This window comes from Megalops cyprinoides, chromosome 2 (assembly GCF_013368585.1).
Source record: "Megalops cyprinoides isolate fMegCyp1 chromosome 2, fMegCyp1.pri, whole genome shotgun sequence".
In the NCBI taxonomy this organism is placed as follows: Eukaryota; Metazoa; Chordata; class Actinopteri; order Elopiformes; family Megalopidae; genus Megalops; species Megalops cyprinoides.
This window is the reverse complement of record NC_050584.1, coordinates 38,663,975-38,733,077: the sequence shown is the minus strand read 5'-3', so window position 1 is coordinate 38,733,077 and position 69,103 is coordinate 38,663,975. Positions and strand designations below refer to the sequence as shown.

General features: G+C 45.0%; 3 protein-coding genes across 4 annotated transcripts; all 3 read right to left on the bottom strand.

Moving 5' to 3' along the window:
- Positions 1-3,509: 3,509 nt before the first annotated feature.
- On the bottom strand, positions 3,510-9,365 carry LOC118773027 (acidic leucine-rich nuclear phosphoprotein 32 family member B-like). 2 transcript variants are annotated; one of them, XM_036521763.1, is made up of 7 exons: positions 9,115-9,365; positions 7,982-8,131; positions 5,636-5,758; positions 5,114-5,300; positions 4,547-4,680; positions 3,880-3,940; positions 3,510-3,722 (listed from the first exon to the last, which is right to left on the bottom strand). In XM_036521763.1, the coding sequence occupies exons 1-7, from the start codon at positions 9,166-9,168 to the stop codon at positions 3,655-3,657; spliced, it is 777 nt and encodes a 258-aa protein (XP_036377656.1). In that variant the 5' UTR covers positions 9,169-9,365; the 3' UTR covers positions 3,510-3,654. The 2 variants fall into 2 exon arrangements, with proteins under 2 accessions (XP_036377656.1, XP_036377657.1); XM_036521764.1 differs by having other exon boundaries at positions 4,547-4,677.
- A 1,747-nt stretch (positions 9,366-11,112) lies between these two features.
- Positions 11,113-35,040, bottom strand: myo1f (myosin IF). Its single transcript, XM_036521180.1, has 28 exons — positions 35,018-35,040; positions 27,764-27,895; positions 25,128-25,217; positions 24,877-24,971; positions 23,150-23,237; positions 22,723-22,812; positions 20,720-20,851; positions 20,215-20,349; positions 19,370-19,502; positions 18,668-18,864; positions 18,153-18,233; positions 17,902-17,988; positions 17,316-17,402; positions 16,915-17,082; positions 16,698-16,783; positions 16,393-16,474; positions 16,146-16,252; positions 15,927-16,025; positions 15,547-15,691; positions 15,318-15,432; positions 14,911-15,080; positions 14,443-14,588; positions 13,808-13,954; positions 13,480-13,628; positions 13,187-13,243; positions 12,828-13,035; positions 12,271-12,446; positions 11,113-12,045 (listed from the first exon to the last, which is right to left on the bottom strand). The coding sequence occupies exons 1-28, from the start codon at positions 35,018-35,020 to the stop codon at positions 11,969-11,971; spliced, it is 3,282 nt and encodes a 1,093-aa protein (XP_036377073.1). The 5' UTR covers positions 35,021-35,040; the 3' UTR covers positions 11,113-11,968.
- A 3,177-nt stretch (positions 35,041-38,217) lies between these two features.
- On the bottom strand, positions 38,218-68,212 carry adamts10 (ADAM metallopeptidase with thrombospondin type 1 motif, 10). The gene is made up of 24 exons (XM_036521357.1): positions 68,110-68,212; positions 64,073-64,440; positions 62,809-62,968; positions 62,146-62,348; positions 61,598-61,681; positions 60,004-60,149; positions 58,862-58,905; positions 58,337-58,442; positions 57,347-57,493; positions 57,047-57,188; positions 56,387-56,494; positions 55,876-56,021; positions 55,080-55,143; positions 54,554-54,656; positions 51,106-51,239; positions 49,410-49,533; positions 46,506-46,586; positions 45,850-46,013; positions 45,468-45,594; positions 44,705-44,834; positions 40,046-40,250; positions 39,031-39,207; positions 38,584-38,740; positions 38,218-38,449 (listed from the first exon to the last, which is right to left on the bottom strand). The coding sequence occupies exons 1-24, from the start codon at positions 68,210-68,212 to the stop codon at positions 38,340-38,342; spliced, it is 3,333 nt and encodes a 1,110-aa protein (XP_036377250.1). The 3' UTR covers positions 38,218-38,339.
- Between the last annotated feature and the right edge of the window lie 891 nt (positions 68,213-69,103).

Below are 69,103 nucleotides of genomic sequence, written 5' to 3'. Positions count from 1 at the left end.
AAAAATGAATACCTTTCCAATTCATCACCAGCTCTCCAACGGACGGCATTATTTGTCCCATTCTCAACCATTCCACGAGCTACGCGCGTTGCTCACGCGCTGTCACTGTCAACTAGTCCGAACGTCAGCAGTTCGAAAGTGCCTTCTGCTACCTCTCTGGAACCGTTTTCATGCCACAACGTAAAAAAAAACTACAACTTGAAATGAATGCCAGCGTCTTTGCAACGCGAGTTTTGGGTTTAACAACATACTCGTTAAGCCACATTTACACCGAAACCCAGCTTCAACTCAGGATTTGAATCCCTGTTTCTCTTCTCACACTAACCCGTTTATACCAGACTGTGAGTTCCTCTCGTTTACACGGGACCACCACAGCCTCGGGTTTGCAAAACACGTGCGAAATGATTAGAAAAGACGCTGTTCCTCAACGGAGCGCCTCTCTGAAATTACAGCTCGCCCTACCCATCTTGCAGATATTCGAGATAACAGAGAGTTCGGTTAAGTAGCCTAATTTTAGGGAGGACATCCAGAGATAGCCTATATACGATTTCCCGCTTTATCGGGGCATTTACAGTGGCAGGTCCCATCTGCTGGCCTTCTCCGTTTTCCTTACCATCATTTCTCTTTCCTTATGGACAAAGTTTTCCATTTTAGAGAACTTCGTGCGAACCTGCTTTGCTAGCTAGCTGCATAGATTCATTTTCTACGCTCTCATTCTTGTGGAATGTAGAGGTATTGTAGCATACAGCGCTATAGTGACATACAGGACTCTGAAACGGAGAAAGTTAAGTTGATATTTTTGTTGTACGGGCTAATGTTATGTCGTAGAATATGCAGTTATTTAATTAAAACTGCAGTAGCCTAAATGTTTTTTCAATACATATAATACTGTTAAAATTTTTCTCTATGTCAGTCGTTGCTAATCTGAATACAATTCCCCGTAAACCTGTGACCCTCTGTTCTGAGAAGCGTTGGTTTACTGGATTGAATGGAATCGTTCGAAATTGTGAAAACCGAATCCGAACGCGAAGTCGGCAACAATATCTACTCATGAGGAGAGATTTTCTATTGCCCTTCATGGCAGAAAATGTGAGCAATACACACAGACAGACAAACGTAGGTTTGAAAGCGAGGAGTGCTGTGTGGGAATTTACTTGAGCTGGGTTGCGTTCTTACATCGGGTAACCCGGGAAGACCATTTATAAAAAAAACATGCCGGGGTGAACCGAGGAAAACACATGTTCCGTGGCCAGTGTAAAATGGGCCATAGCCTCCGCATCAGTTTGTTTTACTGAATATTCGAAGAAATGGAACAGTGGAAGCTTAATAGAGATATACCGACAGAAAAGTCTTTCGTATTAATATCCATTCTTTCTGCAACAGAGTTCTTTACAGTTAATTTGTTAGGTTTCTTCAACAATGACAACATTCCGAATTACTTCCCTTACTTACTAGCTCTGACATTCCCTAAAGGTTGTAGGGAAGTTACCTAACGAGTAACCGAAAGAGAACCCTAATCTGATGTTCTGGAAGTGTTTTGTACTTGCTGAGTGGCAACTGAAGGGTTACACTGGTGAAGGGACCATGGACTTTAAAATAAAGAAAACCCTGTAATCCAAACTATGCAGCCAAATGAACATTAAATAAAATGTAAAATATGTAAATTGTGCAATGTTGAATGTGCAAAACCCTGTAAGGCAGTTCTATTACCTATACTGTGCTGAATGTACAGTCCCCATTAAACAAATTACAACTGCTATCATATAGTCTGAAATAACTAGATATGGTATTGAAATCACATTTTTTCACTGTTCAAGCAGATAAAATGCAGATGTAAATAAAATAAAACTAACCAACCTGAATAAAAAGATCAGTGCCACAATGAAGATTCACTTCAGGACACAGGAACCCATTCTAGACCAGCCTAACTGGTTGGTTTAGATCCAGTTAAACTACTGGGCCCTGCTCAACAACAGTTACCGGAAGAGGTATGCTGTTCTCATTCTGTAGACCTGGGAGTAGCAATAACCTTGGTTCTAAACAGACGCTTGTTTGTGCTTTTCAGTATTTGGGACCCCCATAGCTAAATGCAACATTAGCAGTGGTTTACTCTAATGTTGCATAGTACAGTCTGGTTTTAAGAGTTCACAGTGGCGTAAAGCAGAGGTTTGAATCCCTGCTAATCTTGTGACTGCCTGTATGGATACCGTTTAAGTAACGATTGAACATGACCATAGAACAATCTGTACATCATTTGTAGATGAATGCTGTTGGATCAGCACATTTACGATACAAATTAACATTGTTCCTACGGATCATAAAGAGTACTTTGTCTTTACTCTTGGGCTGCCTTAGTCTGGCTGTCAGGTTTTACAACTGCTTTTCCTAAGCATTTCCTGTCACCCAAGTCAAAGTTAAACAATCACAGCTCACCTGCTATACCAGCCCTGCCAGTTTGGGAGAAGCCGCTTTTTTGTGAAAGCCAGGACTGGGGAGCGAATGGGAGATGAGCTATTCTGTGCCAGGTATTTCAATAAAAGGCAGCATACCAGGTGACAAAAACCTAAGGCTGTGGGACAGGTTCTACAACAGCAAAGAACATTTATGGAATGAACTATGAAAAGGTACCCTGTCAAAAGGGAGGTCACACAGTGTGCCATCATGTTATTACATTTAGAAAGCAAATTAATGTTTCATTGCTCAATTGAGTATTTTTTTTTTTACACTTAAACCAGGATGCAAAGTACTGATGTATTATAATATCCAATACTGCAAAAAAAAAAAAGCGCAGACATTTTAACATTGAGCTGAAGGAATGTTGAGTTACATTCTGCAGAACTTCACCTCTAATGAATACGGGGACAAAGATACAATAATTCTCTCACTCAAAGTGAACTTTCTTCATTCAAGGACTACCTGCAATGTATAAATGTCAATAAAGTGTGGCTTGATTTTACCACTGAAATCAAAGGAATATTCTTTGTATTCAAATTATTTAATAAGACAACTTGTAAAATTAGACTACAAAATGTTAAAACCAGTGTATAATGGCATTTAAAAAATGACAGTGTTACAGATCTATACAGTGTTTTATGTACATTGCTGGTGTGCCTGGGGTGATCTTTACCGGACCATTTTCCATGATCACAGTAGAGATATTCACTGAGGGCCCCCATGCCAGTTCACAGCTTACATAGCACATCTCACTCCCACATTTTCTGTCCGACAGAACACTGAGCATTACTCAAATCTTACAGGACAACAAAAGGCTCATACAGTGTTGACTGCAGCAGACTAAAAGGATGCTGTATATATCTATGCCATCTTAAAGGAGATGAGAGATTAACAATTCCAGGGGGTGCTAGTACTAGGAGGGTGCTAGTTTATCTGTGATAAATAGATGACAAGTTTGCAATTGGGAGATTCAAGTTAATTGACCTTCAAAAACAGGTGTCAGCGGTGAAATTTTTTTTTTGGCTTGTTGGGGGGGGGGGGGGGGGGGGGGGGGGGGTAGAACTCAAGCTAATGATTTAAATCGGCCCCATGCACATCACCCCTCTCCCCCCGCTCCAGAAAATTGCTTCAGTCTTTGGTCTGAACTAGTCCGGAAAGTCAGTGCGTCCGCATAAACAGCATGCGCCCATCTTGTGGACTTCATTCATCGTCATCTTCATCATCCTCATCCTCAGCACACCTCTTCCTCTTCTCTCCCCGGCCAGCATCTAGAGGTGAATGGAAAGGGTTAGGTCAGTTGCAGGGCATCAGTGGCACAGTTGAAGATGCCCACTGATGACCAAACGATTCTTTCACCACTTTGCTCTTAGTTACACATTTGTACTTGGACTTGACAGGAGCAAGACAAAATAAGATAATGCAAACCTTCATCATCATCTTCCTCATCAAGCTCATCGCTGTCAGCTTCCTCCTCATCTTCCTCATCCTGATGAAACAGACACAAACCAGCTGACTGACATGCATATGGGCTTTGCATTCAGGACACTACACATTTATGGCCAGGTGTTCTTGTGCATCGCCAAAGGGCTTTATCATAAAACAATCATGGATTTCAAAAGCTCTAGTCAGTCAGCATTAAACAGACAAATTATGATATCCCTGAACTTTGAATGACCTAATGAAACTGCATCTTATACATATTAAGTAAAAACCATTTCACTGTGCAGATTGTAAGCAAGTGGCATCATCGCACAGAGGTGCACCTTACCAACTTTTCTCTGTGCTTTTTAATATTGCAAAGTTCATTCACACGAAGTTACATTTTGGCAGTGCTTAGACTTGGAATGCCTGGATCCTGAAGTTGTATTTTCAAAAGGGCCTGAGGTGTGTGCTTCTTACTGAGTACGTTTTAAAAGGTGTATCGATGGTAACAATTCAACATGGCTGATGATTACATGATTTCAGTTATCTGAATGCAAAAAGAATGGAGAGGGAATTTTCTGATCAGGTAGGTTTGGAACATGGCTTCATGTTTACAACACATCATACACAGCTTGCTTGCTTGCTTATAAAAATAAATAAACAAATAAACACCATATTTTACCTCATCCTCAGCTTCAACTTCGCCGTCATCATCATCTTCGTCATCTTCATCCTCCACATCCTGGTCTTCCTCATCAAGGTCTCCATCTTCATCCTCTTCCTCACCACCACTGTCCCCATCTTCTGCAACAACACAGCCCTCTGTCAGTACAATCACATAAGAAACCACACAGGGAAAAAGGGATTGCGGTGGACAAGAACACAGGGTCACCCAGAAGACAGAGACCATTCAGTATAATTGAAAAAAATCTATGAATCTATAGTCTGCATGAGCAATAGTTTCAAGGATGCAAATAGAACTTTGCTATCTGTACCTAATCACTTGCTCATCTCAAATCTCACCACAGGGAGATTGAGGGAGAAAAAAAGATGATCCTTGCCATCTACATTTAAAACAGTACTTTAACAAACAATCACATTCCTCTGAAATAAAATGTAAGTGGTGCAATGGGTATTGTGCCCCATTGCTTACACTCTTCATCTCAGCTACTCTTCAAACAAGACTGAATTTCCTTTGGAACCAAATGTAGCCAAAGACAAGCATATCCTGTCTCACCATCCTCGTCATCCAGCTCATCCTCCCCACCGGAGGGGTCGGAGTCCAGAGCCTCCTGGTCATCAGCGTCAAAGCCATCCAGGTAGGTGATCTGAGGCAGCAGATCCAGCACGCTCTCCCTGTACTCCAGCAGCATGGTCACTTCACAGTTAAACAGGTCCACACTGGTCAGCTGGGGCAGCTTCTTCTGCACAAGGCCACACAGGGAAAACAGGGGCATGAGGCTCTGGCACTATGACACGCGTGCACACACAGCTACACCAGTCAATGGAGCATACTGTGTCTGTAGCTTCTTTAAGGAACAGACAAGTTCCGAGCATTCCTTATTTCAGACTCACTGTGAAGTCATTCAACACAGCACTCATGCCAAACTAAAACAAATGCTTACACCTCCCACCATTTTTGCAGTCTGTGCCTTGTGCACTGCATGGCCTCTGTGCACAAACACATGAGCCAATTGAAGGAATGTGAGTGTTAATTCACTTCCAGCACACATCCACAGCAGAAAGCAGAGGGCATTACCAGAGGCTCCAGCGTGCTGAGGTCTTTGATCTTGTTCCCACTCAGGTTGAGGTGGCCGAGGTTTGGTGTCCTCTCTGCCAGGGCCTGCAGGCCCCCAGAGACCCGGTTGTCACTCAGCTCTAGCTGTGAAGGGAATTTGGAGATTGTGGGGAAAATTTTCGGACACAGAATGTGGAAAGGGCAACTCTGAGGCAGAATGCAATGAAGCAGAGGTGTGCATCAATCATAGGCTGCTGGCCAGAAGACTAAAAAAATAGCAAGGATACACATTCTCATACATGGTTCAATGTTTGTTCACAGCACTGATGTCCACTTGAAACAATCTCCCAGCCCAGTACACTATCAAACACATACATGTAATGTAGTCACTTTATGTAGTATATTCAATTCTTGTGTCCAGTAATTAATAATTAAGGCATTAAATATTTATTATTTATGAACTCAAAACTATCAACACATTCACATTTTGTAGTAGTCACTTTAAACCAAAGAATGCAATTTAGACACTGAATTTTGGGCAGAGACAGAATGATTTCCTGTGTACATTTCAAATGACCTTCCTCCAAAAGTTTTCAGCAGGGGCAGGCAATATAGGGGAAAAAAGTCGTATCATATCACAGTTTTATCAGATGTATTGTTTATCGCCCAAATATACATTACTTTCATGTTTGTACTGGAGTGTATTTTGTGTTTTTGACAATGAAATACTCTTGTGCCCATTTGAAGTCCTGTCTTGTGAAGATCGCTTGAATTCTAACCACCTGAAAATTACGGAGGTGAACCCTTTTCGGAATAAGTTTTACCGCTGAGTCGTTGTCCTCATTCGTCGGTTAAAGGGACTGAAGCAAGACGGGACGAGAACACGTGACGTGTCACAAAGACTGACACTACTTGGGGGTATCGTTAGGCACCACGGGGGATTTGAGTGGCATTTCAGTTTTATAAAACGAATCTTTAGTTGGCTGAACATAAGAGCTGAATTTTAAAGTTTTATTGGCTACATGTAACACTCTAAAGTAGTTACATTGTTTGCTACGAACTGTTGCCATAGTAACGCTCCTAACGTTTTCTGACGGTGGTGCTGGATTCGCGAGCTAGCAAGTCAGTAAACGAGCTAGTTAACATGTCGGCTTTTGACATCTTTATTTCATGTGGACATCACCGCGTCAATAGCTGGGTTACAACAAGAACTAACCTACTTACTTCGCTTTGTTGTAAACATTACTTTGTACATTTCCATTAACAGTACAATTAACCTGCTACTGAGAAGAGGTTTGAAGTTCTGGACGTCTAAGTTCTGTCTCTGTCCTTATCTTCGCAGCAGATATTGCACCGATCCCCCCTCCCCCATAGACTGCAACTGTATTTTCTCCTGGCGCCAGGCCTGTATAGAGGCCTACATAGTACCTACTCCAATCAATTACGTGTAACTATGTGGATTTGCTGCAGTTCTACTTCATTATAGTAACGAAATCCATCGCCATATAGGTTGAAATGTCTAAACGAGGCTTTTCAAAACAAGCAAGGACAGCAAACATACTAGCTGGTTAGCAACTGTACTGAGAGAGGCTTTTTTGAAGTTTGAAGGACAATATCCGCTTTACCATGAAAAGCTTTGCGCCTGTATTCTTATCGACATGGCCACTGCTATTTGACGTAGCTATTTGACGTTCTGTTTAATGTTCTTAGGCCCAGTTATGTCATTAATGCAAAGCCTTGACTGAAATTAAACAGATCATAACTATATTGTCTGATGTGCAATACGTTGATAAGCCCAAATCATTGTACTAAGCAGGTGCTAAGAATTATCAAGTTACCGACTTATCATACTGTACCTAACAAACGCACAACACGAATGAAGGTGTTGTGTGAATCTATGGGTACTAGAGAGAAATCAGTTTTGCAATTTTCCTTTATATCCCCAGTCTGAGTTCATAACGTATGCAATATTTGCAATGACCTACCACACTTTTCAGCCATAAAGAAATTGAGCCACATTTGGGACTGTCAGAGTGCATGTTTAAGGTAAATGAAAATAGAATGAGATGAGCTACTTGCACAGAGTAGAGTGCACATAAGAATGACAGCATGATCGTGATTTTAAGGAAAATGACACGTCCACTACAAAAGAATGATTAATAAGTAGCCTAAATATGTATGGTGTGACAATAAGATGGCTCCACGTGTATCACCTCAAATAAGTGTCATATCCACATCAATAACTACACGACTATAATAACATACATGTATTTGAGTATATGTTCACTTTAATCATTGTTTTACCAGAACGACGGCTAACTGAAAAGTCTGACAACCACTCCAGCCAAGTTCTCCTTGGCTGCCTACCTTGCGTAGCTTGGGAAGTTTGGGGAGATTGTCGAGGCTGACCAGGTTGACATTGATCATACTCAGGAACTCCAGATTTTCGAAATCGGCAGTCAGGCCATGAATCTTGCCGTCATCTGAACGACAGTTATCTAGAACCAATTCCTTCACCTGAGACAAAAAAAGTTAAAATAGATTAATATCTATCACAACACACGATGGATAAACATGCGATCATACTTGTTAAACTGGAGAAGGCAATAGGATTTCGCTGCTCCCGTACAAATACTGCTCGTTTAATGATGCGTTGTAATATTGGCTAGCCAATTATCATTAAATCTGCCGAAGCAATAAATACTGTAATCGTTTACAGTTTGGGCAACTATATACTGAGTCCATACATACGCAATTAGTAACGATTTAACCCGCTTCCTAAGGCGAAAGCAAGTCAAACTCCGAAGATAAAAGCTGGGTAACGTTAGCTTGACCAGCTAACGTTAGCAAACACACATTCTCAAGTTCTGGGGCAATGACATGCAAACACTCGAATTTGTGCAAAGGCCACAGTTCAATTGTTAAGTTCAAAATTGCTGGCAATCTACCAAATATTAAACTTCGGTAAGATTTAGTCAAGCTGTTGAATGATCTGGCTACTATACATCTTGATACAGATTAGTTAAAAAAAACGGTTCATAGCAATCTAGATAATACAATGGATGCACAGCCAATTGCACCTAAAACGAACATGGCTAGACGAGAGGGATAGCCAAGTAGGCTACTCATTGTTCCAGAAGCCAAATATTTGCAACCTTATCAGCTATAATGGCTCATACTTCAATCTCACATAAATTCTAGCTAATCTAACCAACCGCTGCATGTGGTCAGACACGTAAACACATGTGTATCCTTTGTTGCAGAAAAATGAGCTTGCAAACGTTCTACTAGCCGACGCAAACCATGTGCTAGCAAACTTGACTAACTACCCCCTCAACCGTCTGCTCCGCATCGACTTGATACATAGCTACTGTAACTTGCGGAATTGTGAACGCAGTGCAAGATAGTTATCTGGAAATATCTGCAATGAAGTTATGCAGCTGGCTAGGTAACTAGCACGGTAGACAGGATATATACCATGCTTAATAGCTACAGCCTACCTCAGATGGTTTCCTGTTTCGCAGCTCCAAGTTAATTCTTTTCTCCATTTCCATGTTGCAATGTATGGTGGGTCTATCTTATCCAGCTAACAATCGTTTGTCGGACTCTGCTGGCCCGAATGCTACACGCAGGTCTATGCTGATTAACTGTGTAGCCACCGATTTAAAACAAAAATCGTACGACTTGGCCGAAAACCTGCAAACACGCGACCAAAACTTCTCCAAAGCTGCAATTTAAATGTTTCAGGCGCCAAGCCATACAAAGACCTCAGTAAATATACGCACGCGGCTGCCCCCACCGATCGCAAGTGCAAACGACAACCAATCAGCGGAGGAGCGTCGCTTACTTCCACGTAAATGGAAAACAGTACTAGCTTGCTTACGATCCTACGAAACTGGGCCTTCAGAAACCGTGAGGCCTGGGTGGTTTTCTAATAAAAAATATTCACCTGATACATCTCTGAAGCAAAGTTCTGACAGTTTTATATGTGCTACAGACAACATGGCCTAGACGGTCAGGAAACCATGTAACCTAAGTCTTGCATAGAACAAAAGGCAAATGGAGCAATGGCTTGTCAATTGCTTTGGATGTTGCTTTTGAGGGCAGAGCAAATTATAGGGTAAAGAAGGGTAAGAATTATAAGTTAAAGAAAGGGTTTGTAGGAGGCAAAAAGAGCTTATGACTTTGGTTGTACTAGAAAGCAATAGGGTCTGTACAGTGACCTCTTGGGGTTCATGGAAAGTGTGCCCAGGGGAGCTAACAGCAGCTTGAAAATATACAATTGTAAAATTGCTACACGGTCACTGCTCCAACAGCTATTGCCTGCTGGGTATTTGCAGCTCCTTGAATAGAAGAAATCAGTGACTATCTACTCCTTGCTACTCATTCTCTGTTCTACCAATAGCTATTGCAGTTTAACTAGAAGCCGGGGTCTCTAAACACAAAGGCTACACATTTAGAACATAAAGTTGTTTTATAAAGTAGTCCAGCGTTTTATTAGGGCCTTCCAGCCTTCCTGGGATTAGTTGAAGTGTCTGTGTAAAGTTATGATAAAGAAGCTCTGTCTCCAACACAGTAGAGACAGTTACTTTTTCATTATTATTTCCCACTCTTCTCAGAAGGTCTGTTTCATTTATACCCATACAAATTTGAGTATCAAAATGTTGCGGTTTCTACAGCTGCGCAAGAAGGGACTGGCACTGTATGAATGCACTTAGATTCAGCTGTAGTGGGGATGTGATAGGTTTGCATGTAGCTTTTGCATGGCTGCAAAGGACTGTTTTTTTTTTTCATAGAAAGAGGATGGAAGCTGCTTTCTGCTAGAGAGGAGTAAACACCTTGATATTTTGATTAACAGGCTTGGTCTACGACAATGGATAATGCACACATTTAAAAGCTGATGGAATTACTGAAATTTGAATAGTCATAGTATGTACAACACACATGACGTTGTTTTTCACAACAGCCTATAAACAGATACAAATGATCTGAAATAATAACAGGAAATAATTTCAGTTTCATCCAGTATCTCCCATAACCTTTTCAGTTATTATCTTCAAAGGCAAACCTCAGTGTATGCTAACTAGAAATAATGTATTTTTCTAGAAACACAGTCTACTGACACAACAAATCACTCACCATTTTACATGTTTAACCATTGGCAGCATATGAGGACAACAGCTATAAACACGAATAATACTTAAGAGCAGTGTCTCTCAGAGAGCAGCACTTCATATAAACCATCTTTACAGCTTTTCTGTTGTGTGATGGAGAAAATGCAACATAAAATCAGATTATTTTGGTAACTACTGACAGTCATCATTATGTGTCTGTATATAAAATAATTCCTATAATATTTAATAATTGATTACAACTCAACACAATAGTGGTAAATACATTTTAATACATGACTTAGTTTGCAAATACAGAGTATTTGTCTTAAGAAAATCAGTCATCAATGGACTTCTTCCACAGAAATCTGTTTTACAGCCCTCGATTCGTTCAATGTGACTCATTTTATGTTTAGAGACTCAGAGTATACAGTTTGTGTACAGTAGCATGTTAATATTCAAGGGTTCCTTGTAGTTACTGTACAAAATTAGAAAACAAGTCTATGAAAACAAATACACAAGTCTTGCTCTATAAAAAAGCATACGCATTAGGATCCCACTCACACTGTACTCACCATTTCTCTATTGCCAGCACATTATCATTTATCCAGAGACTAGTATTGCTGAGGCTAATCTTGCAAGAACATTTCAGAAAAGCAGCCATTTAATAATAATTTCAATGCATATGCACAGCTGCAAAGGAAACGTATCAGCAGCCAGTGGTCCCTCCTAATACGTATAGGATGCAGACCGTCAGCCTACTTGAAGACATGGAACAAAGTACAACAGTGCCTCACAGTGGTAACTTTTCTGTAGTACATGTGGAATTAGACTACCTATGCTTTAATGTCCACCCGCACCTGGCTGTCCTCTTGCAGATTTTGTGCCAGAAAACACTGAGGCAGTTACTCAATCCTTCCTTCCGTAGGGAAATGAACATTGACAAAAACTTTTATGTAGCTTTCCAGCTTTATGTGGTATCAAGTCTTTAAAAATAGCAACAATGCATTGCAAAGCAAAAGTGCAAAAAATCACCAGATTCCATGCTCAATTTTTCTTTCTTTCATTGTTCCTCAGACACCAGCATTGTTTACCTTCCCAAAATGTTTTCATTATAAAAAATTATGTAAACGTATGTTAAATACAAGTAGAATATTGCGTATTTCAGTGCACCGTTGAGGTCAGTGAGATTGCCCCTTGGCCTCCATAGTAACAGTATTGAGCCAGTGCTAGGAGACGGTCCTCAGATCTTCTCCACATAGTTTCCTGGGAAGAGGCCCTCCCTGCCCTGGAACCTTCCTCTCCACCATCCTGATGGATCTGCAAGGAGATGGAAAGACATTATTTAAAATGAGAACATGCTTCACTATACAGCAAACATGGGTCCTAATTTCACCTCAAGCATGAGTGTATGTGGAATTGTGTGTGTCTTCATGGTGCGACTTTATGCAAATGTCTCTGTGGGACTCTTCTTCTGTGTCTTTGTCCCTGTCATTTCTCTTTATTGTCTGATTCCACTCTCTGCCAGCTGTTGTTGGCCCTCACCTTCACTGAGGAGGTCGATGATATCATTGATTTCAAAGCTGATCTCATCAACATCCTGTCCCACATACTGGTAAAGTGCCCTGCAGCGTGGACCCTGGGGCCGTGGCTGGGGTTTTGGTCGGCTGGATGGTGCAGGGGGTGGGCGGTTCTGACTGATGCTTTTCTTTCTCTGCATCCTAGAGAGAGAGACAGAGAGAAATATCCTGAAGGATGCACATTTTCAGAAATTTGAACATGAAACTTCTCCTCCATCCACTTCACACACACACATTGTTACCATCATTCTGTGACACTCAGATCACCCATTGATTTATCATGCAGAAATTCAGCATTGAGACACACAAAGACCAACCCCCTGACAATCTCCTCTAGATCTACAGACCCCACTTCCTTAGCTTTGTTTCTGTGGGCCACTAACAATGCTAGCTTATCTGACCAAGCATGACAAAACCCGTACAGGCACACAAAGTCTGGTATGATATGGTATGGTAACAGTGGTTGCATTACACAAAAATTAAAATGTATTTTTTCACAACTAATGCATAAAGAGGCCTCACCCTGACACTCCCTGGTCAGGCACATTCAGAAAATCCAGGTTTCCAGTCTGGGGCTGTGATGGACCCCGTCGTGTCTTTGTAGAGCCTAACTTGGGGGGCGCAGCATTCGGGAAGCGGTTTTGTTTCTGTGGTGTGGAGTAGGTCTGCTCTCTCTCCTGCGGTGGATGAGCGTTCCCCCGTGAAAACTGGGCAGCACCATTCTGGTGCCCTGTGCAAAAAAGGGATACAGTAATACAGCAGAGGTCATGGGATTTATTCCTCTCATTCCTGCCCTGTCAGACCACAAAGTGGTACGAAAGTCTGGCTGGATTCACAATGCTCTCCCGTATAAACAGGAAATGGACAGAGAGCAAAATTACCTCTGTGCTGTGGCTGCCTCCCTCCCCGACTCTGAGGAATCCCCTTCCGGGTGGGCTCTGAGAAAACAGAGCAATAACAATTCACTTCTGCACTGTTGCTAACTTGGCTCTTTGTCACATGCTGCTGAAGGGTACCTATTGCCAAGCTACTACACAATATTGACTGTGGTGATAATTATGTTCACAGTTCTCTTGAAATCACTGTAAGCCTAACTAACTTTTTTCTGTGCCTAGAAGCATAAAACAGAGACAGTCCTTCTCTCCTCTTCTCTTCCCTCCTCCAGGTCACTCACTGGATGTCTTTGGCAGTCCATCCCCCACAGTGATGGTAAGGGTCTTTCCCCCTGGTTTTGACTGTGCTTGGTCCCCTTGTCCTCGCTGGAACACCACACACCGGGAGCCACCCCCACCCCAGCCCTCCTTCTTCACCTTGAACTCCAGCCTGCGGGACAGTGGCACAGTAGGAGAGTGGATGGGTGGTGGACGTTAGCAGGACGGTGAAACAGGCCAACGTGCCCACAAAACTAGGTTAAAGGGGTGACTGAAGGAGCATTGGTGCCTCTTTGCGTCTGTATCTCTGCATCCGTGCGGGCACCAGTGTCTGCGGGCATATCGCCATACCGGTCGTCAAAGGAGAGGGACAGCTTGCTCTTGGTGACCTCCTCAAAGCGCTTGCACAGCAGGCTGAGGAACTCTGTTTTGAAGGTGGACTCCAGCAGACTATCATACTGAGACTCGTGTAGGATGAAGAAGTCATCCTGCCTCGTGCTAGGAAGAGACGTAGAGAGATAAGGGGGTGGGGGGGTGGGCAGAGAGGGATCGAAGGAGAAGGGGGTGAAGACAAAGGAAGAGGGAGAGACAGAAAGAAGCACAGAGAGAGGTAGAGAGCAAGAAAGGAGGGGGTAGAAGTAGAGGGTAATTAAATTCACAAATCCAGCTACAGGCACCTGTCAAGATTGACATAGATCAAGAGAACGACAGACAGAATTTGAAATGCAGTAAGAGAAAAAAAGATCCACAGACCAGAGATACTTGCTCTCATTTCCTGTTTATTGCTAATATTTCTGCAAAGTCTACCAATGAAAGGAACACACAAGACCCCCTTTTGCAGAGAGTGATAATGATGTCACCATACTGTGGTTTCAGCTTCTGCTAAACTCTGAACATTGCTAGATATGAAATGACTCAACCTCAGCCAGAGCGCAGAAGCTGTCCCACGACATTAAAGCCGCACCCCCTACCCGCCTACACCTCACCTGAGTGAAACACCACGGATACTCGCGAGCTCCATCTTTCGTTTCAGCACCTCCTTTATCTGCCCTTTCTCCGGCCCTTTCTTCACCTTCTCTCGGCCAATCAGGTAGATCCCCTTGGGCGTCAGGATCAGATCCCGCTTGATTGACTGGACAGGACAAGAAGAGAGATCAGGACATAGAGGAAAAGGGTTACAAATGGCTAAATTCTGCTATCATGAATGCACTGAATGAATGCATGTCCATCTACAAACCAGCCTCTCTCACCAATAAGATACCGTGTGTTATAAATTATAGACTTTGAAACCTCATTTTGACAATGTATTTATTCACGAGAAGCGTTCTGCATTGATTGAACTAATACATGGATGCTGATTACATTTATCACACACATCCAGGTACTACAGCTGCCTGCTGTGTGGAAGTTCTTGACTGCGTCTTCTCACACCCAAAGCCCTGCGGCGTTCCCACCTTGAACCTGCGGTCGAACTTGTTGACTGAATCGGCGAAGTCGACTCGCTCCCTCTTGGCCAGGAACTGCCGCAGCTCAGGGCGCTCCTCCATGCCCAGGTAATCTCCCACAAAGTTCCTGTTGATGCTGTTCCTGCGACGCTCCTTGTGGTTGTACAGGATATCAGAGGCTGGGGAGGGAGGCACGCATGAGGAGGAGGTGAGAAGGTACACTCTATTACGGCTCAGTCAGTAGCCTAGAGGTCACGAGGGCACACCTTCATCTTGCCAATGTATGCTGAGCTATAGGAGAAGAATGCTTTATCTGCTGTGTCTATATGGCATAGTGCTGCCACAACAGAAGCACTAATCCTTCACCATGTGGCTCCTCTCCCTCCCTCCATCCCCCTTTCTGCCCTCTCACTCACCCTCCTCCCTCATCTGCTCATACTTCCTCCTGGCGATGTATTTCCTCCACGCCTTCTGGATGGTCCTGGCAAAAGTGTCGAACTTCCTCTCCCTCATCTCCTCCAGTAAAAAGAGCTAAGGACAACAATGTATGCATTCTGCTCATTCTACCTGTGTTAATACTGCTAATGTGGCAATGCTGCCCATCTGTGGAGGCAAGTAATCAGATTTTTATGGACAGGGCCATACCGATTCTGGGTTTTTGACAAAAACTTTAGTGCGGCCCATCTGGTACTGGTCGGTGTCCATGTTTACGGAGCGCAAGAGGTGCTGGACACCCTGTCGCTCATCCCCCCGCCAATGCGGCCACGTCTCTGGCGTCAGAATGGCATACCTGGGGCAGAGAGGAAAAGGGTCACATACCTGAGGGTACCGAGACTGCGGAGCACCCACAGAGACACAGAACACCTGGGAAAAGACCTCACCAGTAGAGATCACAGACAATGCACTGGCTCTATACAAATACAAACACAAAGGGAACTTTCATCTTAACAATGTGGGAGCGTAAAGTACTAACTGGTATATCGATTCCATGCAGTATCTCTAACTCCACCATAAGTCCCTCTCACCTCTGCAGAAACTTGTTGAAGACCCGACGGTAGGCAAAGCCAGCCCGCCGAACGCGGATGTTCTCCCTCAGGCCCAGGTACTCCACCTGGTGTTTCGCTCTGCATGCACACAATGACACCATTCACCAATTAGACACTTAAGCCACAGGCCAGGTGTGTGATGAGACAGCTCCTCATATGGACACCAGATCCAGGGGAGCAATACGAGGAGGCACCCACCGGCTCTCCTCCCAGTCCTTGGGCCTCTTGGTCTCGTTTGGTTTGATGCAGCGGATGTAGTGTGGGGTGCACTTCATCAGCGTGTTCACCAGGTCGTTGGCTTGTTTCTGTCAACGGAACACACACATTTCAGTAATACACTTCCACTCTTGTCTCTCGATCTTCTGTTTATTGTTACACAAACGCTGCTGCAAAAGATAACAAAGGCAATGCTGTACTAACACACAGCAGAGAAGATAACTCGCACCTTGATCTTTGAGCTAGCAGTGGTCGGTCGGCCCTTCTTCTCTGTGTTGAGGTTTTCGGGGAAGAGGCTTCGGATGAAATCGCTATTGTGACAAAAGCAAGAAGCCTACAGTAAGATATCTCTTTTAAACTTTTGTGTGGCTACCAATATAATTTAAAATATCAGTGAGCCATGGTAAATTAAGCAGAAGCAAAAGTTTCATGTGTATGCATGATGTATGTATGCATCTATGTATGTATGTATGTATGAATGTATGTGTTTATTTATTTATTATAGTAAAGAGGGCGCTGAGAGACAGCACATACTGTTCGCTGCTCTGCATGAGCTCGATGAGGTCAGTAAAAAGCACGTCACGGTTTCTCTCACAGAATCCGTTGACATCGTAGGATACCTGGAGAGAGCAGATGGGAACAGATTCACGTGAGCTGACCCCTCTCCACTTGTCTCCTGTCATTCCCAACCCCCCCCCATTCCCGTGCCCGCCCCCTCAACCCCCGCGCCTGCTGTCTGCCTTGCGCCCACCTTGCCAGCATAGTGGTGGATGACGAATCCAGAGTTCCAGCTGTTGAAGTGCTCGTGCGTGCCCACCGCTGCCTGCAGCTTCTGCAGCAGGGTGCCGTCCGCCCCCTCGCCCTTGGCATGCATGGTGGCGCACACATCGTCCAGCACGCTCATGATGCCCGGTGGGTTCTGGGAAGGGAGGGATTTACATGGCAGACAGGTTTATCCCAGATTACATGAATGAAAACTACACATACAATGTAAACAGATATTACGATGTAAAATCGCAAATAATATGCGTTGATTAATTCAGTATCATTTCACATAGCACATGCTACTGTCTGCTAACTTTGTTTGAATTATTCAAGGAATGTAAAGCAAATTGAACTGACATTCATATCAGTATGTATCAGTGGGCTTACCAGTTTATTCTCGATAAGGTCACACACTATTTTGTTGTTAAAGTACTCTATGGGTGTCCACTTGATGCCCTCTTGGACATACTCTTCCTGAGATGAACACAAAAAGAGGGCAAAATTAGAGCTACTTGCTGCCACAAATACTGATCTCAAGTTCAAACATGTTGTCTAACATTAATGACATGACTGGGTTGAACAAGCCACTTGTACATAATACAGTGTATATCTAATAAACATGGAGTTGCGTATGTTTGCATATGTATGAATCACTTAAATTATAAATGGCCATGTATCACATTGTGGTTTCTCTCAGCGACTGAAACAGGCAGACCAGATAGCTAACCTGGGTTGTCAACACTGCTAATGATCTTATGTCACCACATTACATACTGCTGTATTACCACATGCAGTAGTGTATATGTCCAGCCCTCTAATGACGCAGTCTCTAAGAACAGCACAGTCAGGGTGACTGGTCAACATGGCATGCTCTGGGGCAGCATGGTACAGTCTAGTTCAGTGACTGCAGTAATACTTCAAAAGTGATCATGAGCAGCAGTTAAAATGAGGAGGCGAGCAACGTGCACTCTACCTGTTCAGCCTTCAGAGTGAGCTCAATGAAGATCTGCTGTAGCTTTTCATTGACGAAGTTGATACAGAACTGCTCGAACCCGTTCCTCTGTCACAATGCAGCGCAAGCACAGTCAATCACTCACATGCACCAGCATTATGCATTTGAAGGATGGCTTTTTACTTATGCTCAATGAATTTTTACTTCATCACTTACCATCTTACGTCTACACTCATTGAAGTCTTTCTGACTGGAGAAGCTGATGTACTCACCTGGAATATTTCAAAGCCATAGATGTCCAGAACTCCAATGCTGTATTCCTCATAGGGCTTCTGCATGGCTTTGTTAATAGCCTGACAGGAAGGAGAGAGGGAAAGGGGTGGAGTATTAGCAGCAAGATCAATATTGGAATGTGGAGTCAGAGTTTGTGCATGAATCTGTTTTCCAGTGTGACAGCTGCAGTATAGATTACATTTACATTTTACATTTATTCATTTGGCAGACGCTTTTATCCAAAGCGACTTACATATGTAAGTGTTTATATGTAAAACCTCTGAGTTAGATTATATAACTCAGAGCTGTTACTGTGTGTGTTACTACATGTGCATATGTTACTGCATGTGTCTATTACTGTATGTGTAATGCTGCGTGTGGGTGTTACTATGTGTCTGTTATTGCATGTGTGCTACTGTGTGCATGCTACTACATGTATGTATGTTACTGCATGTGTGTGTGACTGTGTCTGTGTTACGGTGTGTGTTACTGTGGGAGTGATTGTGCTGCTGACCTCCACCAGGTAGTCAAAGAGGCGGGCGTACAGGGCCTTGGCAAGAGCGTCGCGGGTGTAGCAGGCCTGCTCCTTACTCAGTGTCACGTTGATGGACTCAGACTTGCCCCCCCACTTGGAGTCCATCTTTCGGCTGGTCAGTTTGTCCTGCAGACGTTCCTGGTCTATTCCCAGCAGGTAAGCTGGGAAAGCCAGTACTAAAGGGGTGGGGGTTTGGAAAAGGGAATAACAGACATTGGAGCAGAGGCACATGAGCTGCCAAACCTACACTCAGAAGCTGCTGTAACACTGGGGCTGCCATCCTTTATTCATGCAAAGTGTGTGTGTGACCGTGTGAAAATCTGTGTTTGTGTGTGTGTGTGAGAGAGAGAGAGAGCATGTGAGTGTGTGTGACTGACTGTGTGTAAGTGTGTGTGTGTGTGTGAGCGTGTGTGTGTGTGTGTGAGCATGTGCGTGTGTGTGACTGTGTGTAAGTGTGTGTGAGCATGTCAGTGTGTATATGTGTGCATGTGCATGCATGTGTATGTGAGTATGTGTGTGTGTGTGTGTGTGTGTGTGTGTGCGTGTGTGTGTGTGTGTGTGTGTGTGTGTGTGTGTGTGTGTGTGCGTGTGTGTGTGTGTGCGTGTGTGTGTGTGTGTATGTGTGTGTGTGTGAGAGTGTGCCTGTAAGACACATACGCAAGCTGTCTGTCTCTCACTCACAGTCCATGCTCTCCACCTGGCCGTAGTTCCCTGCCTCGATGAAGCTGATGTTGCCCAGGTGCAGAATTCCCGCCACAATCTGTAACACCTGGTCCTGGTAGTTCTGTGTAATCCCAATCACATGCATGGCTTCCTGAGGACGGAGGAAGCAGATCACTACACTTCTGAGGACAGAGGTATTTGCATAAAATTTCTAGGCCCCAGATGGATTACTGTCTGTACATTACAAACTTTAAACTCAGTATCTGTTCTAACAGCAAATTATAGGCTGTTAGACAAGTGTTCTTATTAAAGTGTTGCAAAACTATCACAGAAAACATACAAAATTTTTTTTGACATGAGTAGATTGTGGGTGCAATCTCCAACAATTTTAGACTCTTAACCAACAGTTTGAACATGTGACCTATTGCTGTATCGCAGAGATAGATTGGATGTCCATCTGCATCAACAAAACTGAGCCCTGCTGTATCAGACAGGATAACTATAAAAGAAACTGTCTTGATTGGAATAAATATTGCTAGATTTGAATAAATAGAATAAATATTGTTAAATTTAAATTCATAATTTGCCCTGAAAAATCTTGACAATCCACCAATCTGATTTTTTTTTGAAAATCGCAGATCTGTCCGTGAAAGACTTTGTGAATGTGTTGTTGATTAGGATGTGGTCTAGGTGGTACAGAATGTGATGTAGGATTTCTCATACAGAGATCAGAAATAGCATGAACTCCATCCACCATTAAGTGGCTGTCATGAGGCCTCAATGTCAAAATAAAGTACAGACACTGTGGATTAAAAAAACGATGCTTATTGTCATGACCATCATATCTCAGTTAGATACTGTACCATGGTTTCCTGGAAGTCTTTGCAGTCGTTGGTGCCATCTACTTTGTAGGTGCCAGACTGGTTCAGGTAGTAATAGTAGTCTGGAGTCATGATTCCCAGGCCCTCTTTCTGCTGTGCTGAGGCTCCCTCCAACAGCTAGATAAAACAGTATATAGGTACACAAACACACGAAACAGTTCCTATATCATTAATTATGTCCTAGTGGCAAACATTTGTTTTAATGTCATGTGTGGTTAAAAAAAATTACATTTGTATGCTAAAACACTAAGACGTTTCCATTATGCTGGTCAAATATAAACCTATGCAAAAATTAAAAGCAGGTGATAATACCTAATATCTAAATGAAAGGACTGATAAAGCTAAATATATCAAAGGGGTGGAAATAATGAAGAAGGAAACAAATATTTAGAGACAGAGGCACACAAAACATTGTAGGACTAATAGAAAGGGATACAGAGACAGAGAGCTCCAGCACTAATAAGGCCCATAATTCCTGGCACCTGACCTGGTAGTAGATGTGGAAGTTCCTCTCGTTCTCATTCTGGCTCACCACCCTAGACTTCTCAAGGAGGAAGTTGGAGATCTTGCCTCCATCTGGCTCTCCTCCTCGACTGAACTGGATCTCAAAGTACTTGCCCTGTAAAATGACAGACATATCCAATCACACTGTAAATACATGGAGCATTAAACTCCAGCTCCGTGTAATTTTAATTAAATATTTTTGGTACGGATTTCATATCTGACAAATTGTCTGTGAATGGACTATGCAAAGTGGCTTTGGCTGTTGCACAAGCACTACAGCTTTTCATTAGTCAGAGGGGTGATTGGTCAAAGCTGTTGAGGTGGCTTAACTTTCTTCCTTAATAGGAAGAAACACAGAGATTAACTCAAAAGAACTATGTCTTTATGACATTAGTATGTTGGAGACTGGACTATCCTGAGTGTTCATAGTTATTGTCATGGTCAGTTATAAGCAATAAATTAACTAAATCAACAGCAAAGACATTTAAACAACATCCAAAATCTGTATTGTCTATCTTTAAAAAAAATACACAACACATTGAAATGTTTCTCCTGAGGCTCAAATGTCCATCAAAATTAGGTCTTTTCTCATTCAAGGTAGCTTTCAAAACTAAATCACTGGCAAGTAGCGGGTGGAAGAGTGGGCTAGTAACAAGAAGGTTGTCGGTCAAATTCCCATCTGCAGCAGTGCTATTGTTCCCTTGATCGAGATAACCTTGATCAGTAGAATATCCCAATATGTAACATGTACAAATGTAAGCCCTCTTCATCACCCTGGGTGTCCGCAAAGGAATAAGTATTCAAAACAATTACCCCTATACAAGCCAAATCATTCAACCTTTAGACCAACAAAGTATATGCAAAATAATTGCTTTTCTTCCTCTGTCATAAAGAGGAAGTGAGAGCTGTCTTTGCTGGTGGGTTTATATTTGTAAGCAGATGACTGCTTCTATTTGTAAAAGGCGTGGGTAGAAGTACTCAAAAAGTAGTCACACAATCTGATCGATCCGGCGCTGTAGTGAACTGGACCAGATGCTGAGCTTGTCTACTCAGAATTCTTTGGAGTCCAGGCTGCATGGTTGCATTCACTTTGAAGGTGTTCTCTAAAAACACAGCATGTGAAGCCCAGTCTGGAGCGTTAGCACTTCAGGTTCAGCACATACAAAGGGGGATGCTTGCTCTTTTGTGGAGGAGAATATTCAAACCCTGCTGCATGTATGGTGGCAGGGCTGAGGTTACTGTGAAAGGGGCGTAAGGAGACATAGACTGAGGGCATGTGTGTGATGCGGTAAATTGGGTTTTAAAGAGGACGCTGCATAAGCCGCCTGAAGAGTGGCTTTGCATGAGAACTGATGTTCAGCAGGCAAAACATCTGCGTTAAAAAAGACCACATGTACCAATCAGAACTCCTGACACCCTCTGCAAAGATTGCGTGCAGTGGTGTTGACACAGTGAACATTTTCCCCTTACACCATGAACATCCTCTTTCCTGTTTGGTCATAAGCGTACTCCAATACTGAAACTGAGGGTGAGGGAGACAGAATGCCAACATGAGGAGTTGAGTGTGAGTGTGTGTTGTATGTGTGTGTGTGTGTGTGTGTGTGTGTGTGTGCGTGTATGTGCATGTGTGTTAGAAACACTGTATGTGTGAGACAAAGTGAAGCAAATCTGTAATAACCAGCATCAAGCTGGGGGTGGGGAAATTATCAATGTTCTTGTAGTCCAACAGAAGATGCCTCAAACTGAAACAGACAGCTTGTTTAACCACTTCCTCTTCCTGCTCTGTTCTCATTGGTCAGTGCATGTTCCCCACTCTCCACAGGTCACCTTCTCCACAGCCAATGCACATCAGGTAGCAGGAATAAAATAATGAAACTAAAACGAATGCCGACAGGAATAAAAAGATAAATAAAAGATACAAAACCATTCAAAATGTAAAATTCTCTTTTTTTAAATTTTGAGAGTTCCTGAAGCGGTGGGACTCACGAAGCGACTGGAGTTGTTATTGCGGACAGTCTTGGCATTGCCAAAGGCCTCCAGCAGAGGGTTTGACTGCAGAATGATGTCCTTTACATGCTAGGAAAGAGAGAGGCACAGCAAAATCAGCACACCATAACACCCTTAATTCAGAACCTCTATCAAACCATGAGGAATGGGACATGTTGTCACTGATAAGGACATGTATTTTAGGCTAACCTGGCCCATACCACCCCAGTTGTCATCTCAGCCAGCTTTGCATCACACATTTCCTATCCGTTTGATGTGACCAATTTTTCTATGCCATAGGTGGGATCCTACCTGGCACTCATCTATAAAAATCACTGTTAATGCCATTTAATACCATTCTGTTCAGTGTCTATGATGCGAAAGGACTGTCTGTGATGGATGTACACTCTCTGTTTGTTGTGAGTACCTGCACTTTGGATCCTCCCCCAGACACTTTGGAGATGTATCCCATGATGTACTTGGCAGCTACTGTCTTTCCTGCTCCACTCTCTCCACTGTCAACAGATCCCCATGCACACACAAACACACACACGTGCACAGACAGAAAGCACATACGCATACACACGCAAAACCACATTGTACAAATACATACATGTACACAAAACACAGCACGACAAGAACAAAACATATCACAGGTGTGTCAGTAACTGACTTTACTTCATTGATCAGAACACGCGTTCAAGGCAGGCTGCATGGCAAGAACCTCCTCAAGCAAAGCATACACACGCACACACACACACACACACACACAGACACACACACACACACACTCACACACAGACACAGACACACACTCACACACACACACACACACACACACACACACACACACACACACATGCACACGCACACACACACAGGCACACACACAGGCACACACACGCACACACACGCACACACACACACACACACACACACACACACACACACACACACACACACTCACACACAGACACAGACACACACTCACACACACACACACACACACACACACACACACACACACACAGACACACACACACACACACACACACACACACACACACACACAGACAAACACACACACACACACACACACACACACACACACGCGCACACACACACACGCACACACACACACACACACACACACACAGACACACACACACACACACACAGACACACCCACAAACTGAAGGATGACATCACAGAAAACGGTTCATGCAAGGGCACCGGAAACAACACGTGGGACAGCCAAATTAATGGGTGTCAGACAGTACCCAGTCAATCCATTACTTCCTCCTCCCACATTCCCTGTGTGCATGCAGATGAATGAAATTGACATCGACATTCAACATCATAAATCATCATAAAGACGTAATAACCAAGGGATGTGGGTTTCCCCACTTTTCAGCCGGGAAGGAAGTACTCTTTCTTCTTTATTCTAAGAAACCCTGGCCATGTCAGCAGAAGGGCAAAGACAGGAAGCTTCTGCAGGTATCAGTATGAGCAGAGCAAAGGAAACAGTTCTTAGGAGGGCGGAGCTAGAGAATACTTTATCTCTGGGACATCTCTTTACCTGACGCCCAAACCAATCAAACCAATACCTTCTGTCTACAAGCATTGATGAATCAGGAAACACAGAAACTAGAACATAGCACTTTGACAACTGAGTGATACTCCAAAATGATACTATAACACACGTATGTTAATATATGTATGTAAGATAATATATATATGTTAATTTCTGAATTACATGCATCAGCAAGGCCATTCATACTGATGTCAAGGTGTTTTAATGTAAGACCTGATGTGTAGAGACGTAAGTAGTATTTATTTCAAATGTTATTCCGCAGTAAACAAAGTACTAGTCGTCAGTCCCTAGCTGTTACAAATTTTATCATATTTTCTTTGCTGACCACAGATCCAGGTTGAGTAATGCTGATGAATATCCAAAGAAAACAACCTGGCAATAGTCTATTGACCATTATAAACAACAAAATATATATATATATATATATTTCAAATCAGTCAACACTAAGCAATCAATATGGATTGTCTGCTGGGATCCAAACAACAGTTGCGGGTGAACTTGGTCATTGGTTTCTATACTGTGTACAACAACAACGATTAGGCAAGCAAGGTCCGGCTCACCTGATAATGACACACTGGTTTTCCCCATCTATCATCATGTTCCTGTACATGTTGTCTGTTAGAGCATAGATATGGGGTGGGTTTTCATACTGGGCCTGATGGAGTGGGAAACGAGATGACAGTAAGCAAACATTGAAAAGAGACAACAAGAGAGGAACATTTTTGAAATAAACAGGCAAGTATGTGTTTCTCATCTTTGCACATCTAGGTTGAACGAGGAGGAGAAAGCTTTGCATAGCAGAGGTACTCACAGCGCCCTGGTACAGCTCAATCTCCCGGTCAGTGAAATAGGGCATCTGTTTAAATGGGTTCACAGATATCAGGACAGAGCCAATGTACGTCTGCACACAACAGTTAAGGAGTAATGTGGCTCCTCAAAAATCCTCCGGCTGAGAAGAGGATGAACTTTCCTCTGTCATGCTCCATGAACTGTTCCAGCTCTAAGACGTACATGATGTTAGAACTGCTATGCAATGGAAGGGAGTGTATGTCTGTACATATGTGTATCTTCATATGGCATTCATACAGTATACATAAGGCCTGAATAAACATGGTATTGATATTGCACATAGCATTCATAAACAACCACTGTACATCTTGGTGGCATCACTGATATAGAGTGATATTGTGCGATTATTTAAAAAAATTCAACCATACATATAAAAACACGTAGTGTCAATACATATAGTATACCACTGCCACCCACTACAATGTATAACTGCTTACAAATGTTTGTAATTTGGTAATACCACGCTCATGAAGGTGGTGTTTATGAAGGCCTTATGAAGCTACAATTCATGTAGGGGTGACATCTTGATTTATCACCCATCTAACTGTGTTCATCATTGAAAACAATGTAGGGAATGCATTGCATTATGGGAAAACACTGAGAGCGCTGCCATCGTAACATGAGAGGAGATAATGTTTCTGATACTGGGACAGAAAAAAGATATGTATTTCATATCTAGGATGACCTCATGAGTAACACGTGTTTCTCTTTGCCATGAACTTGAACTAGCACTTTTTAAAATCCTGTGTCATATACAGGACCAGTTCATATAGAACAACACAAGCACCAATAGTCAGCAGCATGTCCTAGATACACAGATCCTGTCATATAGGGAAATGCAGTTGCATGTTTGCTGTTGAGTCACCCAGTGAGGATGTGCAAAAACAGGAACATATTTTTTCGCAGCGCTGCGTCTTTATGTCTTTGTGTATGGCTGAGTGTGTGAGCACATTTTTTTAAACTACAGTGATCGTAGGATTCTCCAGCTTCATTGAACATGTCCCAAAATGTAGAGCAGACGTTTAACTGCGTTGACAAGCATAATCCTAACACTGCTTCCATGCTAGAGGATCTTCCTCTGAATGACCATCAGGAAGTCATCACTTCAAAGCTGGAGCTTAAAAGATACCATTCTCAGTGATTGCAACTCAGAAACAACAAGGGATCACTAACCGGGACATTTAAACTAGTGATACTAGAGCACACTAACCTAATCTGTATATAACAGGTACACAGAAACTTGCTAGTGACAACTGAGCGTCACGGTGCTCATTGATAAACACAGAAGTTTTTTTGTCAGACACTTCCATAAGGGAAACATGCCTGGTGTAACTTCAAAGTGAGCAATGATGCATGTCATTTCTCATTTGCATTCAGTGTTTTCCCATTTAAGAGTTTTTTTGAGGCAGTGCTTGTATGTGACATATTTAGATGTTACTGCAGCAACACAATATGCGCATTACACCTTCATTAATAATGTAATACTGAATGATGACTGAATACATATATATCTAAAAAAAATCACATGCTGTATAAAATGCTGTATGTACATATGCTGTACAACAGCGTTTCCCAAACCTCTCCTGGAGGATCACTTGTCCTGCATGTTTTAGATTTCTCTCTGCTCCAACACAGCTGATTTAAATGATCAGTTTGTTATTGAGCAGCTTCAGGAGTTCATAATGAGTTGATCGTTTGAATCATGTATAACATACATTTATGCATTCAGCTTCAATGTGCTAGGGCTCTGAAAGGCTCAAGCCAGGAACCAATTATCCACTGCACTGTAGCCTCTTCCACTGTTTCACTGACCATGTATGGTGAAATAATCCTGCCTGACTGTGTGCATGTGTGCATGAGTGACTAGTAAGAAGGACATTAGGCTGTGGGAGGTCCTTGCTTACTTCCTCAAAGATTTAAGCTTTCGCAAAGCAAGGACAGGAGGCAAGTTCCAGTTCAAAGGCTGATGAAATCGTTTGTGTTATGTAAAGTTGAATAGGAGGCAGGTCTGAGTTGTGGCAGATTGCTTTTGTGCATTTGATCACAGTTGAACCCATTCTGATTTCATTCATAGTGACTCAATAATGTTAAATCCCGCTCAATACTCCAGTTATTATCCACAATATGATTGACCTCACAGTGTACATAGAAAAAACCATCAAGAAGTCAAAATTTAATTTTAAAAGAATAACCTTATAGACCACATCCAATGAAGCTCAATGTAATGTAATTGCCATGACTGGCATTTCAGCACCTGTTATATATATTGATTGACACTGGCATCTCAAATGAACAATATCCATGCAGGTTTCTCTTGCAGCTGAGGATAGTCTCTGACTTCATAAAGCACAGGGCACCATGCTGTACCGCATGATCATTCCCCAGATGACCACGTTCAACACATTCGCTCCTCCCTCTCCTCCTATCCCTACCAGGTGAGAGAGGTTCACATGATATCCCCATCACAACCTTCCACATGTATACTTTACTTGTCAAATATTACCATCATCTGCAGGCCTTCTATCCATTTAGTTATTCTAGTTACCCTTCCATAAAATCCTTTAACAGATAGCAGCCAAACAGGTAGGTGAAGGATACAAAAATGTAGTCATCCATATATCTCTTCTTGAGGTTCTCTACAATGGCATCTTCTGTGATCTTGGACAGCAGGACCATGTCATCCACCCCACTCTGCTTCACATTTTGACTCTGCCAATGGTACTTACTCCCCTGCAGGGGGGAGAAAGAGAAGAGTTAAGAACGGTCAGGGGCTGAGGCAATAGGAGAGACTCTACAGGGAAGAGCGGTGTCAGAGGCTGCTAAAATGAGCTTTCTTGACCACTGCAATGGATGGAGATACTATGTGGGCATTGACTTCAGTGGTTTTGAAGTTTCTGGTTCATCAAGTCACACTCTTAAAGGGGTTCTACGTGAGAGCGGGTATTCAGTGTCTAACATGGGCAAGGTGTGGAAAGGGTTATGCTGTTAGGTAGATAGCCAAAGACAGAAAGAGGCCCTGAGAAAAAGAGACATAATGTCTCAATGCCCATATCTAAAACAGCCTAACAAGTATTACGCTTCATCTAAATAACTGATTCTCAAAAAATTGTGGCACAAATGTAGGCTACCCAGTTGTATTCATAAGGCAACCAATAAGCCCTTGTTGGTCAACCAGTGTAACCTCCCACCTTAAACAGAAGGAGCCAGAGCCATTCATCCTCTTCACAGGATGACATTAGCTCATGGAAACTCAATTGAGCATTTCTCATTTTAAGTAATGCCCAACGGGGCTTTACAGGATGGTTTTAGACTTATTGTTTAGTTCCTCTTTTCTTGGTTCTCAGCATCTTAGGCATTTATAGAAGTACACAAAGAGACAGATGGGTGGGTGAAGCAGGCAATAAAAATTGAGTTTGCAAAGTGCAGATTAGAGACAGGGGACTGCACATAGAGGCATTAGACACTGTGGCAGATGGACACCACAGAGCACTCCTGATTCCACGGACAGAATCTGAGTCACAGAGAACCCAGCGGGGTCATGACAATGCATTTGCTTCAGGACTTCATGTAAGATCTCCTGATCATGCTGATGAGTAAGAAACAGGACCCAGAAATTAATACAGTGTTGTTTCATGGCAATGACAATATACAGTACATATAACTCAAACATATAAACGGTAAAGCATTAAATGGTTTTGAAACGCTAGTATGCTACGTGTGAAGCTGCATAAAAGTCTGTGTCCAGTGGAAAAGTATGAATGGAGGAGAAAAGGAGTGAAGGAGGAAGCCACTGTCTGCCTGAGCGGCCCACTTCAGCTGGCAGCCTCATCATGCCACACATGGCTCAATCCATACCCTCGCAGACTTCATAATAAATCAGATATATGAAAAAGATGTTTAATATTTGAATTTACCAAAAACAAACTTTGTCAGTTTGGGGATTTTTGATTAGTTCAACCAGGAAATATACAGGAGGTGAAAGCTTGTACTGACGCTGGCCTTGATTATACATGGTTGTGGGACAATGTACTGCACGTCTAGAGGCTGACTTGCTGAGACACAGCCCAAGACTACAGCAGTATGTCTGTTTACCGGTCAAGACCAAACCGTTTGTCAAATGCAAATCATCAGATGGTGAAAGCAGGTAGGCAACTGAAATATACAGATTTTCATATGTTTCTGATTTATCTGGGTTCAAAGCATCCTTGGAAACTCATATGTGCCTTAATTCACTGGATCATTTGATTAGGGCAATATTACCATCTATTTCATGACAGATGGATGTACTGGTAAATATTTTGCATTTGCAATAATTAGGTGGGTATGACTAAGAGAGAAATACAGCGTGATTGTGATGCAGACAGACAAAATCATAGACCCCAAGAGAGACAAAAATTTACCCAGGCACATAAAATTACACTGCATTTGCATAGCAGACCTTCTTATTCAGAGCTTACAATTTTCAGGTCATCCATGTATGCATGAATATTTACTGAGGCAACTGGAGTGCCTTGCCCAGGGGTACAACAGCAAGGAGCCTACCTGGGAATTGAAACACAAAGTAACCTTTGGGTCGTGAGCCCTGTTCTTTACCACTACACTCACATTGCTCTGTGTGTCTATTTAAATAACACAGACACAAAACCACAGAGGCTCATAGTGCAACAATATTACACACAAAATGAGACATAATATCACACAGAAATAACAACACACAAATACATAAAATCTTGCATGCATACAGAAAAATAAAATCACACTGAAACATGCTGATATAACACCACTGAGTTATTCTGTACAAAGCCTTGACAGATAAACAAAGAGATTAAGAGGTGGAATTACAGACCCACTAGTTCTAACACATGGTGACATGACATCTGCAGTAGTTAAACTACTCGCCCTTTTGAAACAGGGTGGGACAATGTGCAAAACTGACAGAAACTGCCTTTTCCTTTCAGATGTTTAGGTCAAACCCTGTATGCTTCAAATGGCTGCAGGTAACAGAACTGGTAGAAGTCAACTATTGTCCTTTTTTAAAATGATTTTTTCCCGTTCATGGAATCACCGGTTGGACATTATGCTAGTCTCACCAAGACAACCTCTGCATTGTGCAGAAGACCTAAAACAAGACTAAGGCAACCCTCTGACACACTCACACGCAGCCAATAGCTATTTTTCACACTACATTACGCTACATTATTGTCAATTGGCAGATTCTCTTATCCAGAGTGACTTACACAGTGCAAATAATAAAGTGGCATGAAAACCTAGTTGCAAAAACAGGACAACACAAACAACACGTGAATGAGCAACAGTCCCAAACATAGTGCTAAGAGCACAACTGTGTACCTAGATTGATATGTAGGCCTAAGCACAAAGCAATATGTAGGACTACAAGTCTCAAAGTGCATCACAATGGAGAGGGTGCTTCTCCATTGATGTCATCCAAGCAACTCACAGGCACCTCATGAGTCGATGAGTCTCAGGGTGTCTGAAAGAGGTGAACCCTGGCTGGCCTACCCCCTCCTTTTCCCAGTGGAAAGAAGCCAAACCATTTTGCCGCTGTGCAAGCCTTATTGTTGTGGACAGATGACACAGCTGGGTTCAGACCCCAGCCCTTGGGCTCAGCCTACACTCAGTAAGAGGGCCTTGCTGACTGAGCCACTCGAGACCCAACATACTGTACTTTTAATTATTTTTTTCACGGCTATTTTTCCAAGACATTCGATGAGCCACGATAAACAGGGGGCAGAAGCAGAGGGAAAAAGTTCTTATCTTGGTAATTTTGTCTTGCACACTTGTGTCAAACTGTATATGCAAAATTACCAAGACAAGTACTTTTTTCTTCTGCTTCTGCTCCCTGTGTATTGCATATGCTTTTCATGTAAAACAATGTTCGAAGAATACTTCCTTAAACTGTACTATACTGGCTAATGACAGAAAGATTATAGCTTCCTCAAAACCTGTTTTTATAAAGTCATCTGTAGTTTGTGATTAACCAGGACAGAAATTAAACAATTAGCAAAGCTGAAGAGGACAGAGACAACGTTACAGTTTTGAAATGAGACTGTGAGGGTTACAGGAAAATAATGAGGAAGTAAGGACATTTTTACACTGGTTGCCTTCTTTGTAGATATCTTGGCAGAGAATGACAATGCTTCTAATATTACATAGTCTGGTACCCGGCAATAATAATGATGATGGATTAAGACTACTGTAGTTTACAGGAGTAGTACTGAAATTCATACCAATAAACCTAGGATTCGAATGTCATTTCTCCAACCACTTCACCACTCCCTGATTTCTTATATGAACAAGACGATAGCAGACAAATCTCAAAAACTATCTATATTTGAGTATGGGGGGGGGGGGGGGGGGCGTAGTGTTAGGCTGTGAATCATATTCCCAATTTCTACTCTATTATGCATTTTCCAGGACCTTTTTAGAAAACATGACTTAGAAAGTAGCTTAGAGTGAAGGTATTTACATTGGACCCCCTCAGTCAAGTGTGTTACCAAAAGGACCACAGAGGACTAAATATACCAGTGTCACTGAGACTGAGGCTGGCCGTGGTTTTTTGCACAGGAACTTGTGGACAGTTACCAGGAAACGAACCAGAGGTGGGGGTGTCTAGGTGCCTCTTTCTCTTCACTTTTTCTCTTCAATTTCACAGGAGGAACTCCAGGTCCCTTGGACACTGCATCCATTATTTTACCTTTGAGATGATGGTCTTTATTTGTCTTTCACTTTCCTCCTCTATTTCACCCTTACTTTATTGGACTTGTGAAGTCTGCACTAAATTTGCCCTGCTGTAACACCTTCCTCCACCATTAAGTGCTGAAGAGCAGTGCAAGTGCTCCAGTGATGCACTGTCCCAAAGCCAATGGCTATTCTCCACGCTATGAGCTACACACAGCGCTACAGTAAAGCGGGTGCTGATGAACTCACACACACTGAATTAAGTGAATATCCACGGAAGTGAGTTCCGTTCTGTGAGTGCCCGTATGATGCCTGCCTCTTGGCATTACATTGTAGGTCATGGCAGCCACACCCTGTTGGCGTGCAAAGACATTTTCAAGCTTGTGTTGATCACTCATTTCTGACCACATCCATAAACACGCATAATCCGACCAGGCACCTTCAAATACAGAGCACAGGGCAAAAAAATAACTGTGTGAAACCACACGGGCAAAGCTGTACCTCCTCTCTCTCTCTCTCTTTCTCTTTCTCTCTCTCTCTCATTAAATACTGCAGTAATAACTAGCATCATTCCCATCATATCACAGTCAGGCAGGATACATAGCTCTCCTCCAGCCAGGGGATGTGGACTCACTGCCCTCCTGCTCAAAGACGCGTTGGTATCGGCATGACAGTGAACGCACCACAGCTCGGCCCCTGCCTGGTTTTATCGTCTGCAGGATCTGGTACAGCCCAGACTGCAGATCTGATGATGCTGCAGCAAATACCAGCACTGCTTATGACAAAGGATGGGCAGAACTACAACTACACTCTACACTGTGCGTGATGGCTGACTCACACGCTAGGTGATGTGTTTTTCCGCAGACAACAGCAGTTAGTGCTGAGATCAGAGAATCAGACCCAGACATCACAGAGGGTGCTTTGCATCACTGGAAACATAGCATTGCTCCAGCATCAGCAGTCTGGGTGAGTGATTCAGCTGATTGCAAAACAGGGACTCCTGACTCCACTGAGAGGGGCGGAGAGAGGCTCACAAGACAGTGGACCTTCCGTAAGGTCTGTAAGTCATCTTATCTGCACAGCTCAGCTGCTCATTTTAAGAAAATGAGCATTTTTGTGACTAACAGAGTGTCAAAGCATCCTGAACACCGTCAGCGCTTTTTTCTCCACATTTCTTATTAGATTCAGATAGAGGCAGTTTGTGAATTAAAGATGACATTAATGCTCGAAACATGAGCTTAACCATGTCGTCAAAGAAGGTTCTGGAGAAGGCTCGGAACAGACGCATGAGAAAATCCAACATTCAAAACATTTCTCCTGTCTTTTTGGTCCTTGTTGACCGCGTAGCAGCCGAGAGGACAGCTGCGTGACGCTAAGTGGAGAAGCGCCGTGGGAGAGCACACTGACCATTCTGACACAGCTCCACTTCCCTCTCAGGCCCCACCGCGAAACCTTGTGAAACCCAGAGAGCACTGTGACACACGGAGCTGCACTTCCGCCCGTCGCTGCTACCTCTTTTCACTTAGGAAACTGAAAATGGCATTGGCCATGCCCCCCCCCCCCCCACCCCCGGCCTCAGTGGGCACGGATGGCCAGTTTGAGAAGAGGATCTGACGCATCGCTCATGCTCCAGCTGAGAAGTGACAGACACAATACTGATCTCATTCACTTCACTAAACACTGCAGAATATTGTATTAGGTGCACTCTGTGGCTCTCCAAATTACTGACATTGTGTTATGTGCTGTAATACTGACAAGGATTTTTTTTCCATGACAATACTGAAGACCTCTGTGGCAGGTTTGCATACGGTCCCTGTTTGCAGTAGATTGGCTGAGCTGTAAATGACGTGGATTTATGGATTGTTTCAAAAACAGCATGCTCTCTCACAAGCCAGCCTTCTCCGTTCATTTCAGTCTCTTGACATTGTGCCTCAAGTTGCTGGGTGCTCACTGCAGAGACCAGTCACCAAATACCTTCAAATTTGCTCTGCCTTCAAGATAAAATCACCTGCTGATTTTTGCCTGACAAGGGGTCAATAAGAGGTGTGGTTTCACAAAGTGATGGATGACATCCACAGGAGGATGTGAAGGAGGCCTACACGGTAGTGGCATGTGTCTACTAAATGACAGGTAGGGGAGCATTCTTGGTCTCATTACAGAGGTAACAAGTGAGCACAATGTCTAGAAGGAGAACTTGTGGTTCTGTATGTACTTACTTTGGAACAGACCACACCTACCCACACACTGACACAGAGCATGTGTCAGCAAAGGGTTATGATTAATATCACACTGACGAAATGGATAGTGCCATGAGAAAAAAAACAGCATCCTTTCAATGTCTGAAAGTGGTAGATTTATAAGGGCATGATGAAGGCACCAACATATAAATGAGATAAAATGAATAAAGAAGGGAAACTTGTAACAAGGGAGGCCTCATGAGAGCTGTCTGCATACCTGTCCCTGTTCTGCCTCAAAACTGAATCCAGTGCATTTATTCTGTAATAAAGAATGCCTCTTCTGCAATTCTGGCCAGGCTGTGGACCTGTAAGTTCCCCCGATCTCTACTCTTTCCTCCTGTCAGTCACTATAGAGAGCTCTATATCAGAAGCCATGGGCAATTATCTATTGGTCTGTACAGACAGCTGTCTGTCAGTCTCTATTCACAACTCTGTCAGTCCTTGCAAACTGCACTCTATCAGTCTCTATAGACAGCTCTCTATCAGTCTCTGTAGAAGGCTCTCTGTCCGTCTCTATAGACAGCTCTCTGTCAGTCTCCATTGCCAGTTGTCTATCTGTCCCTATGGACAGCTCTGTCTGTCTTTATGACATCTCTCTCACAGTCTCTCTCAGCCTCTGTCTTTATGACAGCTCTCTGCTAGTCCCCAGCCCTACATAAATCAGCTTGTCAAAAATCTGTAAACTTAAATATATATTTTTTCACCTCACTGTTTGCCTTGTGTGCCAAGGCAGTTGTGAGAAACTAAAACAGGGTTTGTGAAAGACCAAGGGCTCCCAAGCTCAGCTTTGAACTGACACATTTTTCAGTACGTCAATGGTGACATATACTCAGCAGGAAGATGGACAGTGTGAGAGACACCAGAGTGCTCAGTGAGAAAAAAGTCTGTGAGTCAAAGAGGAGGACGTGCAATTTACCATTGTGATGGCGTTGTGGCACTCTCCCCTCCTCTCCTGTAGTCCTGCTCTGGGTATTTAAAGTGCTGCAAGCGTGGCTGTATCCCTCCTGCCCCTCGTCAGAGCGATGCCATCACAGCTAATGGAGCTCAAAGGCAGAGACAGAGCGGATGAAACTTCAGCGATCACACCTACTTCCTCATACTTCCTCCGCACAGCCAAACAAGACGCGTTTCCCCCTCCCGTAAGCTTCTTACTTCTGCAGGGGGGGCTCTGCACTACCTGCTGCGGACCCCTCATCAGTTCAGATGTATCTCTCTCAGAGACTTGGTTTCCTTTCCTGTCAGCAATAAATCAGCACAAGAAAGGTCGACGCCGCTGACATCACACATCTCTTGATATATAGTCTCATATGTTACCCTGAGGAAATGCACAAATGCTGCATAACTGATCCTGATTCCTAGAACCAGTGTAAATTACAATGCAGCCAGGCCAAGACAAGAAATTGTCAGTGAAACATTTGTACATCTGTTTGATTTTTTACGGTTGCTTAGTGGCTGCAGCTCCACCCTGACTGTGGTTAGTACCGTCACTCCTCTGTCTCTCAGGTGAAGGGCAGACACTCCACCCAAGAATAACTGCTTTCAAGTTTCTGTTCAAGTACAATCCAAACTTTATAAAAATATAGAGAAATTTAAGTGAATTTGGATTAAAAAAAGTGCATCTGTGCTTATGGTTAATAATAGCGTTATTGTTTCTGCTTTTTTGATTTATTTGTGTTGAAATATACATTGCAATGACCCGTGTCTAGTGCGCTCTGTTACTTTGCTGCCCACTTGTGGCATGTCTTAGTGTTGAGAGACTAAAGACCATTAACGGTGCTGATCAGCTCCAGTGCTCTAGACCAGTAGGTTCTCCCACTTATCTTCAAACAGCAAACCCTCTCAGAACCAGAGGAAGGAAGATAAATGAGTTTAATTAAGACAATGATTAGTGGAATAAGGCGGTTAGGCTTCTGGCTGTGATAAAAGCCTGCAGTTCTCTGGGGACAGGATTGACATTAACAAGCAAGCATTCTAATATCTAATTTGTAATGAAAAAATAACTAAAATTACAGGGTTGTAAATATGCATAACATTTAAATGTTATGATTGAATTGAAATGATTGAATATGTGCTGTTTGATTTAACCTGTGGTAAAAATTTGCCTAATAAATATTGCAATATTTCTGTTTGTGGGCTTTAAGATGTACAATAGCTGCTTTTAAAGGCTACACGATGGCACAACGCCACAATGTTGCAAATCTGTAAGAAAGTAAACCACACTTAAAGCATGCCATGTATTTACAATGCTCTGTATTTATTCATTTATTTATTTTGTTTCAACTGATGTACATAAGGATCAGGGGCATTTTTAATAATATTGGACATACAGTACATATTTCTATTTATTAGTATGTGAAAACAACATACAACTGCCCATCACATTTGCTCGGAGAAAAATGATTTGGCTGTGGTCAACCATGGATTTAATTCCTGCAGGGTACGACAGAGAATGAAAAATAAAAAATATCTACTTAGCTTATACTGTAAACAATTATTACTGACATGACACAAATGTTTGTTTGAATTTCTTGGAAAAGATATTTTCAGTAGGAATCGTAAAATAGGTTTCAAAGTTGATGACAGACAGTCATACAAGTTTTGAGATATTTGGCTATAAATTCCACCACGTAAGCAGCTGATTACTGACAGTCACAAAGATTACGAAATGATCTGAGACTTTCTCTCTTTCTACAAGGGTGACTCACTGACTTATCTGGCACATGCGGACGTCTTTAGCACTGACCTCAAGCAAACCATTTACATGTTTTACAAAAAACAAAACAAAAAATTTTTAAAATAATGACAACAATTATGAAATAGCACCATTCCAAAGCACCATGGGAAAAATGACAAGCGCATCTTGCTTGGTGACCATCCCCATCACAATCATCTGTAGGCGGCTCCTTTATTATGAATGAGAATATTTGGGTATTACAAGAGCTAGCGGTTTTGGTGAGAGTGATAAATGCATGTGGGACAAGGTCAGTACTTCAGCTCGAGAGGAGATGTGCAGAAATGTTTGCGGGTCTGGTTGACTGAATGAGAAACTATGAACCCCCAACCACTGTCTGCCAAAGGCGGCTCAGTATTCAGTATTGAGCGGGGAGGGGGGGGGGTCATGTTCAAATCCCTCATGCAGGGGGATTTAGTCACAGCAAGCTTGACACTTGGACGAAGGAGCACCGCGTGGTGGGTCGAACCCAGGATTGAGGTCTCGTCAGAAACAACTGGCCACGTGTGGCACATGTTCTTATGTTCAAAGCTTTTATTGGTTTCCCATAAGGCGAGCCTTCGTGTTTCCACCCTTCCAGAAGATGGTACAGTGTTATTATTGTAACTGAGTTTAGACACATTCGCTGACTGTTAATGGGCCCTCACTGTGCCCATGTGAGTGGCAAGACAGTGGCATGTAAACTAGGAAGATGAAGGATGCTGCAGGAGGCAATAATTATGGGACCTCGGAGAAAAGAAACAAAGGCTAATGCAGAGGTGTCTGCATCATTAAGGTCTAGATCCATTATATTTGTGCAAATCCATCTCTCCACACTGCTGATCATCTGTGAGGTTTTGTGAACAGTTCTTTTAGACATACAAACTATAATAATAAACCAATGAGAGTCGAAAAGTAGTTTGTCTACTGCTTCAAACCCTTATAACACAACAATATGAAACTAAGGAACAAAAAACATGACAGAAATACAGAAATACTCCTTTTGTCCTTAGAGAGGCATTAATTAAGAATGCAGTCTGTAGTTTGACGCAGAATTTCTGTACACAATGACCAATACCTGCAAATAAGCAAGTAATAATCCAGCACACAATTGGAGAGTAAGTGAAATGAGAGAACCAACAGAACAATTGAGGAAGTGAAAGAGACTGACAGGAAAGACTATTGTCGCAAATTAACCGGTGGCCCTGAAAAGGTAGTTGCACCAAACACTGTGAAGCCGTACTGTATGCAAAGAAACTATTGTCAACCCATCTGAAATTCACAGCAGTGCCACATCATTTGGTCTCAGAGCACTCCAGAGTTGAAGACCTGTGTAAACAGCAGTACAGTCTCTCTCTCTCCCCCTCTCTCTCTCTGTCTCTCTCACTCTTTCTTTCTCCCATTCACTTTCTCTTTCTCTCTCTCTCTCTCTCTCCCTCCCAACAGCTCTCCCCCGGTGGAATGTGCAGCTGAGACGGTCTCTGCCCAGCAGGGGCAGGGGAGGAGAGGAGAGGAGGAAGGAGGAAAGTCAGTGTCCTTGGCAGGTCTTACAGCACATCTGTCTGAAGTATGGTCGGCTGCAGAACTTAAACCTGAGCACCAGGGGGCAGTACGCCACTGTGTTCACATCTTTGCATTCTGCACAAAAACAGAACAAAACAAAATAAAGAACAAGAAGAAGATGATGATGATGATGATGATTCAGCTGGAGAGGCCGTAAATGAGCCCCCACGTGCGGGGAGCAGGCGACTCGGTGCGCTTTGACCTCTCACCTTCGGGATTGTCCGTGGGGCCGAGGTCACACTTGCTCTCGCACTGCTGCATGGCCGCTGGGCGCTGGGCCTCCAGGCACTCGCTGGACGGCTGGCTGGTGTGTGCGAGACACTGCACGGAGCGCATCTGCTGGCCCAGCCCGCACTTGGCTGAGCACTGCGATACAGCAGAGAGACAGCCCCATGTTAGCACGCAGCTCACACAGCCTTGGAGCAGACAGAGCCCGGTGACAGTCACTGAGAGGGCCAGGGGAATGGTGGGGAGGGGAATGAGGGAGGGGGGCGGGGGAGGGGACACACACACACTCAGTAATTTATTGCTGAGCAGATACCAAGGCAAGAATATAATAGTGCAACTACTTTCAGTACACTTTTTTTTTCTTCGAGAAGGTTACTACTGTGGAGGCTGTCAAACTTGTGGACAGAGACAGACCCCACTCCTCTCACCTCTCCCCACGGTCCGCTCACCCACTGAGCGGGTGGGCAGCGCTGCAAGTTACAGCGCACCCTGGAGGTGGGGCGGCCATTCTTGGGGCAGTGTGACTCCGGCAGAGTGTCACTGTTCTCACCGCTCTTGCATAGAATGACACGGTGCCTGTAGCCTGGCCCGCAGCTGGGGGTGCACTAAGAGAGACATGCATAGAGAGATGGGGAAAGAGAGATGAGCACACAGTGAAACAGGCCCCAAGAGAAGGTCGCCTGTATTCAAAGTACCATTCCGATCCTTTCAGCTTTGTTACATTCAATTCCATAAATTCCATCTCTACGCCATTCCACGTATGTGTCCTGCCCCACTCTTGTTGCTTGTTGTTCCACAACTGTTGGATGGTATTGTTGTTTTCACTTTGTAAAGCATTGTGTGAATGCACTACAAGAGACACTGGAACTGGAGTCAAATTCCTTGTATGTGTAAAAGCATACTGGGCCAATAAAGTCTGATTCAGATTCCGATTCTAAAGCTCTCTGGTCTCCTCCCTTCCTTTCACCTACCAAAGCAGGAAGCAGTTTTTTGCAGTGGGCTTAGCCATCAAAGGATGCAATGGGTGTTTTAGATTGTTCCCACGTGGATTGCACAGGAAGCAGGAACTTTCCCTACACTTGTTCTGAGTGATGCATCAGGTAGTGAAATTTACATTTACATTTTTTCATTTAGCATACATTCTTACCCACAGTGACTTACAAAAGTGTAAAGAAAAAGGACTAGAAGCAGAGCAAATACCAAACCGTCAGTGTTGCAACTGATAGTAGGAGTCATTATATAATGACTCTGTCTGCAGGCAAACTGTGGGAATTTTCGCTTTACTCACAATTCCACATTTATTCAAGATGAGAGTTTAGTGCAAAGTTGTCACTCTTCACACTCTAGCTAATGTTTATTATGGGAGGATATCAGCCTGCAACTGCATGTGAAGGGGATGGGCTATAGTGTTGGAAGTGACTGAGATGGAGGGGGTGACGGTACCTCAGACCAGTCCAGTGCCAGCCACTCAGGGGGACAGGTGTGGTTGCTGCAGGGCTCAGTGGGGGGAGGTCGTGGGGGGGTGCAGGCACTGTCATCCTGGACCTTCTCCTCAGTGGGAGAGATCTTCCTCTTACAGAGCACCTCCCGTGTGCGCAGACCCCCGTTACAGCTACGACTGCACTCCGACCACTCACCCGACCACCAGCTGTGAGAGAGAGAGTCAATACAACACACTCACCCACCCACCAGCTATGAGAGAGAGAGAGTCAATACAACACACTCACCCACCCACCAGCTATGAGAGAGAGAGAGTCAATACAACACACTCACCCACCCACCAGCTATGAGAGAGAGAGAGTCAATACAACACACTCACCCACCCACCAGCTATGAGAGAGAGAGAGTCAATACAACACACTCACCCGACCACCAGCTATGAGAGAGAGAGAGTCAATACAACACACTCACCCGACCACCAGCTATGAGAGAGAGAAAGTCAATACAACACACTCACCCACCCACCAGCTATAAGAGAAAGAGAGAGAGAGGGTCAGGACAACACACACACACATACACACATACCCATCCACCAGCTATGAGAGAGAAAGGGTCAGTACAACACACACCCACTCACTAGCTATGTGTGTGCAAGAGAAAGAGGGCCAGTGAGACATACACACTCACCCAACCACTAGCCATGAGAGAGAGGGTCAGTACGATGCACACACATACATACTCTCTCCATAGAAACACAGGCTATGACAGAAATGACAGAAATATACACAACATACACAGACATGCACACACTAACATTCAAAGAGACATGTACAGACACATACAGAAAGGCATCCGCACATGCACACACATTCTTTCACTCACACACACACACACACACTATAAACATGTTAATATGTACACCCCAATGGAGAAAGATATACAGACATACACACACACACCTGACACTAAAACCAGCTCTGAAATAAAGAGACAGGCTATAGTTCACATAAGGACACAGGATTTGGGTCTGGGATTCGGGTTATTCCTATTACTTGAATCCTATTTCCCGAAAAAGATCATCACGTGGTACCTGGGAAATAAGGCAGTGTTTTTTGCATGTTAATACATTTCACTGGATCGAGTTGCATCACACAAATCCAAGCATACAGCAGGATTTGCTCTCAGTCATTTTGACACTACAGAGAGCACGTCACAAGTTCAGCAGCAAAGGACGGAAGAGATGGCATTTGGTGTGTTAAGTGAGCCACATCGTTTCAATTTTACTTTGAAACAGCGCTAAATGTGAAACTCTACACTCCACAACCTGACAGCTTTTTACAATTGCTTTAAAACAAATTACAAAGCTACAAGCCGCTTTCAGAACTCTTTTAAAACCTTTCATTTCAAAACAATTAAACCTAACTGCAACTGCCAATAATGACTTCTCATTACTGCAAATAGCTTTTCCCATGTAAAAATGCAATGAAACGTAATTGCTAATCTTCAGAACACTGCATCAAAGACTGGAAACAGCTGTGACAACAGGGAGCCCATTGTAGCCATGAACCAGGGCAAGTTTGGGCCACGGGCAAAAGCATAGGTGTAAGAAAACCTGCTATTACAGACCAAATCAGACCGCTTAATCAACAGGAGCCCATAAATGAGGGCAACTGGGTTGCATATTCAACCAAATTTATACAATAAAACATAAATTGTTGTTCCCATCATCCATACATTTTGTTTAGAGATTTGGTGAGTTTATACAGCATTATAATGCAAGACAGGCACACATAACATACACTCCACTGTCAGTCTGTGAGAGTAGAGAACTGAGTGGTGACCGTGGCCAAAGCCTCAATGAGTAACAGGAGATAGCCACAGTAGATATCATTCTGACACAGAGTGGCATCCAGCTTGCAGTCACTCAGAGACAATGCTCCAACAATGTTGGAGGGGGCGAGCCACATCAGCACCCCAACCAGGCACATTGTTAACATCAATCAATACTCCTTGGTGCCTTTTGAAAGGAACACTTCAAGGGATAAGAAATGTGAGCGAAATACGTTCGAGTAAGAGTACCACCATTATAGAATACCACCGAGTGCTGTAATGACGAATATGCAGTAGGAGTAACAAGTGCATGTAAGTGCAGTAAGCTGTGCATTCTGTACAGCAGCAGTGTTGCTGTGAAAACAGTACATACAACTGAATATATTGCTTTTGTCAATGGAGTTGGATGCCCAAATAAATAACTACAAATTCACCTTCATTGATGACAAGTGATTCAACTTGGGTAAGCAGCGAAGATGTGATTATCATTGGCCACATGCAATAGTTCAATTGCTGGGCCACAGCAGTCTGAACATACAGGTAACTGCCAAAAGAAATGAAAGGCCAACAAAAAGAGACTTAATAGGGTGTTGGGTCACCACAAGCCACCAGAACAGCTTCAGTGCACCTTGGCATAGAATCTACAAGTGTCTACTCTGTTGGAGAGATAGGACAACATTCTTCTACGAGAATTTGTTTTGTTGATGGTATTGGAAGAAGCCGCTCCAGAATCTTCCATAAATATTTAATTGGGTTGAGATCTGGTGACTGAGATGGACATGGCATATGGTCTACGTCGTTATCATGTTCATCAAACCATTCAGTGAGTACCTGTGCCCTGTGGATGTGAGCATTGTCATCCCGGAACAGACCACCGCCATCAGGATAGAAATGCTTCACCGTAGTAGGTGATCATTCAGAATATTTATTGCCATTTGGCTCATCCTTGTCCTCCAAGGGGTTCAGTGGACCTAAACCATGGCATGAGAATTCACCCTGTACCATAACAGACCGCCAGAGCTCTTTACCTAAGGAAATATATACCCAGGCCTGTAGGTTTGTTTTGGTGTGTGCCACACATGCACTCATGCACTTGTTGAGAACAGGGTGAAGGATGACTCATCTGACCATATAACGTTTTCCCACTGCACGGTAGACCAATGCCTGTGTTTTTTGCGTCACTTTACTTGTAAACATGCAATTTTAGGTGTAATAAGGGGTTTATACACTGCAATTTAACCAGAGTATCCCTCTCTGTGAGGCTCTCGACAGACAGTTCTTGATGAAACTGCCTGCTTACACCCTATATCGATAGTTGTAGTCTACCGATTGAGATGGTCTGAGATGTCTTGAGATGTCTTGCGTCTCAAACCAATGCTTGGATGTGGTCAGAGCATGTGCTTCCGACCACAGCTGCCCCCAGTTGATGACGTCTTTCCCTCAGACTTCCATGCTAACGTCACCTTAGCCACTGTTCCTTGTGAAACATCATCAAGTTGAGCAGTCTTCATTACTCAAAACCCCTGTCAAATTCAGCACAACAATCACCCCTCTCTCGAAGTCACAGAGATCCCTTCCTCTGGCAGTAAAAATAAGGGGGGGCTGGATCTGCCTGACATATTTATACATGACCCTAAGCATGATGGGATGTTAATTGCTTAATTAACTGAGGAACCACACCTGGGTTCGAGTACCTGCTGTCAATATACTTTGTATCACTCATTTGCTCGAGTGTTTCCTTTATTTTGGCTGTATGTTACCTGTATGTACTGTGTGCTGCCATATCAGACAGTGGTATTTGGGGCTGCAGGCCATTACCACCTACAGATCAGTACATCTAATCACTTTTATGGATGAACTTCTAATTACCTTGGACAATCAGACTCAAAACTAACCTACTATTGTGTTTGACAATGAACTTAAATGCTGCTTATACCTTTCAGAAGATTTGGAAAATCCAAAGGTTTCATTGTTAAAGCAACTGTGAAAAATGTCATTTGATTTTTCCTGATGCTAATTTTAGTGATACTGTGATACTAGTAATACTATTTTCTCCTCTCTTTTTGGTATTCATTTAATCAACTCTGTCCAAAAAACATCTCATAGGCGGTACAACATGAAGAACTCCACGAAAAAGCTACCTGTATCAAAAGCTGCCAGTGTCAACAGGATCTGTCAAAAAGTCAAAAAAGCCCAATGGCTTGTGCTTGCACCAGGTCCCCAAAACACATTTTTGGAGAAATAAATAAAAAGCAGAACAGAGTATATTGGTTGTGTGTCCCCTGTATTTTATTTACGACCAATTAAATATTTATTTCTAAAAAGATATTATCCCCAGGATGGTAAGAGATAATGTTTTTATGATTGTATTTAATCTAAAACCTGAGCTATGACTGTTCACTTGTAAAATGTAATCTTTTTAAATATGTTTAAATATGTTTCCCTTTCCATAACCAGAATATACTATTGATATTAACAGCCTTAAATGTGACTTCAAGCCCTTCTTGGAATCCAGGCATTTCTCAGAGGGACACACACACCCTCTCTTTCTCTCTTTCGATCACATGCACGCACACACACAAACACATACACCAACTTACAAACTTAGACAAAGGCTTTTCTCCACAGCTGAAATTTCCCATTTACAGCAGGTGTAGATGTCATGACCAGCAGACAGATGGACCAACATACAAACAGCCAGGCAAGCTGACAGACGGGCAGAGAGACAGATAGACAGACATAAGTACAGAGAGCCAGACAGACAGACAGACAGACGTACATATGGAAGGAAAACAAATTGTCAGACAAGCAAGGAGACAGACAAGCACTCACGTTGGCGCACATGGCTCAGAGTTGCAGGCTCTCTTCTTTTCCTTGGGCTTGCTCCTCTTGTCACAGAAGTGGTTGTACACCACAGAGTGATCAGCCTGCTTCTTACACACAACCTGCTGGATCTGAACCCCTGTAGGGAGGGCAGGAGAGGCCTGTCATCACACGCTGTCACACTAAATATCACAGAACAGACCAAGCACAGCGCTAAATGCAGGCAGGCATGACTGCAGTATCAGTGCAGACTGTGCAGGGCATTGTGTACCATGTAGTTTGGTTTGTGTAGCGTGCTGGCCCTGAACACAAACCCGCCTCGCTGTTATAAGTGTGCCCTACTAAGCTTACTTGCTTTGTGGACACAGATGTCAAATTTGGAGCATGGTAGAATAAATCATGTCTTATCAGGGAAGCGAATATGGATCATTAGCTCACAGAGACTCACACACACACACGCACACACACACATAGACAATGCATGCAGTTAACTTCAAACCCAGAGAGCAACTCCGTGCACTTTTGTTGCCCATAGGATCTGCACCACACCGTGTGTGTGTGTGTGTGTGTGTGTGTGCGTGTGTGTGTGTGTGTATGCGTGTGTGTGTGGAGCTCTGCTAAGACAACTGGACCCATCGCCAGGTAATTTCACCCCCACGCAGGATACTGCTGATGCGTGCCACTGATGCTAAATTCACGCTGGTAAACAGAAACGGGTAAAGCGTGAAAAGGAAGCCCCGCGTGCTGCCAGGCTCAGGAAGAGAGAGAGAACCTCCGGCACAGAGCGCAGAGCAGCGGGACCAGGCGGTGTAGTGCCAGACGTATCCACTCAGTGCATTGCGGTTCAAGGGGGGGTTGAAGCGGTAGTGGATCCCTGGGTTCTCCTCCCTCACCAGGACCTGCTCGGACAGACACATGTCAGTGACGCACCTCGCCCTCTCCCCTCAGCCCCGGCCCTGTCGCCTCCCTCCTTTTCTTTTGGATCTTTCTGGACGAAACATGCTCTCCAAAAAAAACACGCCGATAGAACCGGCAGCATATTCCAAAAACAGCACTAATGGAAAACATTTCTCGAAGCGCGGGACCGATCTGACTCACAGGCTCGATAACACAGCCACACAGAGCCGCTCTGACGCACAGCTCTGAGCCTTTACCATGACGATGAGGGACATGTTAGTGGGCCCCAGGGCCTCCAGGGTCTCGGGCTCGTCTGCGGGCCGGCGGTAGTGGAATGTGGTCCCGGCGATGTCGAACCTACGCGGTGTGTCAATGGTCAGCTTCCCGTTGATGAAGTACTGGTCCCCTTTGCTCTTCAGCACTGAGTCCAACAGGAGATAAGAGCATTGAGACACCAGCATATATCAACTAATCTGAGATTCCAGTCCACATGGTCAAGTGAATTGTTCCCTTTAAAATTTTGATTTAGTCAAAAAGAAAATAAAAACAGAGAGTTTGCTTGGTTGTACAAAGCCTTTAACAACCTGCCTTGTGATGGCAATTTATGATGTTCTTGGTATACTATTCAATATTTGTGGCAAATTAGGGTGTTCCCATTATACTGCTCAATATCTCTCATTTTTAATTTATCGACTAGTCAATATCTCTAGATTATATTTTATCTTTTGTCAGGAAAAATTTCAACAGATTCATTCATGTTGCTGTAGCTAAATGAAAATTGACAACATTCAGAGAACCACAAAAAGTGCCCTAGAAACAGCAGGCTTACCTATACGTAGGGTGTAATAGGCTATATTAATGTAGTTAATTATATTGATGGAGTTTTAGAATAGCCAAAAATCTGCTCTCTCACCCAAATAGTTGAGGGACACGTTGAGTTCCTGGATGTGTATGAATACTGATCCTTTTGGAATCCTGACCACCTCTTCATAACCTAGGGATACACATGTCACACGGGGAGGGGGAGGAATGGGTTTGGTGACAAACTGGAGGAGGAAAGACGAATAAGTGGAGTTTCACTCCACTGGTCTCTGATGGAATAACCAGAGCGCTCAAATTCCAACAGAATTCCTGGGGAACATTCTGCAGCTCTGCTAGCATACAGTGAACATGTTTGAAGCCAGGCTGAGCCGTCCAGCCAGCCACCACAGCCCAGGAAATATCTCCAACCCCGTAAAGAAAAGAAATAAATGAATAATGCTTTCCAATGCTGCGACCACTGAGGAAAGGAGAGGCCTCACTCCTGACCTCTAGCTGGAGCAGGAGTCGGCGCTGTGAGTAATTTCAGCAACCGAGCGATATACTTGTGGCTTTCTGTCGGGCAAAAAAAGGAGAGGTTTTTCTGTTAACAATCAAGGGCCTGTGCGGTAAACAGAGTCCTGAGGGAAGGAGGAATAAACCCCTGGCCCTCAACCCCAGAGTGACCTCACAGCCATGCCAGAGCCGGATACACTGGGAAAGAAAGAGAGAGAGGGAAAGAGAGGGAGAGAGAGGGAGAGGGAGGGAAGGAAAGACAGAGAAAGAGGGAGAGGGAAGGACAGAGAGAGGGAGGGGGGACAGGGAGAGAGACAGAGAATGGAGAAAGGAGAAGAACCAGAAGGGAAATAAGGGGAGAGAAAAGAGAAAATAAAAAGAAGGCACTACAGAAGAAATGAGATGATGGCTAGGGGTTATTTTTGTCTGCCAGGTCTGTTTTGGGACCTGAAACAAATCTGATCATGACAGGGCCTTGGCATGAGAGGTAGTATGCCCCCTTTTAAAAACAAACATAATCACAGAGATATAGACGATATGACTAAATATTAATCAGTCAAACGCTTTAAAATAGAGCGCAACTCAGCTCTGTGGCATTGGTTGGCAGCGCAACAAGGTTAGCATTACAGCTGGAACAATTGTTTCCAGAGTAGAGCATGCCAACCGCTTAACCTGCGCTCTGTCCAGCACAAGTTCCATCTACGACCCCCTGCCCTCACTCCTGCCCTGCCCTAACAGTGAGGGACTGAGGGGGGAAGGAAGCGGGAGGTACAAAAAAAGCAGACATGAGTAAGTGTTCTGCGGGGCGTAAATTACTCTGAGCTCAAAATACATGCGCCAGCTGTGTCTGAGCTGGGCACTGCGGTCCCCAAATGTGACCATGCGGGGAGGGTGTGTCCACTCTGAGGATTTGTGGGGGAGTTGCTGGCACGGATGCGGACTTGCCCAGAATAGGCCCGGCGTAGCATTCAGAGCGAGCAGCGGTCAGAGCCCTGGGGCCGCAGGCCGCACGTGTGCCTGCCATCAAGCCGCCCGGCCAAGTGAGCCCGACTCCGCCCCCTGCCACAGGTCTGGCAAACAGCTGACTCCCCACACGCAGCCATTCCAACAGGAGGCAGAGCTCATCAGATCATTATTATTAGACCATCTCCAGACCCCATCTTGGTTTCACAGTATACTACCCATGTCCCAGGGTGACTTTACCCACTGGCTGCTGAGTGCTCCTGGCTCCTCTGTACCAAAAGGATGAGAGACTTCTGGTGCTTCTGAAAAGCCCTGTGCTGGAGGATCAATGACCCTTAGTGACCCATTCCTGCACCCCAAAGCGGGGTGTGGAAGGTAAGAGACATGCGGTACGTTGTGACATAAGGGCAGTTTTGTCCCAGACTGAGAGCAGGGATGGCCGCTCCCTCTACCTCTCTGCGTCCTTGACCTGGGCAGTACAAGCATTCATGACTGAGAAGCAGTGCTGTCACATGTAATCATTTCTCTATCAAAACTTTCAACCACAGCTAGACCGATTTGACCCAAAGAAGTATGAAAATTAAACATAAGAGTGAGAAATTACCTTGGCACAGAGAGGAACCCTTGAAAATTGATTTTATGTGGAAAAATATCAGATAACTTCTACGGACATACAATGATTATAAATTACTTTTACAATGTCTGAGGTCCCCTCACATACACTGCAATAGTCCAACACACATCACTGCTTGCGTGTAAATCAAATGCACAAATGCATAGACACACCATGTAAATTTCCACCTCGCAATAACAACGTCTAGCTGTGGGAATTGAATATCAGTGACTCTCAGAAAAACAAAAAGAATGTCATAAAGGAACTCCCTTACGTTTTTTTTTTTTTATCACATTTCACAGTTTTGTTTTCAAATCATTTTTCCTGACTAATTGAAAGGCATGTTTTATTGGGGCCCATTATGTTTTCAGCGCAGGAGAGGCAGGAAGCCGGAGAAAACAGAGCGATCGGGGCTTTTAAAGAGCAGTTTCCTGCAGCCAAGGCCCGGGGTACGAAACAGTTCCCCCAGTGTTCAAGTTGAGAGGGGAACTCTGCAACCGCCCCCCCCCCCCCCGGGTCCCCCAGGACGCGCTCCAGACCAGCGTGCTCTCCACTTCTCCGCAGCCTGCAGGACCCTGCAGCCTCAGCCAAACCCGCTCACACCTGCATTTCCACTGATTTACACACGCGCACACATGCTGTGATTTATGACAGCAGGGCTAATCCGGACAGGATGAGGTAGACAGGCAGGCAGGGCAGTGAAAGGCCAGCAGGCAGGGCAGGATCTGCTTCAGAGGGGGAAATATTAGCCAGGCAGCGCCACAGACCGGGCGGAGGGGGCAGGGAGTGCGGAGGAGGGGGGTGGGGGTGGGGGCGCCGTGCCACCATTATCGCCCTGAACTTGAACTGTTGCTGGCCCATCTGAAGGGTCAGGGTGAAAATATTCCGGGCAACCCTCTGGGCTGGGAAACCGTGTCAACGGAATACCTCCTTCGGGCAGGGAGTCGTTGAAGACGCCGTCGATGGTCTCGCAGCTGCTGCCGTCGCCCCCGCAGACCCGGCAGCGGTCCTCTCGCACGTCCGAGCCAAGGATCCGGTCGCAACCTACGTGCTGCCAGCAGACAGCGAACACGGGTCAGAGAGCAGGAGGGCAGAGAGCACACACTCAGGGGACACAGACACAATGCACTGCTCTCTCTCAGGACACTGTCGGATGCAGGATTGATAACGCCTGCTACAGGAGATCCCCAGGCGCCATATTAAAAGGCTGCACTCAGCAACTAACATTAAAACTGTACAGAATTATTTAAGGTGCACTGATGCCGAAGGCTTCTTTTCTACAGCTGAGACCCTGTTTCTTGATGTAGTGTAAAAGAAGATTTTGATTAGCTAAAGTTTTGTGTATATTTAAAATTTATGCGTTCTTTGGGTGATTATTGCACATGCTTGAAGCTGTTCAATACGAACCCAATATAGTCCTTTGTGATTATAAAACCAACTTTTATTCTCATCAGTGGGCTCACAGATTTTCAGGACCTAATGTTAAGAATTATGTAAAACTCAAATGTGAAACCCATTTACCAAGGTAATGGGTTGGTAAGTCCACACTTGTTTGAGGCATGGATTTTTAAAGCAGGTCTGTTGAGCTGGGACCATGCTGCGGGTGTGCTTGGAACACGTGTTCTAGAAGCCTGCTAAATGCCATGTGTTCCCAAGCCCACCTCACACCACAAATCAAACCTGTACTGACTTCAACTAAACCAGGATGGGCTACAGGCAACCCTTTTGATTTTTCTGTGCGCTGTCTTCTACCTTTTCTATGCACCATAAACATGAGGCCTCTGAAGATGAAAAAGAGTCAAAGAGGGAGAGAGAGAGAGGGAGAGGGATGGAGTGAGAGAGAATGAGGGAGTGGGTAGAGTGAAAGAGTGCGAGAGAGAGAGGGAGAGAGTAATGGATTGAGAGAATGAGAGGGAATGGGATAGAGTGAGAGAGGGGGGAGAGAAGGATGGGGTGAGACAGAATGAGAGAGAGAGGGATAGAGTGAGAGAATGAGAGAGAGAAAGAGGGATGGAGAGGGAGTGTGCTCTAATCCGGTCCAGCTGGCCAGCACAGATCAGACAGCAGTACTGCAGGGTCACTGAGTTCCCTCTCCACGCAGTACAGAGAGCTGAGCTGTTGATAAACAGACTCCTTCCACTGGAAGAATGCCGCAACTCCCACTTAAGCCCCCCCCCCCCCCCCCCAAAAGCACTTAAGAAAAAAAAAATGCTAAACAAAACAAAGGAGAACAGAGATTGCTGTTGGAGCTGCTAATGAAAGCCAGTTATGCTCCATGTAGCAACAGAAAACCCACAAAACAACTCGTCAGATTTTCTGCGGTTTTGTGTCAATCATGTGAACGCTTTTGTTTTTCCTGCTCCCTTCCTCTCCACATCTTTCTTTTCCTGACAGACTTTTCAACTGTCCAAAAACAACTACGGGGGGAAAATACTGCTTTTTTGGTATGAGCCCTGTAATCTGAAATGTACTTTGATTCACAAAAGCTGAGTCTGTGACGCTGTGGAGGTGGAGCGAGAGATAACTAGGGGAGGGACAGCCTTGTGCGTTTTGGCAGGGGGGCAGATGGATGCGCGCGTCCCTCTGCGTATCGGACTGCGTCTGTGCCGAGCTGTCTCCCCACCTTGCACTCTCCGTTGACGCAGACGTCCAAAGAATCCTCTCGGCAAGGAGTTCCGTCCACCACGGCCGGGGCCCGCTCCGTATAGAAGTTGTATCCCTCTGCCAGGCAGTTGAGGGAACAGGACTTCACCCCCCCTGCAGGCAGGCAGAGCCAGGTAGGGGTGGGGACAGAAACAAAAACATGTAGAGACATACTGGAATACTTTACCTGAAACAGTACCATTCAGTTTATAAAATGCTTTTATTAATGAATTTTCAGCGCCATTTTGTATGTACAGGCAGTAAGACGACTGAATGCCAGGAGAGCAGCTGTAGAATTGGCACAGCATCTCTAGCCCCTGGGCAAGGCTGTTGACCATTTCACACACTGCACACAGTTTTTACACACACAAAAGTTTCACATTTTTTATTTGCCCCTAACACGCCCAGCCATGTTCGCTCACTGTGTGCTCCGCATCGCTGAATTATAAAATGCAAATAAAAAGGAGAAAACTAATTGCTACGTCCTTCCTCCCTTTTAACACATCCAGCAATGCCCACATGCACTGTACGCTTCTTGGTGGGGGAAGACGGAAGAGAAACCCAATCACACAAAACGTTTCCCTCAATTATGACACAACACCATCGGGCTCGCTAATGTCTCTGACGGCCGCGCATGGTATTTTAATGGGCCTTTCGTTTTTATGTGAGACATTGTTAGTTTGTTCTCCCACAGCTGCTCGGGACATGGGTGCCAAGGCAGGGAGGGGGAGGTGGGGAGAGGGGGAGAAAGAGAGAGAAAGAGAGAGTGGAGGGTCCAAGAGGGGAGAGCACATTTTGGAAGGCTGGCTGCAAGGGAACAAGCAGCTGAATGTGATTACAGCCCCCCTCAAGCTCCCCAAACCCCCCTCCATACACACAGTCTACTCCCTCTGACCCCCTTCTGTCGTCCCTCCACCACCCCACGCCTGGGACTGATCAGAGCTGCTGGTTTCCAGTTTTTGGCCCAAAGAAAGCCACAGAGGGGTCAACAGCACAGAAGAGAAAAAACTTATTTTTTTACAGCAAAGTATCAGGAAAAGTGCAGCTCTCAGCAAATTCCTGGGGAACCTGGAATGCGGTAATCCTGCAAAGTCACACAACAGACAAAAAAGATGGAGAGTGAAAAGAAAGAGACAGAGAGAGAGAGAGAGAGGGAGGGAGGGGGAGGCACGGGGAGTATTTGTGCACAAACAGGTGTGTTCATTAATTCCACATTAGAGTGGATCACAGCACTCGTACTGAGCGCTCTCGCTGACTGACAGGGGCCATTAACGTTACTGCCACAGCACTACCATTTTCAATTCCAGCACATCTCCCACTGCCTGCTCCGAGGCACCAGGAGTAAAATAAGGGGATCTACTTCCAGGATGCAGAAACATACAGAACAGGCACCAATGGCTTGTCCGTATCCCCCCCCCATCTTCACATCTAAGGTTGCAGCGTGTCTATGACTCCATGCTTTGTTCCAGTTGCCATGCCTAGCCCTGGCCTGTCACCAGTCATGTGAGTCAGAGAACAAGGTGATAATGGGGTCTTAATCTCCTCCCTGTGCACTTGTACCAGCTAACAGCCAGATCTGGGCTGGGATTTTCCACTGGATCTCACAGGGAGTCTCCCTTTCAGCCATGTCTGTTCTAAGTGCCACTGCAGGAAACCACACACCTTCCCTCACCCACTGACAGAGGCTCGGTAGTGTGGGCTAAAGGCCAGGACAGACAGGGCTGGCTATAGGTGACTGGATGTCTGCCCCTGAAAATCCGCCTGCTCAGTGCTGTGAGTTAATCATGAACAGGCGTAGACTGCAGCAACCCCGTTGATTCTACACGTAGAACCTCGGTTGGCTCAGACCTTTGAACCAATTAGAGAACGGGGGGTGTGGCTTATGGACAATTTGAGTTTGGACAATGATGGCCGCAAACACAGTACAGGCAGGGCCTTCCGCAGTCGCTATTCAAACAGGAAGGGGAACACCCCGGAACAATTCTAAAATTGGACTGGAAGCAAGCATGCATGGGCAAGCGAATGTTACAGTTAAATTACCTCCCTCTGAGCTCTTTCCAAAGACATCTTGTGCATTACTTTGCTTTCTCTATTATTGCCCTGCGCTGCTGGTGTAAGCCCTGTCCACCCCGTGTACCATACAGGATGGTAGTTAGTCACAAATTATCTCTAGTCCTGGCTCTCGAAGACCCTTGGAGGTGGTGTGTAGAGGCTGATATTCCATCACCAGCTTCAGACCCCACACTCTTTCTGGTTATCATTTTCCTCACAGTGCCCTTAAGGGCCACAACACAACTTTAACCACGCTTTAGGGGATCCATAACACCCAACACATATACAAGCTGAGATACCATAGGATATGACTTTAATCGTACTTGACCGTGTCAGAATGTGCTCGTAACAGAAAGCCCACATTTGTACAATGAAACTACAGGAAGAGGGTGAAATGGAAACTCTCACTCCCAGTTTGCTGTTCTCCAGCCAGGCTGAGGGCCAAGTCAAGGGGGGCTGGGACAGAGAGGGACGGGGGGTGAGGGAAGGCTGACTGTGGAGTTTATTGGAAGGAGTGCAAAAATGTGAATGGCTCACGCCTCTGAAAAAATAAATAAGCCAGTAAGAAATGCTGAGTGCTTTTTTTATGAACTGTCCTTGGCTGTCTGAGTGGAGGGAGGCCGCCTGCTCTAGGTGTCTGAGCGAGGAGCAAGCGAGGGGTGGGCAGAGTAAGAGGGAAAGAGAAACAGAAGAATGGAGAGAAGCAGGAGAGACAGACATGGAGGAAGAGAGAGGGGCAGAGAGACAGATACAGGAAGACAGAAAGAGTGAAGGAGAGAAGGAGAATGGGGGCTGGGACGTGTAATCTGGCCCTAACACAGTGCAGACCGTGGCAGGGCTCATATTTTCACAGCTGCGAGGGATTTCCATTGTAAAATCAGCTGACTTGATGAAAGGAGCACTTGTTGCCTGGAGTTGGAAAGGGCCCCTCTGTAAGCCATTATGTTATTGGACTCATAGATTAAAGGCAGTTATGTCGTCGAAAGTATTTATCTTTCGCGTCCAGCTCCGCGCTCATCAGGCGGAGGAATTCTAGCTGGAGATTCTGGGAGCAGGCTGTCCCGGGCCAGCATATGGGAGCCAGACCGGAGAGTGTCTGCAGCTCTCCCTTCCCGTCCCTCTCTGGGCCCGGAGCCCCAGCCCAGCAAGGGACCCAGCTCTCTGGAAGCACGCACTACCTCTGCATTCCTCCCGCCATGTTATACTCCTGCGAGTGACAGGTGTGGCCTCTCGGCTATCAGCTTTCTCCATTTATGGCGTTCCAGCGCTTCCCGTTGAAATCCACGAAGCACACGCACCGCGGCTGCGGCAACATCCGCACGCTTCCCGAGTTAGTGATGCTGGCACCATGGGTACAGCGGGATCTCTGCTCTCACCTCCTCTGTAAGGTTTCCAGGTGTAGAATTTCCCCCGGAAAGGCACACTGTCGAAGTCGGAGCACTGAATCTCCCGGAAGTCTTGAGAGCCGGCGGGGCACTCCTGAGGCACAGAGAGGAACTGTGACTAATCTGTCCGTCAATCCATAACCCCTCCCCCCCCCACAGCCACCAACATTGAAAAGCTGCAAGGAAGAGCCAAAATCCTCACTGGGTCAAGAGAGGCTCTTCCTACCACAGTGAGCCCTCAGCCAAATTTATCTGAGATCTTTTACTTTTCCCTGGTTTCTCTTTTAAATCAGTAAACCTGGAGCGGTTCACAAGGCAAAAGACTTAGTCATTAAGTAATGGTTTTGGAGACTGTAACTTGGTAGCCTTGAAAAGGCTGTTGTTAATTAGTTCAGTCTTGCATCAAATTCGTGCCACACAGAACACTTGCTCCAGGTGGAAGCGCTACAAAAAAAAGGCATTTAGATTCGCTGTATTCATAAGGAGCTGAATTAGCAGTCACAGCTTCACCACTCACATCAATATTGCAGGATCTGAATCGCTTCCTCTCTCCCAGACAATACTTTCCACCAATTGTTGGCCTGAAACCAGAAAAGGAAAGGCAAATCACATCTGAGTACAATTTAACAATAACTCCCAATCACACAGCTATTAATTCTCAGCCATGGCTTTGTTTTTCCACCCTATTTAAATGTATTTTTTTCTGTCTTCTCATTACTGATATGTCTGAATCAATCCTATCAACTTTTCAACAAATAAGGTAAACAAAAAATTGCTTTCACAAATATTCTTATGGTAAAATACTTATTCAGTGTTATTGTCATACTGGCAAAAGTATCAGACAAAGAAAACGTCAATAAAATCATTGTAACTGTTCTTATCTCATTGTCTTTGAAATAAATGTAAATATTGAATGAAATGAATGAACGCAAGAATGGTTTCGGTACATGATGAATGCAGTGTTCAGGAACAGTGTTATTGGATTAATTCTTGTAATTAATAATTAAGCCTTGTAATTAATAATTAGCCAAATTACAATGCTAAAATACAGATTAAGACCAAAGTCACTGGACCCCAAAAACTAGTTTTCATTGAAGGATTGAAGTGAGAACAATAACCTTTTTAAGTAAATATATCAAATCGAGAAAGATTTCCTTATAGCCTGTGACAAAGAAGTCAAACAGATGCATTTCAAAATCCAAGTGAGTTTTCCATCCCACAAGCAAATAAGAAATCAGGGAAACCTCAGACCATGTGGGCCCAAATTTGGTGATCTGATTAAGCCACACCCCTCTTCCTGTCCCATTGCCCACCTGGGGCTGTCACAGTGCCGGATGGAGGAGGAGACCCCTCCCCCACAGGTGCGGCTGCACTCCTCCCATGGTGACCAGGGACCCCATCCTCCATCCACACCCTCTGGTCGTGTCCCAAAGGCCACACACACTCTCTTGTAGCACCACTGCCAATGGAAGACAGGCAAAGACAGAGTGACGGTCATATCCTCAATTCACAGAGGGGGCTTGATGTGCCCCTGCTACTGAGCACCACAGTGTGGTCCGGCATGACCGTAAGCTCACACCGAGGTCTACTTTTTGTTGTTGGTTCACATATTATTCACATACGGTTCACATTCAAGCCCAAGTACCACACACAGGCAATCTTTTTATTGAGGCAAACATTGAAAAAAACAAACATGAGCAAATCAATGGCAGCCATCAATAACAGTTTCTGCTTGCACTTACCCAGTTTCTTACTGGTGCAAGATAGACAGATCCCATAATTCACCCCCTTTTTCTGGCGATAATAGTGAAGCCCGGTACTTACTCCTTTCTCAATGGTGTTGGTCTGACAGATGGTTCCTTCCGCAGCGGGGATGCTACTGGTGATGCAGCGGTTGCTCTTGCTCATGCACCACAGCTCACTGCACACCTCCTGGGGACGTGCAAGACACACGTCAGCACCCACCTGCTGCCCCCATTACCCTCAAGGACCACACATGCCGCCTTCCAACTACGCACTCACCCATACCGGGCCATAGCAGAGCTTGCATGGTGTGAGGGGTCTTACGGTGAACCCTGCGCTGTCTGCTTCCTTTTAGCCTGCATGCTGCATCGGTGATTAATTACCCAGCCTCTGTCCTTAGTGAGATGTTAAGTACTCCATAAAGGCCTAAACAATGCTGTGTCTGTTTGTCATTATAATTTGACATAATGTCATGGATTTTGAGTCACACCCCAGCTAATAAAACATACAACACACAGAGGTTATGTTCTGCACAACATGCGTGAGAGTCTTTGTTCAGCAACACTCAGATAAGCAGCGGTGTCCGGGGGGAGGGGAGTAAAGCTAGAGCAAAGAGAGACCGAGCAGCGGCTGCCTGCCCTGGTCTGAGAAGCAGAGAGGAGAGGATGGAGTGTAAAGCGGGAAGCAGGAGCTGTGGACAGAGTGCGCTTGTTTGAGCGAAGAGGTGATAAAGGTGAGTACCCCGTATTTACACTGGCGAGACTTCACTCCATACTGGAAGCGACACTGCTCGTCGGCGTCGTAGGCCTGGCCCGGCGCCGTGGTGGGGTACACAAACTCCTGCTTCGGGGGAACGTTGTTGAGGCATGAGCCCAGGCCTGAACTGTGGGCAGTCAAAAGGGCAGGGGGGGGGAAGTGAAGAGCTATTAACACTGGGTCAGAAGCTTCCCCTATAATATCTACCTATGTCAATCTATTATATCATGAAGTCAATCAACATTCAGTTATCTGTCCCGCTCAGCCTCATGGCTGTTGTCTCACTCCAGGAAGTTGGTGATGTAGTCCCGGCTGCAGGCGGACCAGACAAAGGGGTTGGTCTTCATGGTGATGTGAGCTGCCATCAGCTTTGCCGTTTCTTGGCTGCGGGCGCCACATGTGTTGCCCACGCCGTCGTGATTCATCCCAAACCTGCCAGGGGTAGAGGACAGGCAGGGTCATGGTGCTGACTGTGGGAGTGCCAGGCTGCTGGTCTCACCTACTCTCTCATGTCATTCCCTCTTCCTTTTCTCTTCTCCTCTAAAACCTGTCACCCACTGCCCTACTTTGGACATTCCCTGAGAGTTCACAGTCAGTTAGTCAGTTTAGTCTATACAAAAAGTCAATTTTTCTATTCCTGAAGATTGATACCAAGTAATGCTCTACATTGGAAAAAAGGGGGAAAAATACCACAGAATCACCTTTCATTGGAACAGATGGAGAATTTGATGTACAATACATGTTAGTTCCAGTCTATTATATACTATATTTTATTCTGGGATATTTAATTACATTCATGTATATATCTGTAACTAAAGCAGTGTGGTTTTCCTGCAGTATATCTTTGAATAAAGCAAAGAACCATGGAAAGAAGCTACAAAGATGTACTCAGCACAAGTTGAAGTGGACCAAGAACCAAGAACGATATACCACTACACTCGTAACTTGTTCCACTGGAATATAAATAGCATATGACTCAATTTAAAAAAATAAAGCTTTTAACACGTTCTCAATTGCTGGAAATTACTCATAGAGGTTGTTACATAAGCTTGTTGCTCAGTGCTACTCTCATCGTAGCGCAATCTCAAAAGTGTACTTTAGTTCTGCTCAGGTAAGGGGTTGGAGAAGGGGAGGTTCTGCTCTGAAGCTGTCAGATAAGGTCTGAAAGGTAAAGTCAGCAGGAGGAGGTTCAGTGATAGTGGCAGGGGTGTCCTGATAAAATGAGGGGAATAAGATGCAGGGGAGGGGTGTCAGAGACGGAGCAGTGGGACTCACGTGTGTCCAATCTCATGAGCAATGGTGAAAGCGGTTGCCAGACCGATGTCCTCATTAATGCTACAACTCCTTTCTGGTTCACACATTCCCCCGACTGGAGCCAGACCTACGAGACATACATTGTCAAAACACACACGGATAACCCAATACACATAATCCAAGTGAACACGTAATCCATCTATTATACTCTGCTTAGTCTATGATATGTTATACTATTTTTATACTATTCTATGTTACGCTACTTTTAATCTATATAAAAGGCAACACTGTGTCACAGGATGAAAAGCAGAAGTGGCCAATCCCAAAAGCAAAAGGGTGTAACGGGAGGAAGCTGAGAGTTGTTGAACTCTTACACATTGTCACAATGCAAGTTAAAATCAGGCCTGTTTCCTTAAACCCTGCCCCACCCTTGGTCCAGGGTTATATATAGTTTCACCCCAAAACACAGTGCTTTTTAACAAGTGATTAGTGTATGTCCAAGATTTCCCCTCTCTTGGGGCCTGCTGCTTTTACCGTAGGTCCTACCTAGGGTTCCACACGGCTTGTTCTTATAGATGCAGATGTCGTACCTGAGAGCAGCGAGAAAAGATAAACCAATCATCTAACACTCATGAGCACACTATAACACTCTCTCTCTTCCTCACACACACACACACACACACACACACACTCCAGCCTCAGACACTGGGGCCATCCGGCAGAATGATAACTCCTGAACAATGGCAGGAAGTGAAAGACGACAATGACAGTGTCCTTCAAGCTCAAGTTTTTCCACCCTGTTGATAAAGACCTTCATATAAATGCAGCCCACACAGGGCCCAGGCCCAGGGTACTTTTATGGAGGTATATTTAAAGATGACTGAAAACAAAACGGGAACCAGATCCCACATCTGCATCTGCTGGTGATGAAAGCTACCCAGCACACTGTGCTTATTTCCCCACAAGCATGCCTCTGCCAGGATCTGCCGAGACGTTGCTGCTGCTGAAGTGAGCTCCTAGAACATAGGGGCCCTACATCATGGTGTGCTGAGCTGCACACAGCACCTCCAGACCAACTCCGAGCTGTCAGACTCCAGACGGCTTTGCCTGTCCCACATTCTTCTCTCCCTCTCCAAAACGCTCGCTGTCCAGATGCTCAGTTGAGCAGAACAGTCGAGGTTTGGGCGCTCCAGACAAGACGAGACACAAATGCGCAACTACGCACGCTTGGCAAAAAAAAAAAAAAAAAGCAGCAAGGAAATATTTTATGAACTCAGAAAGGCAGTCCACCAAGCTTAAAAGTTTGGATCATTAATTATAAAAATACAAACAGGAACTGTTCAGGGGCTGCAACTTCTATGGTGGACCCCTTACTGGTGCCTTTCTGCTATCTAGTGGTAAAATAAAGGTACTGTAGTACTTTTGGGGAAGCCGCCCACTCAGTCAGTTAGTCAGTACCCAGGAGACACTTCCATTACTACGGACTGCTTAGTCAAAGCTAGAAAAGGGCTTGACAAACATGGACAATGTTAGCCTAACGTGCATCTTAACTGAGTGCTCTCTAAATTCAAGGATAGCCGTGCTGTAGAAATAATTGAATATTTTTTACCTGTCTTTAGATGTACAGGAAACAGCTGAATGGCACGTGCACACGCATTCCCACACACACACTCACATCGCAGGCTGACCTTGTGATGAGCACAGCAGTATCGTGGTGGGCGATGCCGTTGTCAGGGATGGCGTTGCCATTGCCATTGCGGTTCTGTATAGATTTCTGCCATTTACAGAAGCTGTCCAGGGACTTGCCTGCGTGGTGATTTATCTCTAAGGTAGGCTAATAAGGGAAGAGAAGGGATCTCAACTCAGTCTGCCATATGGATTGCGTTATGTACACAACATACTACATGAATTGAGGAGTGTCATGAAAAAAAACAAAATATTCCACATATTCATTTTTTACAAGAAATCCCTGCACTGACACCAGTGGACTCACACTCAACAATTATGTTGATATACTTTTCATTCCATTGCTAAGCTGTAGGACACTAAATCAAAAAATGTGACAACCCATAGCCTACTCGTTGTAGGGTTAAACTAGGCTTTCCCACTCAAAAACTTCACATCCAAAAAAAGATATTTTTGAGAAAGTCTTCAATCAAAATGCTCATTGGAAAGAGGGCCAGAAATCACAGGTAGAAGGAAGATTCATTGGTGGGACTGGATTCTGGCTCTCTGCCGCGGCGCTCTGACCCTGCATTAGCACGCCCTTGGCCACTAGGTGACTTTACTGAGGACAGAGGTGCTCCCTGCCATTCCCAGCCCTGGCAGCAGGGCGAGAATGCTTTCTTGGCCACAGCTGGGTTATACGCGTAACACAGGAATGCACATTGTGACATAACTAGTTATTATCTCATCCCACAATCCCTCATCTCTCGGCTCGGTTTTATGTTTTGTTTTCCAAGGGCCGTTTTCAGCTGGAAACTGCAGACCGCTTTGGGAGGCTGTTTTTGGTTCCATCCCAGCTGCGCTGCGCTGAGACACTGAGCTGCACCAGGCCCTGCGCGCCGGGTTCGACTGATCCCAGAGTCCCCACCTCGTTTTTATTTTTAACTGCCGATGATTCATAAACACACTTAATAAGCAGCTGTAATTCCTCTACCCCAAAACCGCATGCAACCCTCTAGTACACTTTTAGCCATCCTGAGGAGGCTTTTTAAGCCCATATTACAACAGTATGTAATTCAAACCTGTGGTGTCAGTCTGCCCGCAGGTCCCTTTCAGCTGCGTTTAACATGGCAGATGGAAGCGGAGCACATGACGGAAGATGGATTTTGGTTACCAGGCAGCAGGTGGAAAGAACAGTGTCCTACAGTTATGCGCTCCCGCTCCCTTTATATTTAACTGTTTTATTTTTATACCCAATTTGCAGGGTCCAAATGTGCGTCATAGCAACAGCCTGAGAGGTCACAAGTAACAACAAGTGCAGTCATGGCTTGGCTGGCTGGCACGCCCCGCACTCCACCACCACAAACAGCTAGGCTTACGAGGACCGTCTCCGCAGGGAACGAGGAAGGAAGAACACTCCAGCCAATAATTCAACAAACAAGGAGAGCATTGAGGCTGACCAGGAGCTATTCCGAGCAAGATCTGAGTGCAGCGCAGAACAGCGGCAAGCGGCTTAATCTGGGCAAAGACACACCTCTACAGGGCCAGTACAGCGTGTGCCGGACCTGGACAGGGTGTGTGGAGCTTGAGTAGGGTGCGCGCCACAACGCTTTTTACCTGGTCCTCTGTGAGCAGGATGAGGCGGGTCACCACAATGTTCACTGCGTTCCCCAGGCTAGAATCCTGGAACAGTTTGGCAACCTGACCTCCAGGGAAACAAGAAAAGACCAGTCTTAAAAAGAGCCTCCCCACTACTGCTGCTTTGCAAAATCCCTGCTAATGACCCATAACACAGCTACTCTAATTTGAGGTTTTTTGACGTGCACTGTTTGTTTAAATCTTCTAAGAGCGGAAGCAGGCCAAAGAGGTGTCACTCTGAGGTGATAAAAAGAGCAAAACCCTTCATTAAACACATTCCAGGGGTGTAGATCCACTGGGTATTTTTACTGTCAAGCAGAGTGTGGAGTGATTTCCTCTCTCGCTAATACAGGATTACAGTGCGCTAATGCTGTAAAAGCCTTCAGGTGGAAACTAAGCCACTGTCATCTAGGAAATGACTGAGACTGGGACACAGCAGAGTGAACGATTGTCACTGAGGCCCCAAGTCCAAGGAGCATGCTGTCGGCTGCAACTGCAGCCCGGGTCCGAGTCAAGGTGAAACTTACAATATTCATGACGGCGAGAATGTACTGCTCGATGTCACGTCGGCCATGGTAGCCCACCATCATCTTGTCTGCCACCACTAGCGTCTCCACGTAGCGCTCCCGGCTAACTGACCGCTTAAGGGGCAGCTGCCCGCGCCCCATCTGGTTGGGCGAGGTTTTCAGCGTGCGCTGCCACCAGGCCATGCCCTTGGCCGGCTTCTCATCTGTAAGGTGGTCAGGTTTGGTAAACTTCAATGCACTTCACACAAACACGAAGCTAATGCTGCACCAACTGCATGGAGGTGTTTCAAAAAGCACCACAAGCCTCATTCTTTACATGGAAGGGTGAATTGGTTTCAAAAACCTTTAAGTTTGTAGATGGAGGCTAATTAAAGAATAAAGAATTTAATTTTTTGTTTTAGGATATATGCCATGGAAATAATACAGTATATAAGTAATTTCATAAATAAATACAACGTGAAACTAATGCCATTATTCAAGCAATAAAAACATGAAAATAATATGTTTATGCCTACATTACTACTAAGTAGTACAAATAGGATTATATAAATATATCAATATACATAATTTACTATCATATAATCTTTTTGAGATTACACGCAGCAGCATTTCACATAAACTTAAGGCATCCTTTAGTCCATGTGACCCCTACATGACCCTTACCAATGACCCCACAGGACTGGTCCATGTACTGGTGTCGAAGGGATGACCTCTTGTATACCACATGAGGGCGCCCCTCCCTCTCAGCCACACTGGTCAAGTTGTCAGCTGGAGTTAGTGGCTCTATGAAGTATTCCTCATCCCCGGACACTATTACCCCCTGCTGGAGGAGCCAGGAAACGACAGGTGAGCAGGGCTTTGCTTCAACAGACCAGTAGTGATGTTAAGACAGCCAGTCAGACAGAAAGCAACACTCTCGCAGTCAACTCAATTACAGCAACACTGCTGGAAGCCTCTGTCTCATTGTCCTCACATGATTTATTTGTGTTCCTTGACTACCTAAGAATCCCTGAAAAGGTAATTGTATTATTCTCTCAGACTACCCACTGAAAAAAAGATGCAGAGGGAAGATAATTCAATGTGAATGTGAATTCAAGAGGATCTCAACATAAACATGGCGATACAACACTTCCACACTTCTACTGATTAAACCCTCTGAGCAGCAGCCTCCAGGCTCAATGCACTTGCTGTTTCCCTCTCCTGTTCTCTATAGCACAGTTTCAAAGTGCACATAATCCTATAATGCATTTAGTGATGCCCCTGTGGACACAATGAATTCCCTGTTGAATTAAGATATGCTATTCTGCCCACAAGTAATTATCTACAGAGTTTATTAACGCTTTTGTGCACACATTTAATCCTCTGCTGTATTTACGCATGTTATTATGTGCCCAATTAATCCAGAGCTGTGACTGGCAGGACTATTACCATAAGTGATCTGCTTTCGTGCCCAGCTGCCCATAATGCATGGGCCCTATACCCCCAGAGGCTTTTAATCAGTCAAGCTTACAATTAACACCCAGTACAACAATGGCTGCTCATGACAAAACTATAACTTGTGATAAAATAAGCAGCTGTTGAGAGCAGAGACTGACTTCATAATCGCTGTTTACGCAGGTGTGCTTCTGGTATGGGCCCAGAACAGGCAAAGGCCCCAAATGCCAAAGGGCATTACTTTAAACTAAAATACATCATTAAGATTCACAACACCTGTTTTTTTTTCGGGGGGGAGGGTTATTAGGGGAGGCTGGTGGGTGGGCAATCAGAGCTGCAGGAATCAACATGCACTTGACTGCAGGTGCACACTCCAGGCTCCGCCCACCGTCTGAGCACATCCCTCCCTCGAGAATGAGATCATATTGCATAACCCAAAGCAGATCTCCGGTCCAGATACAGTCCTGAGCAGGGTCAGGGTGGCGGTGCTTACCAGGCCGTTGCAGTTGCTGAGGGCCACCTTGCTGGAGTGGACCTGGTGCTGCAGGTGTCCCACATAGTGGCAGTGAGGGGAGTAGGGGTGGCTCCAGGCCAGGCGGCCGCTCCTCCAGTACTCCACACGGAACTGATCTGAGAGCAGCCCCTCGTGCAGCGTCAGGTTGAGCAGGAAGTTGGTGCGTGGCGTGGAGAGCTGGTAGTACAGCTGCGTGTCCTCGGGCTGGCTGTCCGCGCTGCGGCGGCGGCGGCGGTGGTGGTGCGGGCCGTCTCCTCGGAGCCCTTCCCCACCCAGCGCCTCGCCCTCGGGCCCCACGCGCACCGGGATGGCGATCTCGTACTGACCCAGGCTGGACAGAAAGTCAGCTGCAGACACACGGGACAAACACTCAGGGACGGAGCTCAGTGGCCCACAGCAGAAACGCTTCTTCACTTTAGCGGCGGGATAACACCGCTGCCACCGCTCTCCCATAGAAATTCTGTGAGTCCAGTTTTCCATTTGTTTCCACATGAGAGAACATAGCATACAGCCCCCCCGACTGAACTGGCCCTTCTCATTCCTAGCATTATTACCATTATTATCATGATTCCAAAGGTTACAGAAAATCTAGAGTTCACTTCAAGACACTTCAGGGTTTTTCAGTTCATGCAATCATTCCCAAGGCCAAGGCCATCTCTATGGAAACCCTGAAATCGTATACTTCCTGTCTCCGGCAGCGGGGCCGGAGATTTAGTGTCCAAACATCGAGCACTAAACACTGTGCTTACAGGGGAAAGGTCAACACCCATGTGTGCAGTTTCTTCCAGCTTTCCCCCTCGCTTTCGGAGACGCAGCCCTTCCCATGAGTAAGCAGCTCCGGATTAGGGCTGCTGCTATGCGCTGAGGTGCAGGCCTGCTGTTTACATGGCCAAGCCAGCTAAAATAAACAGCAAGCAAAGTACTGCTCCCCCTTCAAGATCCTGCAGCAAGCTGTTATGGGCTGAAATCTGAGCCGTGCGCTGTTCGTTCATTTACGCAAATATCAAAAAAATTCCTTCGGAATTAGAAAAAAAGAATTACTTTTACTTGTGGACTAATGCAAATAAAACGGTTCTACTGCAGAGAAACCTAATGGAGAAAAGATGCCTGAATAACAGCACTCAAGGAGGTTGTAAAAGTGTGTTTTAGATAGATGTTTCAAACATTTGGTAGCACTTAGTACAGTCCTATTAGCAAAAATGTAAGTCTCCCCCGACTGCCCCCGACACCCAACAGCACAGCTGCTCACCCAGACTCCCTCCCCCAGCTGCTTGTCAAAGGGAACTGTAATCTGCCAGACACAGCCACCTGATAAGGCTATCTCATTAGTGAGTGTGGAGCTGCCATTGAGTATTCCTTACCCAGCGCTTTCATCAATTGCCCCCCACCATGACAAACCCCCCCCACCCCTCCAAACCATGCAGGGTCTGTTGGCTGTGCTGGCCTGTACTCTGCACCATGCAGGTTCACTCAAAGCTCACAACACTCACAGCTGATACCGGGGACCCATCAACATGCCGCCTGCCTCTGAGGCTCCCCTGTTTGCTTCACGCAGTTTTGTTCCTCCATGACAGCATGCTAGACAGAGCGGGCAGAGGTGGGGGCGAGGTCTCCCAGGGCCGCGGAGGGGAGGGGAGATGGCAGAGCGCGCCACACGTGTTGAACGCTAGCCCCTCCACCGAGCGTTACCCAACGCTCTCCCTCACGGCACAAAACCAAAACCCTCCCGAGACCCCAACACACGGCAGAAACATCTGCTGGGCATCACACCCTGTCACACGCAGGCCGAGATAAAGGCAATAAAAAAACACTCGAGTCACAATTCCAGCAGGGCCGCTCCCCTCTGCCTGATCAAGGGGTCTGGATGTGTTTGATCTCTTGTTTAATCATCATTAAGGTGGAAGACAATATCTTCACCAATAAAACAAATAATGAAAGACAGACACCCATAAAACATACATGAAATACTCACCTTTCATAAAATAAACTGCCATCAACCTCCGCCTGGGGTTGTGTTTATTTAAGGTTTTGAGGAGAGAGGCACCATTAATTAGCCCTTTTAAAAAGAGCAGAAAATGAGAAGAGTGGCCGCTTTTACTGTACTGTTCCCAGAGAAATGAAGCTGTGGCGAGAGCTACTTCTTTCTCTCCCCAGATGTGCAACAGCTGTCTGCAGTCTGCAATGCGGAGAGCCCAGGAAAGGAGTGCTCTCCCCCATGCCAGGCCTAAAGTCACTCTTTCTTGAGCGATTGCCATGGTCACTATAGGGCTCTGTCAGCTATTCCACCATGGCCGACATACCCTCTCCTCCTTTGTCCCTGCAGTTCTGCTCATTTCAGTGCCTGTTTCTGAAGAAATCAGCGGTTGAATTAGAAGACTGAACCTTAGTGGTTCAGCTCAGGGGAAAAGCTATACATACACATGGTGCAGAGATTTAATAACGGCACACATAGCTAGATGACTTAATGCCACTAACATGATGGCTTACCTCATTATTCGATTATTTAAGGGAGAAAAATAGCCACCCTCCAGCTCCAACTACGCCATGTCTGCATATTTGTCTTCTTCACTTTTTAAATAAATACAATGAGGCCAGCCAAATATGCTCAGCAACTTGTCACAAGCTACAACAGCAGATGCAAAGTGTTTCATATCCTCTGCAATTTACCCTTTATTTAATTTAACTTTAATTCAGTTTTAATCGGAAGTGATTTAAAGGGGTTACGATTCTCTGTGACATACAAACCCACGTCTGGCTCAAATCAATCTAAACGGAATGAGAAACGGACTGTATGTGAGCAGCCCATATGATAGACTAATGGCAGTAAACCTGTTTTGAATTAATGCAATATATCTGTTTAAAATATACACAAATATATTCATCTATTAATACTGTACGGTCAGGTGCAGTGCATGCTCAGTGTAAATAAACTCAAGATAATCTCTGCATGTCAATCCACCCACTGAGCTACACACATGCTTATCGAGATGTCCCCTTCCTGTGAGATCACACCCCACCTCACAGCCTAAAGGCCCAATCTGCAAGTCACATAATGCCCACTGCCTTCTCGCTGATACAGTACACAATCCATGAAATCTGTCACAGTGCGGACCCCACAAGATCAGACTCGTACACAAGTAATCAGAAAAAAAAAAACAACTCTTCCGCAAAAAAACCCCTACAAGTTGGTTTGCAACCTTATGGCCACGCTTATTTCACCTCTAGTGTTCCTCAGACAGAACATGATAAATGGACTTTGACTGTGGGGATGTATAATTCTGTGGGTTAAAGGGAACATAAAGATTGTGCCGAGCTGTGTGCAGAGGGCTTTACCCGCATAGAATATTCCCATAGAATAACAGGGATTAAATGTACATGGTTGATGTTATTCTTCTACATACAACGCTGCGTATGTCCAATGTCTTTCTATCAGACCTCCATTGGACAGAACAACCTGAAATAGGGACTCTTTGTAAGTGATAAATTCACAGGCCCGCGGTGGTGTTAAAGGAAGCTGTGTCACTGGCTATTGGAAACAGATGACTTTGCGAGTGCAGAGGTTAAGCACCACAAAGACACAATGCAGTGCCTTGTTCTGCCAGACAAGTAATGGACACAGCAGGGCACAGAAAAAACGCTCCTACGAGAGCCGAGGTGCAATTATGTTAGCCCTCGCTCCTACCAGGAGGCACGCAGTCTTTCTGGCTGATTTGTAAGCGGGGTTCAGGTTCATGAGTTACTGGCCACTTAAGCGCTGCCCCGGGGAGGGGGACAGCGGGGCGTAGAGTCACCCCGTCTGCAGGGCTCCGTCCTGTCAGCAGCGTACCAGCCACCGTTCCAGAGCAGTGTGGCTAATGGCAGGAACTGGCAGGGGCTCCTCTTAAACAGAGCGTAACCGCTGCAGACACTGTTCTTCAACAGCTTCTGTGGAGCATTCAGTGGAAATGACAGCTGTAAGTCTCCTTCCGCACCCCCCACCGCCCCTCCCCGCGAGAGAGAAGAGGACTCGTCCTCACCTTGCGACTGAGAGAACTTCTCAGCACTCAGACTTTCGGCAACCTCCATGGCAACCATGGCAAAGATGACAACGCTGGCCAAAGTCCTCCATACTGTTTCCATGGTTACTACTGCTAGCATCGGTGCGGTCCTCAGGCCTCTGTCCCAACATGTCTTCTGCCCTCTGACGCCCTCTGCTCACCAAGACGAGGCAGTGAACTCATGGGCCATGGCAGCAAGATGGGTCACTGGGCTTCACTGCAGTCTTAGGGGCTCAAAGGAACAGTCTCAGTTCTTGTCGGTCTGTGTCCGTCTGCGAGAGTGTGCGTGCGTGTCAGTACAGAGGCGCTGAAGGCAGAGGAATGGCTTCAACATGTGATAAACCGGGATATTCTAGGCCTCCCTGTTGAAAAGAAACAGGTTAGTGTTAGAAAGGGGAAAAATGCATGATACCAACCCACCCCACCCCTCCTCCTAAACCAACCCCTTCTGGTCCCCCTCTGACAACCTAAATATATTTGGACTGGGGTCAGTACCCCATGAACATCTACTCCCCACTGCTTTCTCAGGTAATCAATCATTCCTGCTGTCAGATTGCAGCACTGACTGGCTATCAGAGAGCCAGAAAGAGCAACCTTCAACCTGTCTCTTTTTTTTTCTTTTTTATCAGCTACTCACCGGAAAAAAAGCTCATAAGTTGAACCAGAAAGAGAAGCATTGATCTTTAAAGCGCTGAGCTGGTAGAGAGCTTAGCCGGATATGAGCATTATGTGAGAAGCTGTAAAGGAAAATGACCCAATTTGAGTGAAACAGCGGGTAACTTCCAGAGTAACTGTGGGCCCGATGCAGCTTTCCACATCAAGGGCTACCCGCAGGTGGAAGGGGCAAAAGGCACAGGCAAATAAACATGCAGATTGAGGTAACAGCCTCAGCTTCACTCAAGATTTCCTTTGCTGTTGCTTCTGTTGTAAATCAAAAGGCCACCCTAAAGAAACCATGCTGACTGTGTAGTGT

Bases quoted from the DNA above. Each gene is read 5' to 3' on its own strand.
- myo1f (XM_036521180.1), bottom strand. The intron at 23,238-24,876 runs GTGAGCCGGACC...ATCTGTTGACAG, and splicing joins AACCAGTGTGTCATTATCAG to TGGAGAGAGTGGAGCAGGAA. The intron at 17,989-18,152 runs GTGAGTACATCA...GCATTGTGACAG, and splicing joins ATGGCTTTGAAATATTCCAG to AGGAACGGGTTCGAGCAGTT.
- LOC118773027 (XM_036521763.1), bottom strand. From the start codon at position 9,168: ATGGAAATGGAGAAAAGAATTAACTTGGAGCTGCGAAACAGGAAACCA. The intron at 5,759-7,981 runs GTAGGCAGCCAA...TTCCCTTCACAG, and splicing joins AACTTCCCAAGCTACGCAAG to CTAGAGCTGAGTGACAACCG. The intron at 3,941-4,546 runs GTTTATTTGTTT...CTGTTTCATCAG, and splicing joins AGGATGAGGTAAAATATGGT to GATGAGGAAGATGAGGAGGA.
- adamts10 (XM_036521357.1), bottom strand. From the start codon at position 68,212: ATGGAAACAGTATGGAGGACTTTGGCCAGCGTTGTCATCTTTGCCATG. The intron at 56,495-57,046 runs GTACTCACCTTT...GCACGTCCCCAG, and splicing joins CTCGCCAGTGTAAATACGGG to GAGGTGTGCAGTGAGCTGTG. The intron at 46,014-46,505 runs GTGAGAGAGCAG...TGTTGGACTCAG, and splicing joins CGTGTCCCTCAACTATTTGG to TGCTGAAGAGCAAAGGGGAC.